General features: G+C 40.1%; 4 protein-coding genes across 5 annotated transcripts; 3 read left to right on the forward strand and 1 right to left on the reverse strand.

Annotated features, from left to right (window-relative positions):
- Positions 1 to 19403: 19403 nt before the first annotated feature.
- srek1ip1 (SREK1-interacting protein 1) lies at positions 19404 to 22322 on the reverse strand. 2 transcript variants are annotated; one of them, XM_084354406.1, is made up of 5 exons: positions 22221 to 22322; positions 21582 to 21629; positions 21172 to 21330; positions 20160 to 20229; positions 19404 to 19879 (listed from the first exon to the last, which is right to left on the reverse strand). In XM_084354406.1, exons 1-5 carry the CDS (start codon positions 22231 to 22233, stop codon positions 19654 to 19656), a joined length of 516 nt encoding a protein of 171 aa, XP_084210532.1. In that variant the 5' UTR covers positions 22234 to 22322; the 3' UTR covers positions 19404 to 19653. The 2 variants fall into 2 exon arrangements, with proteins under 2 accessions (XP_084210532.1, XP_084210533.1); XM_084354407.1 differs by lacking the exon at positions 22221 to 22322 and adding an exon at positions 21780 to 21866.
- An 11553-nt stretch (positions 22323 to 33875) lies between these two features.
- alpi.1 (alkaline phosphatase, intestinal, tandem duplicate 1) lies at positions 33876 to 46265 on the forward strand. Its single transcript, XM_084354402.1, has 11 exons — positions 33876 to 34007; positions 34646 to 34771; positions 36707 to 36822; positions 38024 to 38198; positions 39675 to 39847; positions 40410 to 40544; positions 40636 to 40711; positions 41707 to 41841; positions 42073 to 42264; positions 43011 to 43127; positions 44926 to 46265. Exons 1-11 carry the CDS (start codon positions 33914 to 33916, stop codon positions 45198 to 45200), a joined length of 1614 nt encoding a protein of 537 aa, XP_084210528.1. The 5' UTR covers positions 33876 to 33913; the 3' UTR covers positions 45201 to 46265.
- Positions 46266 to 49644: 3379 nt separating this feature from the next.
- LOC311258257 (alkaline phosphatase-like) lies at positions 49645 to 56692 on the forward strand (the record flags this gene model as incomplete). Its single annotated transcript, XM_084354403.1, has 11 exons — positions 49645 to 49720; positions 49958 to 50074; positions 52610 to 52725; positions 53000 to 53174; positions 53417 to 53589; positions 53801 to 53926; positions 54034 to 54103; positions 54602 to 54740; positions 54960 to 55150; positions 55241 to 55357; positions 56332 to 56692. The coding sequence occupies 11 exons, from the start codon at positions 49645 to 49647 to the stop codon at positions 56601 to 56603; spliced, it is 1572 nt and encodes a 523-aa protein (XP_084210529.1). The 3' UTR covers positions 56604 to 56692.
- Positions 56693 to 57818: 1126 nt separating this feature from the next.
- Positions 57819 to 67534, forward strand: LOC311258611 (uncharacterized protein). Its single transcript, XM_084355055.1, has 9 exons — positions 57819 to 58187; positions 59875 to 60027; positions 60323 to 60428; positions 60669 to 60792; positions 61379 to 63826; positions 64264 to 64432; positions 64711 to 64873; positions 64969 to 65101; positions 65744 to 67534. The coding sequence occupies exons 1-9, from the start codon at positions 58123 to 58125 to the stop codon at positions 65908 to 65910; spliced, it is 3528 nt and encodes a 1175-aa protein (XP_084211181.1). The 5' UTR covers positions 57819 to 58122; the 3' UTR covers positions 65911 to 67534.
- The last annotated feature ends 4555 nt before the right edge of the window (positions 67535 to 72089 follow it).

The raw sequence follows: 72089 nt of genomic DNA on the forward strand, positions 1-72089 counted from the left end.
TTGGGGTTTTCTCGACTGATGAATCGAATCATCAATGATTAGGGGGCAGCCCTCACCATTAAAGGTCTCTGTGAATAAGGCATTGTGGACAATGACACATCAAGGCTATAGACAGGAAACCCATTATGGGTAAAGCTCACTTTAACAGGGACTCGTTTCCTGCCTTATTATCATATGCACAGATGTGACATAGTGGGGATAGAATAAAGTGGAGAAAAATAGAGCTTTCCCATAGTTCACACTGCTCCTTAAAGCATCCCCATTGTTTTCCCTTTACAAGTTAAACGGATTTGACATGTTCTAATCAGTGTGGACTTCTGTGTCTAGCTGTTCATACTGATGGGATGCCTTTCCTCACTCTACTACAGTGTTGTGGAGCTTGTTTTCCTGTTGTTTTGGATTGTGTATTGTTGCTTCTGTCTAGAGGACACGAGGTCGTCCATGGGGGCAAAAAGGTCTCTGCCTGGCGTGACATGGCGTCGGCTTTTTGGCTGATTGAGCATGTAGCCCTTTGTTGTGTTGCAGGTTGTAGTCCAGGATGCTGTAGTGGCAGAGTCATATCCAGGACGGATGTAGCGTGCAGAGTAGGGTTGGGCCACGTCCATCGCCATTGGCTGACAGTGATCGACTACTAATCCCTGAGCATCGTAACATTGTGATTTAAAAGGCTCCCCACCAGAGAGCACAATTAAGTGGCGTGTCCTCTCAGAGTTGCCGTATGGCAGGAGTTGTTGTTGTTTGTGATATGCGGGGAGAGGAAATGAAAAGAATTATGTTGCTGCTTAGTGCACTAACATTACACTTCCATGTCCCATTTATTATTCTTGTTAAACCAGCTCAGTTAGGCGAACCCAAGACACTTGTGGCAGGAGTGTTTCTTTTCCTGCGGGCTGCTGTTTCTCTCAGTCATGCCGTTTTCATTCACAGTTTTCTTAGCTTAGCTTCCTTGGCTAGTCAGCCAACGTTGTTATATGCATATGAGGCTGAACAAAGCTAAGTTATGGGCATGTGGTGCAGAGACGAGGACGCTTTTAAACCTGGCACAGGGATGTATGTCAGTGGTAACAGGAGATAGTTTCCTCTGCAGGGTGAGACAGTCGAAAATTCATGTCAGAGCAATGGTGGGAAACAGCGGCGGCTACAGTGGTGAGCTAATATGCAACTGCTGCCTTACAACAACACTGAGAGGACACACTGGCTCAAACTCGTAAACAACGATGTCATCGTTCATCACGATGTTTTACTGTATGTTCTCCCCTTCTAAAAACATACACCATTTATCGCGTCAAGGTGATTCCTTGGCCACCAAAATATAAACAATTAGCTTGCAAATCAACATGCTGTATTTCTCACTTACTTTTTTGATAAATTCACTGTAATGTAATTATATCTGTCAAAGAAATAGTACAAAGAGCAAGTGTGTCCTCTGTGTGGGTGGTGTCTGGATGTGATTGATGATAAGTGGTCTATTTATCTGATGGTAAGAGACCTCAGCTGCATTTTTCCAACCTCTCTCTTTAATCTGCAGATATAATGAACAGGTAGAGACATGTCTGACAGATTTCACCCTTAAAGTCAAAATAAAAGTGTTACAAGTCCTTATCTGTGCATCTATGTGGGATGTCTTTTCTCCATAAATCATTGACTCTGTATGCAAATAAGACTCCATCTAACACAGTGTCTATCTGTGTCCGTTGGTGCCTTTCAATGGCTTTTGTGGGATATGGAAATTTAATCTCCGTATTTACTCAACAGTATCCCTTTTTGTTCTTCTATTTTACTTTCTCTTGTTTAATGACATGCATGGGAACAATCTCGTCATATGCAAAACAAGATTACAAGCAGTAAATCAACTTTAGCCCTCAAAGGTGGAATTCTTTAATCATGTACACATAATTGATTCATCAAAAGTTCGACTGTATATGCACAAAATCTTGATGCAGTACGAGAGTGATAAAAATAATTTGCCTGCAAAAACCTGCATGGTACATCAAATTTAGAAGGCTTACACAATTTCACTTTCATTTCATGTCTATTATGACTTACACTGTGGAAGCCCACATACCATATTGAGGTCTTGGGAGTCAGGGGAGAACCTTTTCTCAGCCTATTATTACATCTGCCAGCAGAGGGATTGTCCAGTAGCAAGCTCTATCCAGAAACTTGGCCCCAGGCTCCATGCAGGACCAAGTAACTCCACTGAAGTTACTGTAGAGCTTGTGATAGAGCTGCAGTTTCCAGAGCTCGAGTGGAAAATGAGGCCTTTATCATGAAAAGGAGACCACACAAGAGCCGCATAGGTATTAAACTTTCCCACTAAAAGTTTATTGAGTTATTTTGGTTGCAACATCGCAATACCCAGCCCAGTATGGGCCCCCCAAAAATAGAAATCAGCGTAGTAGTTTTAACATGGGATCTCACAATAAAACCAGCTCCCTAAAGCAGCAAAGTGCTGGGCAGGTAAATGCTAGCAGGGAATCCTCAGGATGTTTCATTGCATGAAGGGGTTTCCCATAGTTCAGGAAATACAGAAGCTGATGCATGGCAGACCTACACATTTGTCTTCTGGCTGCTGTATCCCTCTCACCCTCCTAAGCTTCCCGGTCCCCAACTTTGAGCCAGCTGCAAATGACATAATTCTTCTGTCTTTTCATGTTGGATCATTAGTTGTTAAGTCAAACCTGCCTGGCGATTTACTAGGGGTTCTGAAGAGGTTGAAAAGCAAATGGGACCTGTAATAAGTCCCTAGGCATGGACACCAGGGTGCTGTACAGACATATTGAAGAATGATTTGCCTTCTCATTCTCAGCTTGGGGTGCTCATGTGGGGATTTATGTTTGGCTAAGAGCTAGCAGGCTAATTTGATGCTGCTAATGGTGGGATAGCATTTGGGAATCACCCATCGTTTCCGCATGACAGTCATGGTAATACACTGCTATAATTAGACAGTGAACCCTTGATGAGTGCAGTCCTATATAACTACATCCATCAGACTGACAGCATAACATAACCAATGATGTCACTTATCACACAAGTGGATTTCACAAGGGCGTCAGTGTCATCTCCTTACCAAAATGTAAATCCCTGGTCATCTTTAGCTTGTTGGCCTCTAATCCTTCTGCCTGTAGTAGGATAAGACAAAAGGATAAACCCAAAAGGATAAAGGTTAAAGATAAAGAATAGCTTTAAAGAAGGAGAGCTTAAGTCCAAAAGATACCGAGATTGGAACGAGCAATTATGACATCCAATACTTATGTGCAAGTAAAACGACATATACATTGCATTAAAAAGTTCCCAAGGCCTTGAGAATCTCATACACAACAATGTGTGCAGCTAATGCTCAAATAATTGTTCATTTTCCCAGGGCAGTAATGGAAAAGACTTTGTTCTTTGGCAGTGAAGGTGGAAAGCTGGACAGATGTTGACTTCATGATAAACATAGAGGCCCCAGGTTAATGAGAACAAAGGGTGGGAGTTGTTGAGTTGGTATGGGCGGGTGAAGTGGCACTGTAACTTTGTCCAGTAATAGATTAATTTGCTAAACCAGGAAATTCTATGAAGTACCCGCGGAAAAGAGATGGGAGATCATTAAATACACTTTATCAAGTAGCTCTCCCACATAGAACATGAGGTTGCCAAATAATCAATGAATCAATGGTTTTCTTATTAGTTAATTGTAGTTAATTAATTGCAAATCTTGGTCCAAAATTCCACCATCTAGTAACCAAAAAGTACTAAGACATTGTGTCTGAATTTACAAATAAACCTGTTTACCTACAATAAACAGTTTGGGTCTCATAGGATCGAAATTATAAAAGGATGTCACATGTAACAATTGGAGTCTTGAGTTCTCTGGGTATACCAAAGCTGATATAGTTCCAGGCAAATAAGTTCAATTTTCTTTTGCCACCAGATTTTCTAAATACTTGTTAGCCTTAAAGGTCCAATTTGTAAGATGGTTGATTTGTAAATCTCCTTCCCAACTCGTCAAATACCAATGCATTGGGTTTCCCTGGCCAGGAAATTGGGACTTACTCAATGATCAACTTTTAACAAATTGGACCTTTAAAAAGCCATTAGGTCTTCTTTTGAGAGCAACATCTTTAAAAGGGTAAGTGTTGGTGGTTCACATTTGTTTTTTTTATCTAAATTTTATTTAGTTAATTTTATCTTAAAAATGAAATACTGTATGTGTTTCAGTCGATACCAATTTTCCATCACATTAATAAAATATACAGCAGCAATTGTGACAAACTGCAGTTCTCGTGAAGATCTATGATTGCTCAGAAAAGCTCTCTTTAAAGGGTTGAGGGAGCGTGGGAGAGAGTGATGCAATTAACTCATCCTGAGTATACAAATGCATTAATAAACACGCCTGTTTCTGTTTGGAAACCCCAAATCATGGAGTACCTATCCAGGAAAGGTAATTTAAGATCATAACCCTGTGTGTAAAAAAAAAAAAAAACGTATTCCAAGAGCTTTGTTAAAACCTACTGTGCATAGAATTTTTGCTTTGGACTCCTGCCCAGACGCTTGTGAAAAGACTTTGACCCAACTGCCATCGTTAAAATCTGGGCCTCTGTGATAAAACCCCCTGAAACAAACACATCTTAAAAACAGTGTTTAGTGATGTACAATCCATTTCTGGGCCTTATTTGTTGTTTGATTGTTTGAGAGATCAAGGTCAACCATATATTACAAGGTTTTTGGGGATCTACTGAGATATACTCATGCATCTGCAGGTTTCCTCTAACAACGCATCTTTGAGACCTCTTGCAATTCTGTTCGACTGTAATGATATACAGTATATGGTCATTTGTTGTCGGTTTTAATCAAATCTTTTTGTCTGCAAGTCAAATTTCCTTGCTTTAAAGATTATTTTAAATTTAGTTAGACCATTTGACATTGATCGTCTGTCACAGAGCCACCACCTACTTCCTTTGGTGAAGTCATTGTTTGGGGTTACAGTCAGCATTTGACTTTCTTGTTTCCTAATTGCCTTCTGACCTTCTATCAGTCACGATTTCCTCAAATATGACTCAGCTGATTTGTTTGAAATGGGCAGATCACAGGCTCTGCAATCTAAGGGTTGGTGAATGACCTTGACTTCAACCTTGACCCACCCACACCCTGCTGCATAATAACAAAAAGTTGAGATGAGCTCCCTGTCTCCATTCTTTGAGCCTTTAACTGGAACAAGTGTATAGCAGAGTTGAGAACCACTGTTAATTTCCTGCTAATGTCAGAGACCATTGTCCAACCAGCTACAGGCATGGTTGAGATGCGATGGCCAGTGAGAGAAGGGACTGTTCATTCAAAAACAACAAAAGCAGCTCTTCTTACTGTGATATTTATCTGGACACTAGTGACTCTAGAGAATATACTGTAGTTAACTGATTGTTGAGTCTTATTCCAAGGTCGCCAAATAAAGATCCTTTAAGTTGGTGGCTCACTAAAGTGTCAAAACTTGCAATCTCGGGATGACACTCAACAATCAACTTTGAATGGTGTGTTTGCAAACAGCAACTAGCAGGTCCTGCATAGTAAGCCTTTAAATAGACTAAACTGTGACTTTTTAGGTATATTCACATAAAGTTTGGAATAATTTTATTCCTAAAATGTTATCTTAATATTTCCATTCATCTCAGTACTGAATAATTCTGAATAACAACAATGATTCACTTTGTCTTGACATGAAGCAACATTCTGTAATTGCAGAACAGTCCTTCATGTCCTCTGTTTGAACCTTTATTGTATGCTGTCACAACAGTACCCACCACCTAAACTGAGATCAGAGACTCTGTGAAACAGTAACCAAGTAATGCAGGTTTTCAATTTGCTCTGTCTCGCCAGCGGAAATGATTCCTTCACCTGACCTCTTTGAAATCTACTTTAATCTATCAAACAGGGGTCCAAAGGAAACAGGTTTAATCTTTTGATTCAAGTGCCCCTCACTGAGTACAAATTCTCTTTAAAGTATGAGTTGGCAGCATGACTCGGGAAGATCAAACTGTTGCTGAGGTTGAAATAGTGACATCATCAATTTAAAATTGTTTAAATTGATTTTGGGAAGACAGGATTATGGAAAAAAAAAACTCAAGGTTGACTGCTTTGGGTTCCAATTACCGTGACCTTTTCCAAACACTGATGTCCCACCATATATTCTGCTTTTAGATCAATTTCCATCCAAAAATATAATTCACTTACTGTGTTGTCTTTTTTCTTTCTCTTTTTTTCACTTATGTTGTTATCTGGTGTGGCCAAAAGGGCAAACGTCAAGCGGAGGAGGAATGGAGTGTGTAGGAGTGTGTCCATTCTGGCAGTGACCCTCAGAACTCAGACAGACAGCACAATGTAAGCACAGCAGGGTGAAAGTTAACCTGGTTCTGCAGAAAGTCACACATTTGAACACACACACACACACACACACACACACACACACACACACACACACACACACACACACAAACACGCACGCACACACACACACACACACACACACACACACACACACACACACACACACACAGCCAGCCATCCATCCATTACTCCAGTCCTATTATTCAAGCTTACGTCCCCCCCTTTCTCCCATTTCTCACGCTTTCTTGTACTCTGGCGCAGTTCCTGATTTTATAGCGACTGGACCAGAATGGAGAAGAAGAATTACGTCAGTTCATATTGTTGGTCAGACATCACACAAACAACAGCTGGCACACATGAAATCAAAGCACTAAGTAAATGCAGTCAATAAAACCTGTGGAGGCAAGACTTAGAACCGCTACTCTACATCACAAAGTCAGGTCGTCCACTGTCAGTGGCATGATGGTAGTGTTAGTTGGTTAGTCCACAACTTTGGTCCAGACAGTCACAACTGCGTATATTTCCATGAAATCTAGTTCAGACACCCCAAAAGACTTTTCCTCTAGTGCCACCAGCAGCGCAATTTCATTTGTCTGAGTTTATTACGTTTATTGCTGAAAAGCAGATATTAACATGCTAACGTGCTAACCCAAGATGCATGTTAGTACAGTCATTGTGACCATGAGAATGACAATTAAGTGTCCAATCCAGTATTGTATCAAGAGTACACTGAAACTCTTTTGTGAATAATCAGTCAAATTGGACACACATTATTATCCCAGTAGCAGTTGGCAACAGTCAACAGAATCAAATGAAAAACGACTGGACAAAAAGCAAAAATGATGCTGGACTTGCTGGCCTGTTTTTTTTTTTCCCAGGCAAAGAAAAGCGGGCTTTATTTTGAACTACTGCATTACTCAAATCCCCCACTGATATAATTGGCCATAACCACAGCAGAGTACGACGTGCCCCTCTCCAGGCCATGGCCAATCTCCTGCACAGATCAATCAAAGCAATTCAACACTGGCCCTTTCAGCAACGGGCCCACCCTGGACTGATGAATGACCTTGGCTACAGTACACCCCCTGCACACACACACACAAGCACAAACCTGATGCAAACACGTGACTGTGATAGTACAGTCAAACCAACCTGTAGCTGCAAACCCACTATTCCAAACTTTGTGCTCATCTCTTGCAGATGCTAAACATAATACATGTGCATAAGCAACCCTGCTGGGAATTAAGCCATTAATCGCTGAATGTTAAGGGTATTGAAAGTGTTCATGCACAAATTGGAAACCTTTCCTGCAGCGCCACTCAGAACAACAGCGACTCTCAACATCTTCAGTCAAAAGCTAACATGTCATGTTATGGTTTAGTCACGTTTTCCGACTTCCTTCATCCATCTCTGACTCTCTCCCAGAAGTTATAGCGACAGGCGACAAAAATGAAAGCACTGTTTCCTTGAGTAAAATACAGATTTCTCTGTATTTCTCTCTCATTTGGAATCGAAGTGGCACATACCTATCACAGCTAGTAAGTTAGTTTCAGGTTCTGTCATTTGTCTCCACTGACTCCGTCCTTTTGTTCTCAATGTCCTCCCTTTGTAAGCATGTATTCAAGTGTGTATGATGCTACATTTCATAAGTGGGTCACTTTACGTGCAAGGAAGCCTTTAATTAGTTAGTCCGCCTACACTGTCTCTACATCCGCACTGAATTGGCACCTGAACATGTGAGCCCTTAAATGTCCATGTTAGTGCAATAGTTTGATAGCTATTAGCAGAAAGAGTCATTGAAGATTAATGTCGGGTAAGGAGGTGTTTGTATATATATATATATATATATATATATATATATATATATTTCCCCCTCTGCATGCTGCTTCTAGTTATATGATACTTGTGTTATTCTTTTCCCTCAGTTTCCTTGACAGGTGACACATGAAGTGGAAAAGTCAGGAGCTGAATCATTTGAAGGTTTTTTGGTTCATGTTCAATTCACTGTGGTTTTCCCTTTAATCACCACAGAGGAGGAAGAAAAAACATGACACTTGGCAGCTGGAAGTGGATATTTTTAAATCTGTAAAAGAGCAACATAAATAAGACACGCGTTTCGTGTCTTCATGATAGTCATTAAGTATTACCAGTAAGCCTCTAATTAAAGCTCTCACTGGAATATAACTGGATCAATCTCATTTGATGACAGGGTGGCTGATTTGATCAAGTGTCAACCGGCGGTAACAGCTATAAAAACGCAATCCAAAATGTGTATTCTTTGTATCATGTTTTGCATCACATTTTATTTAATTGAATTAAACTGTAAGACTTTAAAGTGGCAACATACAACTTTCCCACCCTCTAGCATTTACAAATGGCATTATTGTTGGTGCTGCTGTTGCATAGTGAAGGTTTTAGGGAACCAATCTGAATACAGATGGTTTCATTATTCTATAATCACATTATGCAAATCAACATTTACTTCATAATAATACATTAAAGCAAAAAAAGTGTCCATTGCCAGTTTAAATAAATTTAAAAAATACATTTTAAAGTAAAAATTTCCTCACCTAGCACATCAAAAAACAAAAACATTAAATGAAATAATGAATGAAATGAATTACCTCCCAAGACCTTTTTGCACTTACAGCTTAAGTCTATGTCTGATTATAGTTGCAAGAGCATAACAACTTCATGAATTATGAATGATAACACTTGGCAGGAATATACCAACATCTGATATATAATTTGACTGTATTTTGCATATCCAAGGTCATCGTAAACAAACCCCATTTATTGCTTTGGGTTTGTTTATGATAGAGTAGAGGCACGTGTGAAGGTGGATCATTGCAGCTCTTGTGTATGTTGAACACCTGTGTTAACACAGACAGTTACATAACTTGTGTTATCCATTTACGTATACCATAACTTTCTTTGTAAGCAAATGACCACCATTTCCTCACACATATGGAGTTCAGTGTGATTCCCTAATGCAGTCAAAACAATAGAAACAATAGAAAAAGCCCAAAACAGTTTTTTGTTTACAAAATTTTGTAGTAATATGAGATCATATTATTTGTTTTTGAGATTTGAATTGTTGTACAGGAAATTATATGGGAATATTCTTCTGTCCACATGTTGAACAGAGTAGCAGAACTTTACAAAGTGAATTGAAACATCTCTCCATCACTTTCACACCATGTCTCTCACTGACTGCATAACCTTTTGCCCATTCTTTCAAATCTGCTCTCTCGCTCTCATTCTCTTTCACTAAAGTCTTTCATGCTTTTTTCTTCCAGCTCTCTTTATTATCTCTGTCTCTCTCACTCTCCTTTTCCCATTCTCACTGTTGCTGTGAGCTGCCTTTCCCATGCGCTGCAGGCGTAGTTTTACCCAAATCCAAGAGGGAATTGCAGAGAAAACATCTCTGGTTACCACCGTCTCTGTGGCTATGCTCCTTACCAACTTTTACAACTGGTGCGTTTGAAGTCATGAATGACAAATGACAATACTCTAGCTCTGACCTCAGACGCAGGTTGGTGAGAGCTATTCACTGGCAATTAGAAACCTCACACAAGTATTGAATGCAAGCTCTGGACTGCATTCAGTCTTCCTGCTTCTTACTTCTGGGATCAAATGCCTTAATCAAGGGTATGTAAAAAGTCTCAAGACAGAGTAAGCTAAGGCCTTCCTAAGGTGACACAGTATGGTAATTTGCTATTTCTTTACTAAATAAGTCCGGTGCAACCCTTTTTAGTGTTTATGTAAGGTTACAATAATATGTTAATAGAGGGTATTGCATGATCAAATGCATCAAGCTCCGGCAAGATCACCGGATCTTAACATGGCTGCAACTTATAACAGAATTTAGTATAATAGTTATAATTCAGTCCTCAAAATATGATATCTATTGTGTTTAGATAATGACAGTTTTTACTTACTAAGTTACTGAATTAATCCAAAACCAACTCTGTATGTAATCTATAATGACGTCTTTTTCTTTAATGAAATTACAAGATGGTTCTTCCAAGATAAACAAAAGCATCAGTCATTTCAGAAAATGTTAAAAGACAACATATCTTTATGTTCAAATATTATGACACTAGCTAATTAGCTAGCTAGCTCACGCTCCATTGTGATTGCTGATTTGTGCATGACAGTCCTGTTAAAGAAGATCAAGTGATACACTTTGGTTGACAGCACCAAAACAGCCACTAAATGGACCTTGAGGTGAGAATGTTTTGTCATCAGCTTTTAGCTTGTACATGGTGCGGCCAAAATGTTAGCTCGGCCTGTTTCTGGATGCTTTGCATTAATAACACTGCATGTCCTAGTTTTACATTCACCCCAAATAAACAGTGACTTTAATTCTAGGACTTGTCCGTGTTCAGGTTCTTTTCTAGCAGTACTGTTGTTGGTAGACGAGCCCCCCTGAAGTTGAAGATAAACCAGCTTCTTCTCTGTGTGAACCACAACAATATTCCAACAGAGCTGCTCTCTCTTGTTCTGCAAAAAAATAGAAAAAAGGTGATTAGCCCAGAATTTTCCTACTAATTGGCAGAATATTAAGCTGCATTGATGTTCAGAATTGAAAGCTAAGCTCGCCACAGGCCGGAATGAATAATTGATTCTTTGAATAAAATGTTAGCATAAAACGTGAGCCTGCTAAAACACACCCACGCAGGACTTACTTTTCTCCTCCTGCCTAATAGGTTTTCCTCCTCCTCCTCCTCCTCCTTCCTTTGCCATCTCCTCTTTTTCTCTTTTCCAATCTTACAAAAACACATACACACACCCGACCACCTAGACAATTACAGTCTGCTCATTTTGCCTTGGGAACTTTTGGCAGTTTATGGGCCAGATACCGCACGTTAGAAGAAACAATTTGGTACAGTCATGAAAGAGCAGAAAAAGCAGACTATAAAACGCTTCTCCAGGTGGTGTAGATATCACAAAGCCCTCTACCTCGAGGTAACCTGTTAGTTTATGTATTTTCCATTTATGAATGTTGCTGTTGTTCAACAGGAATGGCATGATTTTGTATCATTGAGAGATTTTATGAAGTGCCAGGTAGAGTTTGCAAAAGGCAAAGAGAGAGCATTAGTGAACATTATATCTATTTGTCTTCATTTTATTCTCACAATAGTTTTCCTCTACCATTAAGGGAGACAACACAATTCAAGCTCAAAAGAACAGGGGGAAACAAAGTGCTCAGAGGCTGAATGTTGAGTTTTAACATCTAACACCACCAGATGGCACTCTTCTGTGGATGGGAAAAGAGGGGAAGTTATGGCTGTGTTCCCTCAACCACCAAAAGTAAGGAAATATCCTGACTGTATAAAACCTTTTCTGACTTAATACATCAAAAAAGTTTCAACGTTTTCATTTTGTCAACACAAAAATGAAGTAATCTGCAAATTCCAAAAAAAGGTTTAATTGGTAAAACTGAGCATTATTGACATCTTCAACTGATTAAGGTGCAGCGGTAGACTTCATACAGTATATGAAAATAAAAGAGCTGTCGGTTTAAAAAAATTTAGCCACTAAATTGCCAATTGCTCTGATGAAAAGATACTAAGACTAGAGGTTTTCTGGTTTGTATCCCTGTACCAGATAGGAAACTGTCAGTGGAAAACAAGTGACACGCTCAAAAACACAGTAAAGGTCATGCTTCGCAAGTCACTGAACCCTCCAGACCAGAAAATAACAGAATTTGCTTATAAAACAGCAAAATCCATCAATTTTTTTTACCAAATATGTAAAAATAAACCATCACGTGTTAAGGGCACACACGGGATGTGCTAAAAATGACGTGTTCTTCATAAAAAACACCTTCAACATCACTTGAAGTAACCAACAGACTGTGAAAACATTTGGCAACATCTGTCCCCGAAAAAAAGTGATGACATCTGTGCCACTTTTCTTTTTTCTGCCTTATGATGAAGTTTTCCATCAAAAGAAAACAAGAAAAATGAGAGCCGAGGCTAGTGACAATGTCAGAGGACAAAAAATAACCGTCTCAATCATGTTCAAGCCATCATGTGCCCCTCTAGCCCCGTTTGATGTCTCTTTCAAACAAAGGGACAGAAACCCCCCACAGAACAAAGGCACACAACACTTTCCATATAAATGCGGAGTGGAAAGAACACTAAAACCAAAGTAAGAGTGAGCAGATGTGCCCGGCACAGAGATGACACCATGTCGTTGGTGTTTGAAAAAGCCACATGTGTCTGATGTTGGGGACATGTAAAACATCTATCGTCATTCGACGAGCAGAGAGGAAAGGCTCTGTGGTGCTGAAGCTGTTGGGTGTGTTGTAAATTGTTTTCTGCTGGTGCGTCGTCAGCAGTGCCACTCCTGCCACCTTCTGGACCTCAGTGGGACGGATGGATGGGGTCTGAAAAGGATGAAGAAAAAAGTCAAGAGCATATGTGTGTGTGTTTCCTGTGGACAGCCAAGAGAAGCGTGCAACTTCAACGTGCAAACAGTTTCAAGTGCAAGATGAGCGGGGTCTCCTTAGGGCTGAGATGCTGAGTAAGACCTGACTGGATCTTTTCATGAAGCTGGTTTACTCCAGACACTTCCATGATTTGTGATGGATGTTGTGCACCTGCATGACAGGTGCAATTGGACTGGGATGGTAAAAAAATACAAGATAAAACTACAATGCAGGGTGCAGAGACAAATTAAAAGCAGGTAAAATCTATTTAGACAAGCTCAGATTGCTGGAGTGACATTATGTCACACTGTGGTCTTTTGAATATTTAGCAAATTAATCCAAATTAAAGCCCTATCTCTGTGTTGTTTTCAATCATTTGCCTTGATGATCAGAGTACATACAGTATAGTACTTTAAGAGACAAAATCTTTCTGGGGATAACTCAGTAGAAAAATATAATCTATCCCCTTTTGTGTGGTTCCAAAAAAAGTGATTAAACAAATCATTAAATGGTACGCTGAGCTGATTCATAAGCAAAACAGGCTAAATACAACCCCCCTCGCCTTTATCCCTTAAGTGGATTTTTTTAAGCATCACAGACATCAAGATCATCTCTGTCTTATTTAGATCTAGAAATCATATTACATCACAAACCCTCACTTCTAATACAGTTGTTCTGGTTTTAAACAGCCTATCTTCACCAGCCCATGTACAAGCAGCTTAGTACGACTCATATTCACGTTTAAGCAAAGAAGGAAGTCAGGTGGCGTAGTGGAAAGTGCAAAAAAAGTCCACAAAGGGAGGAGGATGGTGTGGATGGGTGGGTCAAGCCGGCATGGGACTTTCACCCAGGAGACTTCTGTTTGCATCCTGTGTGAAACCAAAACTCACCTCTGAGGTGACTTAATTAGCATCACATACGTAACTTAATTCACTTATTTTAACCCATCCATCTTATCATAAACCCTAACCAAATATTTTTATTCCACAAAACTAAGATGTTCAGTTCCCTCAGACCTCAAACAGCTGTATCTTTACAACTGACTTTATACTGTACAGTGTGTGGCTGAAACTTTATACACTGAACTGAAAAAAACAGGGTCTTACAGTAGAGGAGATTGCCGATCTCATCGAGACTAATCTTGGAAAATGGTGGTTAAATAAAATTATTTAGAAATTCTACAGTAAGTAGAAAAGCATCAGGAGGATCCATGATTTATAGGATGAAGGCCGACACATCCTGGGTTCTGACTGACCCATATTTCAGAGCCAGGAAACTTGTCCTCACCACCACCACCTCCACAAGCAGCCCAGTCCAACACAGGTTAGCCGTAGAGGGCCCACTGATCATGATCCAATGTGACCCTGTGCTAATTCCCTGGTGAAAGCCACCCAGTCAGTCCAGCGATGCCTCAAAACCTCAAGGTTTATATGAACAAGCTCCACTCTGAATGGGAACCCAGGAACTAGGCCGGTAATAACAGACCTCAGGAAAAAAGGTTTTGACCAAAGAGAGAGCGGTGAACAGAGACTCAACCCGTTCGCCCCCTCGTTTTCTTTCCCTGCAGGTTTTGGGAGAAAGTCGAACAAGCTTCCTGTGAAAGCTATGTAGTATTTATTACAGCCTCCGTTTTTGATGGCTGGGGTCATGTAGCCTGCTGTCTATTTATCCTAGAGGTCATTTACTACATTAGGCCTGGTTTCGGGGCCAGGAGAGGAAGAGAAGAAGGAAATCTAAGATGCAGGAACTAAATTGGTAGCAAATGTATAGCCTCCAACTTGCCCCTTGGCCTTAATGCGTTTTTCAAGTGCTCTGCTCACCGTGCTCCAAGATGCGGGGACGGCTTGCCTCTGAAATAATATTTCAACAGTGGTTACAGACGCAAAACCGGCGCCATCTCTCAGCTTGGGTTGTTCCCACCAAACTGCAGCATAAGGGATTTTCATTTTATTTCTGGGAAGATGTTATGCTTTGCTGTGTAGCGGCGGTGGCCTTAAGGTTAAGAGAAGCAGGCTCGGGAGTAAAAGGTTGCAGGTTCCCAGGCTGAACGATAGCACAGAATGAGTTTTGCTCTATCCTACTGCAACAGCTATACCACTGAGGTGCCTTTGAGCCAAGCATTTAACTGTATCTCCAGTAGAGCTGTGCACTGGCTCCAGTAGGAGACTGTGGTTGTACTGGGCCGCTCCCAGGTTGGATGAATGTAACTGTGTGAATGTGAAGCAGGGCGTTGCTGGAAAAAAAGGTTTAAAACAGGCATCAGCGCAGAGGGTAGCCGGCCGCCCACACAAGCCTGAAAGTGAGCTACTAAAGTTGTATAAACAAATTGAAAAACACACCTTATGTTAATGAGAGATCATTTACCCTTATGGAATAGTCATTCTGGTCAGCCATTCTGCCAAAATGATTTTGTCTAAGTTTGAGATCAATGCCTTAAAGATGTTTACGTGGAGGCTGAATCGCTCTTCTTCTGCAGCTAAACTCTCTCAAAGATGACATTGACCGTCTCATTTTCATCTAAATGGCTCAGTGGAGTCCCATTTGCTTTCTGCTTTCCTTCAGCCCAACAGGCTCAATAAAAGTCAATGAGCTGATGAAAACAGGAAAACCTCGTTGTTGTCTTATACAAACAGCATATGGTTTGCTCAGTGTGGCTGCACATGGCAGCACTCCTTCTACTTCATTTGCTCCTCTGTATCAAGTTGTCCTCTTACCATCTGGGTAATTATGAAGTTTACCGCTTTCCAAGTTTCTTTTGTCATCACTTTACTAGAGCTTTAATCAAGTGTATTAATAAACATATCAGTATTAATTTGCTGAACAGCGGGCGTATAATAGTGTTGTTATCACCAGCTGTTAAAGTGTGGCTGGTATTTTGTGTGTCTGTGTGTGTGTGTGTCATCATGGCAAAATGTGATCCTAGAGACACCCGTTGTAGGTGTTTATATGCCTGTCTGGCTGTGGACAGATTTTGTCAACACGACAGTGTCACAGCTGTGCAAGATGCAATCATAAAACTGCACAGGTGTGTAGTTGATCAAATCAAATTGAAGGACGAGTTGAGAGATAGGTGTGGTCCGAGCAAGGGCTCTGAAAAGTATGAGGGTAGGAAGAAGGAAAGAAGCTTTATGCCCCTGGTCCACGTCCTTTTTAAGTCGTGGATAGCTGTATTTCAGTTTCAATCGTTTTTGTCCACTTTAAGACATTAATCCTTTCTGCTGCTGTGGTCCCGAGAAGTAATTTCTCCCTTTTATCTCCTAATTTCATTCTTTTCATGGTTTGTTGTGGGATGTGTGTCGCAATACCTGGCAACCCAACCCAAAGGTGAGCATACGCAAACAACCCTGCCTGACGTGTGTCACCTGTCCCTCCTAGCGCTCGCTCAAGCCCTCCACTCCACTCAGTTTGCTGATGAAAATGGATGAAACAGGTTCCAAGAAGAAGAAATGCGCTTCCAAATGTCAGTCAACTTGCTGCAAGGCCTTCACCATTATGGACATTTGCCTTTTGTCTCACTTGCCTACACTCTACAGTCTGTGGTCTTGCGTCATTTTATCTTCCCTCGTGTTCTTTTTGAAGGGTCTACCTGATACATGATGGCTCCTCAACACAAACATACCTGCACGCTGTCCAACAATCTTCTTTTTTTTCATGTGATGTAAATTGCAGATGTTAATTTTTTTTGGTTGTTGTTTTACTGCAAGCTCAAAGACTAATATATAGTTATTTTGGTCTCACATGCTTATATTGATTGTATTGCTCTGTGGTGTAGGGTTATAAGGTCGGGGACTCACTTCTCTCGAGTCTTATGTTCCATTGAACAATACACAACAATATTCCCAAAATGTTGAACTGTTCCTTCTATGAGGTATGAATGTCTGTAGATGGCGCTCTTTTCCTTTTTTGTTAAAGCTATGATGGAAGCAAGTGCTGCTTCTACTAAGAATGGTTTTGTGAGGACATGGACTCAAAGTGTAAAGCGTTGCATCATCTCCTGCGGGAATCAGACATCAGATATTCCCAGAAATTGTATTGACTTCTTGACTGTCTCCACTAGCTGTCAGCAGACAATGAATTTTTTTTCCTGACAAATTTGATGAATCTGCCCTCTGGGGGCTCTAAAAGATAAAGAAGCGGGATATGTCTTGTCATAATGCCGGGCTCTGATCAGCAGCCATGCATGTAGCTGTCAGGATGTTGCAGATGTTTTAAAAGATATCGCCTTGCCCAAGGCAAAGTGAAATTAATGGCGCTATTATAAACATCTGTCACACAGCCCAGATCGAACAAAACACAAGGCCTTTAGTTTGTAAGGTTTGTAAGAATCTCTGCAGTTTCATGTCTTGGCTGGGAGTTGTACTGTCAGTTTGGAGGTAGTGTGATAGAAGCAGTGATCACAGTAAATTGATGTGGCATGTGGTGTACTGCACCTGCCTGTAGGCCACCATGGTGACTCTCACAGCAGGGTCTCAAGATGAGGTGGTCCATCCTCAGCCTCCTGCTTACGGTTTGTCCTCCCTTGTTCACCCTGAGGTGCTCTGTCTCTGACACTCTGGAGCAGAGTTTTGTGGCGTTTCTCTTCTACAGGTCACACCTGGGGAGTCAGTGTGTGTGTGTGTGTGTGTTTCGACATGTTTATGCATGTGTCTGTCTGTTTATTTATTTATGTGGTGAGTGAGTATGTGTATGTGGGTTGGATCTCCCTGTGAGGACGTGACATACGAGACTCCGTGACTCCCCCCGAACATTTGCCGCAGTAAGTGAGATTGATGTTCGGCACAGGTGCCTCGAGCCAGAGAGCGTTGTTACTCAGCAGCTTCTTTCTGTTCATTATTATTTGGCAAATCAAACAAGTGTCAGGAAGTTTTGTAATGTAAGTGTCAGTCTGTCTGTGTCTGTCTCCATCGCACATTATCAGTGAAGGTGGTGGGAGGAACTTGAATGGATTCAGTCTCTGAATGTTCACATCATGACCACTGGGTGGAGTAAAGACAGATACTGTTTTTTTTTTTTTTTCTCCATTCACTGTTTTCTTCAATGTAATGTCTATTTTCTTTTTTAATGTCTTTTGGAAGATTATGTATGTAAAAAATACATTGAAAAAGGGGGCTGTTATTTTACATTACATGTAGTTTAAAGGTACCTGATGCAACTCAATTCTATTTTACTTAATGAATCTTTTGCAGTGTCCCAGTGATTCTTCTTTTAAACAGACCATTTGACCAGTTTACAGCTAATCTGCCGATGACCTGCTCAAGTCAGCAGTCCAGTTTGTACACGACAAACGTATGATATCTAGATACGTCAGCAACATTTTAAACGTTTGTATAAAACAGTGAACCATTACAGTACCATACACTGTACCTCGTACCTCAACAGTTAATCAGTTCCTGATTATAACCACAACCTTTAAGAATTAACACAATATTCTTCTATATAATAAGTGGCATGTATAACTGACTAAATATCGTTGCTACTTGAGAATTTTTAACCAGTATGCTCAAACATTTTCTTAGGATACAAACATTCTTGATTTTCAACAGAGCATTGAACATTTTATGCATACAGATCAAATGCTCTTTGCTACACAGCTGGTTATGTATCTCAGCCACACATTCCTTTGTAAGCAGTAATGTTTTCATAAATTAATAATAATTAATGTAGGGTCTTTTTTCTTAAAGATCATTGCCATTCATCTCTAATGAAGATTTCAGTCAGGTTTGAACACATTAAAGGTATGTTGCTGCCCTCTACAGGAAATAAGAATTATATCTGCTAAAAGACCATGTTACATGTCAGCAGACCTCTGGCATCATGAGTCAAACCAAAGACAGTTGACATTATTTGATACAAATATATATTTTTATTACAATTCAAGAGTATTTATTGGAGGACTGAAACAATTGTACAAAGGAAATAAACAAAGCTGTTTAAGGACACTGAGTCAATGACAGATTCCAAAATGTACACATTTAAATGTTTTGGAATGAGCTCTTTAAAGTTCGAGATGGTTTTCATCAAGGTGTCAACGTTCAATGATCAAATGTATTCTTTGACAATATTCACGTTACTAGCATCCACACACCAGGAACGATCAAGTGTTTCCCTTGCTATAAAGCCATCCCAGCAGAAGCACAAATATTCAATTATTGAAGCAATTTTATACAAAACTCTTAACTGTCTACTGACATTAGCTGATAGTTGAACTGCTGCTGACTAATCAGCACTGACGAAGAAATTGTCTGATTGTAAATAGTAGCCAATACATCAGCCAATTGTTGTTGTGACCCTTAGCTATTACTGTATAAGATTCTGGAGCATCAAATCATGATTAGCATTCACTTTGACATTTAAGAATGTTTTTGGGTACAGTTTCAGAAATTGCAAAAGAGAAGGCTTGAAGCAACTAAGTGTATAAAAAAACAAAAAAACTTTTACCAAAAGTTGCCATCTGAAACTAAAAAAAAAAAAGAAAATCAATCACACTAAAAATAAACAGGCTTTTCCCCTGAACTGTTCAGTAATGGATAAAGCAATAGACTGTTCCATGTGGCTTTGGAGGAACAAAGACATGATACATCAGAAAATGATCCCAGGCTTCGTACATGTTTTCAAAAATGCTTAAGAAAACTAGTAACTTTATTTTTTTTCCATTTGCATGATGGTGTAAAACTCATCTTCCGGGTACAGTGTTCTCTACAGTGTTTTTGGAACCACTGAATGGATTAAATCCCTGTTTCAGTAACTGACACTTGTATGGGACAAGATAAGATACAACATGTCTGCAAGACACACTTTTTGTGGACTGGCAAATAAATATGTTGGTCCTCCACACACAGCATCGTTCAGTTGCATCAGTCACTGTCTGAGGATTTACTGGAGCTGGAAGAAGATGATGATGATTCAGGTTTCCTCTTCTTTTGTTTCTTCTTGTGTTCCTTTTTGTTCTTTTTGCTTTTCTTTTTGTGGCTTTTCAGTTTCTTTTTCCGCTTCCTCTCCCCTTCATCGGATGAGGAGTAGGACCTGCTGCCTTTTTTTTGCTTCTTTGTGGTCTCCTCATCACTCGATGACGAAGCAGATCTAGAGTAGAAAAAAACAAACTTTATCATTATTACATATTACATATATATATGTGTGAATATATTTATATATATAATATATATATATATATATATATATATATAAATATACACATATATGTGCTCATGATATTAGTAGAGCATATATTATATATTTATCTGTACTGTATATTTATATATGCTTATGTTGACACATGAAAAGTATTAAAACGTACCCGTTAGTGTCAATGTGGACAAAAGTACAGAAAAGATTCAAGGTAAGAAAAAAAAAAAAAACACACCTCTTCCTTGACATTCTGTCTGTGCTCTTCTTCTGTTTGTGTTTCTTCTTCCTATCGTCATCATGGGAACCTTCACAGAATTGTACACAGGACATTCAAGACATTTGTTTGCTGCTTGTGAATTCAAACAGCAAGTAGCACAACATCTGTAAAATCCAAGAGAGCATGTCTAAAGGCACATTGTGAATTCAACCACTTGCACTCCTGGGGCAACCGCTCATTTATGAGCAATCACCAACATACCCCTTATGAGCTCCAAAGGTAGCAGAATTTACTTTGTCATGTCTAGCACACTACGAAAGAGCATCTGTGTCAAAGGTGACTATCTACTACCTAGTAATTATTAGGATTGGGCGGTTGGACAAATACATCGGCCTTTGTACTTGCCTATCGCTGGTTAGGTTTTTTGGGGCCAATGTTAGTCACTTTATTTAGCTTATTATTTAATGCATCCAAAGAACAAGGGAGAGCCGCTGCAGCAACAGTAGCCGAGGAAAATAGTGTGTGGAGCCAGGATATTTTCACAGCTAACTTGGTGAATGAACAGTTTATTTCAACTAGACAACAGCTTATGATTGATGAACAGTCCAAAGGAAAAACAACATGGATTTGGTGAGTTTTATTTTGGTTTCTGTTGAGTCTGAGTAAAGTATGTTTTACAATGAGCTAACAAGGCAGTTCAGTGTGTCTTTGTTCATTGAAAGAAAGCAACTTGAATTTAGAAGGTGTACGGTTGAATTTTTCTGATTATTTTTTCCTGATTAATAAGAACAGGATGTCTAAGAATATTTCCTTTCCTAACCATTTTTCCTGTTTATTTTTTCATTAATTGTCAGACTAAATAAAGCTCAAAAAAGCTTCAGGAAAGTAGCAAACTTGTCGCTTGTACACACCTTGAAGCTGAAACTACATTTTTATGTTTTTACAAATTTCCTTATTTTTTCATAATAAATAATATTTTCTATAGGTTTTAAACTTTTAAAAAACTGCTTAAGGGGATCACAATATTTACCTCTACGATGCTGGCCGCTTCGGCCCAGCTTCTCATTGCGCTGAGTTGAAGCCACCTCTTCCTCACTCTCCTCAGTGCTGGTGCTGCTTACATCCAGAACAATGTCTTTCTGGGGGTCGACTCTGACAAAGTTTCGGCACTCAAAGGTCAAGTGGCCCGCTGGAAAAGGACAACCAAGAGAGAATGGATGAAAAACTGTGACAGACATCCAGACAGTTTTATTGCTTACATACAGAATAACTCTAATCCTTACAACTGCTAGAAGGAAATATTAATTAGTGTATTAATCAGTACACACAGTCACTATTATCAAAATCTGACTGCAAGAGCTGCACAAATGACTCACTGAACTTTACAACAGACTCCAACTCCAAGGCAACACTTATCCAGGTTAATAAAGCGATACTTACGATATCCACATTTCTTGCACCCAGCTCTGATGTTGTCCTTATTAGGCCCTGTGAGATAAGAAATTAAGCAACTGTAATTAAGTGTTTGATTACAGGCACACACACATGCCCAATACTGTTATTAATATTTACATCGGCTATACCGTGTGTAGCTAAACAACTGCATTTAAAGTGAGTTAGGTCCGCCGTTACTCCCACCTTTGCACATTAGAGCATAAAGATCAAGTCTGGAGACTTGTTTACCGCCACAAACGACTGAACCTTCATTTGGAGCGACGTTAGCTACATTTCTTTATGTTTTTGAATCGCAAAAAGACGTAAACATTTCAAGAGCTTAGTTAGCTAACTACGTCACAGCACGTTAGAGGTAACGTCCGCTAGAGTCATTAGTGGGTTATATTGTTGATGTCTAACAGTTTGTTGTGTGAAGTGGATGATAGCGTTGAAAAGCAGCATGAAATTATCAACTTCAATTGATTAATAAAGACTTGTTTGCTGTTTTCTAAGTTAAACGTTAGGCTAACGTTAACATCCTTTTGTGTTTCTTGTTGCCTTTTTTGCTATTTACAGGGTAAACTACGAGAGTCATGAATTTGGAAATCTTAAATCGTAACTTTATAGACATAATATAATACCGACCTGGATCAGCCATTGTATTTTACACGATAAAGCAGGAAAAACACCAACTGATGGTCATTAGCGCGCGATTCAACCGTGGAGCTACAGGAGTCTTCACTCAAAATACGCTCGGCCGGAAACATACCATCTACTGGGTTCCGCCTTCTCGTTTTGTTCGTTTTTCCCCTCACATTTTTGACATTAGCGCCACCGTTTGGACTGGAGTTTAGCACTAGATTGCACTGGTTAAAGGATCATCCAACAGTTTACCAAATGCATTTTAAGACAGTTAAAAAAAAAGGTCTTAATCTTTTTTTTAAATCTTAAAAAATCTCAAACTAAACCTGACAGCTGCTGTGTTGGACTTCTGTGTTTTGTATTCATAATTCATGCAGTTCTCAATATAGGCTGGCTCCAAAACAGGGGGCCCAAACTTTTTCCCTTACAGGGATAAAACTTAAACTGACTTAACTTAAACTGGTGGGCCACAGGCCACACCCAACACCTATTGTATGTATTTTAAGAGGCAAAATGGTACTAGGATCCAAAGTTCCTTTAATTGATTGACTCCCTGGTCCAAGTGTCACTGTGCCCACTGCTCGAAGTAACAAAAATAATTAAGAATTTGGTATCCTACGTATTTAAAGAGCATTTCTACCTCACAATAAATACAACAGCTTAAACAGGGATTTCCATTTGATTTTTTTTTTAATAAAAAATAATAAATTGTTTTCGCTAGAAACTCCTGGCAGGCCAAACCCGATGACAGGCCAGTTTTGGCCCATGGACTACACTTTGGGCAGCCCTGGTCAAAAAGCAGTGGGGGTTTAAATGGGGTAAATGTAAAGAGGCAAAACGTTCTCTTTTATGGTTATACTTATGATTTATGAACATTATCTGAATAAAATGGTGTAAAGGTGTTTAGCTAACATACTTGTTGGTTTATATCAACCTTTTTATAGGTATAAAGGTACAATATGGACGTGGGTTGCTATATAGACTGGTGCAATCTGTGCTGCATAGTTTAGACTATCACATGGTGAGTGTACCTTAAAATCTATTTTGTATGATCTCCCTGCATTGCCCCAATCCTGAGTAACTGAATGTATCAATTTACTCTATTTAAAAAATGCTAAGAATCTTTTCAGAATAATATTTTGCTCCATGCTTGATTGCTTTCCCAGTAGAGGCAGTTGTGGTTTTTTGCTAGGGGTTAATTGAAGGCAGCCAGAGTCAGACTGGCAGATGGAAAATGTCGACAGATGCGGGGCCCCCAGACATGTCCTCATCATCAAGTCTGTGACTGGGACGCACACAAACACACACAGACACGCACACACACAATCTCACTCTTGATCTTTGATCATGCCATCTGCCTCCGTGAATGTTCTGCCAGAGTTAATACTGTTATTCACTTTATTTAGAATAAAAGCTGAAATTATTACAGTCAGTGTTATCTAATCAGATGATGCCTCACGATTAGCTGTCTGCAGTTCCAGTCCTGAGGACTTTGATCCACAACGTAACACGTTTTTTTTTTTCTTGTGCTCTTGTCACCTCACATGCTTAAAAACACATGACCTGACTCTGCTGTTGAGGGAAATGCTCTATTTATTAACCCTTACCAGATGTACCCTCACTGTTTGTGTCAGAAACTGACCAGGTGTTGTTGTAGAGGTGATGTTTTTTCATTAAAATATTTGAGGTGTGATGAAAATGTGAATGTTTGTACCATTATCGCTCTGTCCTTAAAGCCTTTCTTGCCCCATACGATTTATATTTCCTCTACATGACTGAAGTTGTGAAATTGCTGAGAATCATGGCTTGAGCAATGATGGAGCTTTCTAAACATAAAGGAAGATAAAGGGACATTTTTTCCTTCTCAATATCATAACAGCCTTGAAGTAGAGCTTTCTGTTTTTCTCAAAATTTCCAAACACTGCCATTATTGTGTTTACCACATTTTCCTTTAGCACAGGATCTCGTCTCATCTGAAAATTTAGCAATACAGTATCCAGTTTCAGAAAAGCCTTTCCCCAGGCTTTTAGAACAAACTCCAGTTACTCCTGCTGCTAAGAGACATTGATTATTTAACAAGGCTAAGATACAGTTCAAGGGAGCGTGTTTTATCTCTGTGTGTCTTTTTATTGCCTCAGGTGAGGGATTAAAACAAAGATTACTCACATAAACCTGTTCACCTGTTTGCTGCACAGTGACTTGCTGGCTGTAGATAAATGTTAAATTCACTTTTCAGCCACTGGAAGGTGCAAAGAACACTTAGAAGCAAGACTTTCGACAGACAACCTTCGTCAAAGTATTAAGTTACTATTAGTTAAAAGGAACAGGCTGCTGCTGTGGCAGTGCAAAGGGAAAAAAAGGGCAGAGTAGATACAAAAACAACAAATGACACACTTTTGCTTCCATGAATGTATGTTTCAAGTCCAAGAAAAGAAAACTGCATAACACTCACTCACCAGTTAACAACACTTACGGTATAATTATATTAGTCACTGGGCAGTCTACACCAACACAGTGGAAGAAACAGCAGTCTGAGCGGGATGAGGGACTAATTGACTGTATATATCGTGTTACATTCACTGTAATACAGTTTGACAGTCTGAAACTGTTATTCCAGACATCTTTTCATCCACAAGTCTTATTCTTGTGCGTTCACTCACACCTGCCTCTGTTTAAACAACTTTTTCACTTAATAATTAATGCTTCAACTCATGTATCTTCAAAGCATTATTGCACTTGATCACAGTCTGTGATCCAAATGTTAACAAAGGATTTCAGAGATTTGAGAGGCACAAAGCTTAAAGTTCAGCTTGATCAATCCTGGATAAGCCACATCACAAAAGCATTTATATTTTGTTAGCCCTGGGTTTGCTTGGTCCATTATCTTCCCATTCACATAAAAAAGGTATATGGCACAATAAGAAGCAAGTGGCATGTCCTCCCGGTGGAAATTAGGTTGCTGAGGCTGTAGAAATTATCCTCTAAATGACATATTATAGGTTATGAAATCCATTAAATTTGTCAGGGATCATGTCTAAAAATATTAAACTTAGGGATACCACTAAAAAGAATAAGAATTTATATAATTTAGAAGAATCTTAATTAAAAAAATTAACTTTTTATTTACATTCATCATCTCATTGGCTTAAAAGACAACTTACTCAGTTCCCTCTCCTCGTGAGTGGCAAACATTCTGCACTTTGTGAAACAATCACTCAAGGAAATGGGTAAACAGCACTTTCGGTGCCATTAACACATAATTTTCAACAAATACAATTGAGTTACATATTGTAACTGTAATTTATTCTTGCTATGCTCAGCTAACTGCCTTCTGTTTATTACAATCACCATTTCAAATCGGAGCAGGCAGCTGGCTGTGCCACAAAGTATACTGTACCTCTCTGGAATGTAATGTAATGATCATAGAAAGCAAAATCATTCTACAGGCCTAGTTCTATCACTGAGTAGTCTGTATTATTTGTCATCTTATTGTTAACCTGGCTTTATTTCAATTATGTGAGCCTAGAAATGATGACTCAGTTTTCCTGTAAGCGAATTGGTTAGTGCCTGCGGTTTTTGCATATTTAGATTTTGCTGATACTCTGAGGTGAATCTACCCTGGGGTCCGCTAAGTGTGGAATTACATTTGGTGACCCAGCTTTGTAAAAAAGTGGGCCAACTTTGTGATGCCTGAAAACAAATCCAGAGCTCGCTGGCTAACCAGGTAATCGAACCCCAGCACTGGGGGTATTGAGAAATTACCATCAACAAGACAACATGCAAATTCCTGATTTTCCATCTGTATTTTAACTCTTTGACTGTGTTGGTGAATAGACCTCTAATGTACATGTATATGGTCACAAAAATGGATTGGGTTGCAAGGGAGGGCCTGATTAGTAGTTGCTGACAGCTTATTCTTAAACTTGTCTACATCTCCACACATATCATAAAAAAAAGCTCCCTGACAAACATGAGATGTGGTCAAACATTCCTCAGTTGTTATGCTGCTACCTGAGCCTCACCTCTACAATGTCCTCCATTTTGCCTTCTGTTAAGGGCTGAGTTAATAAAACAACAAAAGAAAGTTGCATAGTACAAGTCAGCCCCACTGTATTTTACGACCATGTACCTCTAACCTTTGTGATGCACCTTCTACATAGGCCTCCACCGGCGTTAGAAGTGGAATAAAATGACATTACTGTGGCTGTTCTGGGTCTTCTTTTACTTGGCTGCTCCTCGGAGACACTGAACAATTGGAAAATTAGATTATTTTGTTTGTGTTGTTGTTCCTGTGTTGTGTTGCAAAACACAACTTTTAGAATGTGATTGATGAGGAAATGTGTCAAAATGAGATATATTCATCTAGTTCATGGGGATTTTCTTGACTGATGTTGGATAAAAGTGGTGCTGCTTTAAAATCATTTCAAGAAACATCAGTTGGTTCTGAATGAGCTTGACAGACAGGGACAACAAACCATTTTAGTTGTATAAACAGCTAAGATGAGTCATTAGACAAAAGAAACACATCATAGAATACTTAAAAACAATTAACAAATGACATTAATATCATGATCATGGCTCTTGATCAAAGTGGTTTCATTCCTTAATGGGAACCATGATGGTCTCCAACTGAGATGAGCATGGCCTTCACACATCAAGGTCAACCCATTGTAAAATAGCTTCAATAAGGTTGTGGCAATGTGTTTATGGGCAAAGTTGAAAACAAGAGATTGAAACAATCTGTCCTCCAAGGGGATGCGCCACAGTCGATTCAATTTGAAATGCTTTCCCGCATTTGCCAGCTTTTGCATGCATTGAGATTCATTATTCACATCTTTGTGCCACAAACACACGTCAGAGACAGTGCTTCAAACAGCAGCCTCACACAAAATACTCTGGTGGTTCCTTGAACCTCTTTCCCAGCCTGAATGTTGTTGTCACCCAGTTGTACGTTGCCCCAAAAAGCATCTGGAGAACTGAGCTCGGGGCAGCAGGATGTTTAGTTTTTCTCCGCAGAAAGAAGCACATGTTTTTTTGTCTCATTTTTTTGTTTGTTTTTTGAGCTCTTGTGCAAGTTGTTTAAGCCTTTTGTGTTCACTCATCTACATCAATTAACATTTTTTAATCATAAAGCGAAGCGAAGTCGGCGAACGAGGCTAACTTCAGGGTGAATGAAACTTTAACGCATTACCTCATCTGTGAACATTTGCCTCACATCAGATAGATTTTCATCAGCAGCGGTGGTTGTTTAATGGTGTATGCATCAACAGTGAAGCAAAATTGACGACGGGAACATTTGTGCTCATTCTAATCTTTTTTATTTTTGCTCGCATATGGTATTAGGTTGTAATTATATTGTTTTTATATTGTTTTTAGAGATTGCAGCAATGTCTGGGACAAAATCCCTTTCTCAAACAAATTATTTCCACATTACAACTTAAAAGCTCACGAACACAACAAAGTCTAAAGAATGACTTCCCAACTCACAAATAATACATCAGGGGAGTACTTAACACAAAACACAGCTAAGGGTTATGGGAATGTCATTAGTTTTGCAGGTATTTTGTCGTAATCATCAGTTGTGGATACATTTAAATTTTGTCCTGATGATGGGTTTGGATGAAAAGTCAAGTCAGGTGTGTAATGTTTGCCCATAGAAGCAGATCAAGACTGATACAGGCAAACAGACAAAAAACAACACTGGCACGTCTTTGTTGCCTCAGTAACATTTACTCTGGATCAGTGAACGCCAAGACCCTGTCACTAATTATTTCTTTTGTATCTCGGTAGCTTACTCCTCTATTGTGAAAGTAGGGACTGTGCTGGAGGTTGCTGTTGTTGGAGTGCATACAGGTCACTGATGAAGCTCATAGTTTACTTAAAACCCTGTGAATTGCAAATGTACCCTCGGTACATGCAGGGTGGTCCAGTTCAGTCCTCAAGAAATGCCTTATTGGTAATTCATGCATAAGTGTGTGTGACCTGAAAATGTAAATGAAGACCAGTTGAATGAAAGAAGCTGTCCATCTCACAGCAGTTCTCCTTGCGCTGCTGTCTGGTCAGCACCTGGCGGACACTGAGGACGCTGCCGAGGATGTTTTTGGACGGAGGCCTGCCCAGGAAAATAAACCTACGTCTGACCTCAAGCGCCAGTGGTGGAGTCTCCGGACCTCACCACCACCTGACACAATGTTCCTCCCACAAGCACGAGCATCACGCCTGGGTGGCCCTGCAGGAGAGAGGAACTCTCTTCGGTGCCTTTTCAGGCCAGAAAACAAAAGCCATGACAAAGAAGACCGAGACACAGATTTTATGCCATGCCTCTCCATGATTTATAAACATTCAGCTCTTTGGCCTTCATTTTCTCTCACTCTGGCTAAAATAAAAACCAGGTATCTTTTTGCACACTGTTCTCTGGCAACTGCTAGGCTATTTATTGTGTTTCTGCTTCGTCTTGTCCAAGGTCTTGCCAGGTGAGGCAAACAGCAGCTGGAACTGATTTGTTGTGAATGATGCTTCTGTATGCAGTAGGAGTGTGGTTGCTCACCCTCACCCCCTCGTGTCCTCCCGCCTCCCTTTCTCCCCCTCTGGCTCTTTCTTTCCCTCTCCCAAATCTTTCTCTGCATGTGTGATGGCCCCTGTAATGAGTGCTCTTTGATGTGGAGGAGATCTAGGGTAAGCAGAGCGCTTAGTTGAGTGGGAGGCGAGGAATGCGAGGCAGGTACGCCGGGGTTGTGTGTGTCGATTAAAAGTCTTGTTTTCTCCCATCAGACCGAGCTCGCCCATCCTGAATACGAATGTATCTCCCCGGATTTCCACCGCTTGTGTCTTACCGCATAATCCTGGCTTTCATTCAACGTTTAGCTCATTAGTACAAGTTTATTTTCACATGCCTGTCTTAGTAATGTTCAGCATCTACACACTTGTTTGTTTTCCCTGCATTCTTTAAACCCTCTGTCCCAGTTTGACTCCACTGAAACCGATCCCAGCATTTCCTGCAGCAAGCTACAAAGCCTCAACCTGTGTGAGCTGCTGACAGACATGTGTCCACAAAGGAGCTAGAGAGAAAAAACACTTTGATTCGATGCATTGTGGAGGAAAAAGATGGGCAGCGTGGGGAGGGAAACGGGTCCGCTCTCTGATTTGATGGATATTTCTGACGCAAACTGGCAAAAAGGTGAGTGCTGCTGGTGGTGCAGATGTGTGTGTGCGTGTGTCCACATAAGTGTGTTTCCCCCTCCTCTCTCTGCCTCAAACAAAAGAAGCAAGCCAAGGCTACAAAATGTTAGTGGTGGAAGGAAAATAACTTTTTGTTTTCCATCGTCCACTTATTTCTTCTCCGGATACCTTGGAGGTGAGAAACTTTGCGCGGCAATATTGCAGAAGGAGGTGTGAGAAGCAGATTGTAATCACTGGAGACCCAAGAAAACAGGAGGGGTGGTAAAAAAAAAAAAGAAGAGGAGCAAGAAGAGGAAAGTAGAGAGAAGAGTGAAAGTGTTGGGAAAGAAGAAGAGGCTTGAAGGCTGTGAGGCGAGATGATGCTGATGATAAGCTTACTTCTCCTCACTGGATGTGGTCGCGCAGGTGAGTCAGGATTTAATATTTGTGATGTTGCTAAGAGAGCGAGAAAAAGGGGTGAACCAACAGCCATAGGCAAATATTTGATGTGGTGACCATACGCCCATGAAAGCATTTTTTTATGACATGATGTCAAGTGCAATATATTCTTCAATGCACACAGTAAAAAACTGGAGCCACACGCCTGGATCAGACTCGACTGCAATTTACTTTGTCACAACTTTAGGTCTGAAGTCAGACATAACAAACCATGGACAATTATAACGCATCGCAGAGAGGCTGGCAGGCAGACATGTTTGTAGGCTCACACACACAGACGCACAGACGCACAAACGCACATACACGCTGTCTTTCACAGCAACTTTCTTTCGATCTCTCCCGTGCTCACATGTTCTCTGCTTCTTGCTAAAAGACTATCTTTAATTTGCTCTCTAACGATGTCACACACACGTGCACATCCAAACTCGCACACACACACTATAGCGTAATTAGGGCACACGCCATATTTCCTTTATGAGTCCAATTAAAAACTAAGAGGGGCCACTTCTCAGGGCTGTTAGACTGTTTGATGTTGAGGTAGAGATCTCTCTCCGTAGCGGCTGTGAGCCGTCTTGAGTCGGGACTCTCGATGCTTCACTTCTAATTGTCCCCCAATTGAGTTGCATGCCGGCAGTAAAATCTTTTATGGCTGGTCGTCCAACTGTTCTGAGATGGGATCTCAGTCACCAGCGCTTCGCATAAAAAAGGGGTTACATCATTTATGGTACCTCCTTAAATTGATCTAGATATATTCTTCATCTGTCTCGTGGATGTCACTCCATGTGTGTGTGTTTGAGCAGACGGGGGGAGCATATTTGAGTGGAGGCCAAAATAGATCACAGACATCATTGCAGACTCGGTTTAATTGTTCCACCAGTGCTGTCTCTGTTTTTATTCTCCATAAGATCTGGCAGTCTGTCTGTCTGTCTCTCCCTTTGCTTCAACACACCATCCTGTCAAGCATCCACAACTTTCACCATCAATATTCCCTGGTCCAATAACTTTCTCATCCCTATCTTTGTCATATCTCAGCAAAGCCTTTTGGCAGCCACCTTTAAAAAGTCAGGGGCAAAGGATTTGGCTCTTTCTTTGAAATAGTGGTTGTGTGGTCTGGAACCACCCACATGTATATCCTCGCTTTGACAACCTGAACCTAAATATTTCCTTCCGTGAGTTGTAATCTAGACGCAAAACCGGGCTAACCACTGTAATTTACAGAATCAATAGGTTAAAGGAGTTCTGCTTGTTAAGAGCAGAGACGGGAAGCAGAGGGGAGTGTAGCATTTGTAATTTACTTTTAGGGGAATCTGACTCAGGGTCCAGATGCTGGAATGATGGACTGTTTGTGTGTATGAGGAGGTAAGTGTGTAACTGTGAAACCAGTGTATATTTCTATACACTTGAAAAGGGTCTGTTTTAGGTTCCTTACATATCGAACACAAAGGGAAGCTCCTTTACATACAATTTTCTGATTCCAGTTTGATTTTCCTTTTCTTTTATGATATTAAGTGAAAAGTCTTTGGGTTTGGGACTGTTGCTTGGAGAAAAGAAGCAATTTGAAGACGTCACTTTAGGCTTTCATTAACTAAATGATTAATCATAAAAGATAATCAGCACATCAATTGATAATGAAAATAATCATTAGTTTCAGCCCTACAGTGGACAATAGCTGCACAAGATCCCCAACTGGAGTCATGTAACAGAGGATGTAGCGTCAGCGTCTTCAAACCTTAAAGGACGCCCAAAGACGCGTTTTTCTTTGGGGGAGCATTTTTGCTTCGAGGGCTTCAACGTTACAACCCCTAAAAAAAAAAAAATTGTAGTTATTAGTTGGTCTGTTTCTCCACCACGTCTAACATTGTGTTAGATCTTGCATTCACCAAATACAATGCGATTTTGTTGATGACTGTTTTGTCTTATGAGCTTTTTGAAATTTCAATTGAACAAAACAGAAGAGAACTCTTGACAAAGAAGACGACAGCAATAAAGGGTGGATAACGAAGTGGAGAGTTTCCTTCCACAGTGGAAGTGAAAGTGAATCGTGGATTTAAAACACTATACTTTATAGATAATATACTAATAATGATTATTCTGTAGGCTGGGTCCTAGTTTTGAGATCCAAGAACAGGTGCCTTCTTTTGGTCGGTTAGAAGAGGAAATCTGTTTCAACACAGAGCCCCCCACTGTACGGTTTCCTCTGCTTCGTGATCTCAATAGTGTACACAAGTCACCATCTGCTACCCTATAAATATCCCATATACACTTGCTCTCCATCGGAGGCTAGGAAAATATGTATGTATTTTTTTTTTTTACCAGCAGTTATCTCTCATCCCTCCTGCATGTAGCATGTGATTTAATTCAACGTAGCATTTACCCTAGTTACTGCACCCATGAAAGCTTTGCTTTGGGCACAACACAGATTAAATGTGTGTTTGCTGTAAACGGGAAAGTTAGATATCTGCTGCTTCCCCTTGGAGATAGCAGGAAGTACAAACCTAAACAAACGATTGTTTTCTTTAATACATAAGTAGATCAAGTAGAGCCTCTGAAAATAAGACTGTGGCTTTAATTTAGATACTGAATGTTGGACTGCAAATAAATCTGTTGTTGTAATGTATACAAAGTAGGCCTATACGTTTCTTAATCTTTCTTTATGTTTGTCTTCTACATTCTCAGGAGTTCACTGCATTCCCACGAGCATTCAAGCTTGCCATATAATCAGCCAACAACAGCGATTAAGCATTAAGCACCTTTTGGTGGATGCAGGACGCTCAGACCTAAAACAGCCACCAGGTGTTTACACTTGTCTTGCAGGAAACTCATTTGACTTTCCCAACATAAGCTAGACTTTCTCTCAGGGGCAAACCCATAACAAATGGACTGAGAGACAGACGTGCCTCCGCAAGTTTTTCTGCTCTTGCACATTGCCGCTGGTATTTCCAGCGCATGTGGTGTGGGCCACATCATGTGAGGCCTCTTTACCCAGATTGCTGCTATGATTTTATTGCAGTCTTGATTAGGCACATGTGACTAACTGCAAACCCCTGTTGGCAACGGGTGAACGGTTGGCAGAGAGCAGAGGTCTTCCAGTGCCCTGACTTGTAACAAGATTCAGCCTCGCGGGTTCACGAGGCGAAAGCCGCTCGTCGGGAATTTGATTCTGCTGGCCGCATGGAACAAAGTTGGCCCAACTCACTTCATTTCACACATTAACTGTTGTGTTTGTGTAGAAGGAGAGACATTTTCATTCTGCAGGCAGTCTCCACTACCTCACAGGAGAAAAATGCTAACCCCGCTTCATTTCCCACGGAAAAATCTGCCAAGTTGACTTGGTGAGAGGGAAATTATTGGGGTCTTTTAAATGCAAAAATTCAGAGGGGGGGGAAATGGAAATATACCATTTTCCTGACATGAAAAGCAGAACACATCACGACTCAATCATGATGATTTCAAGAATAGGTTGGACCTCGTTCCCTTTCCTCCCTTGGACTGTTTTTCCAGGGGATGGGGGTGAAAAGAAATGGAAAGAGACACGGTTATGATTTCTATCGTGATGGATGCCAACACAAATTGGGTAGCTTTTTTTTTTTTCTCTCTATGTTAAAGGGGCTGCTGAATAGAAAGACCCAATATGCGTTTACCACATCAAAGGACCATTCAAATTTCTATCAGAGTGGCGGAGCCAGGGAAAAGAGGGAAAACGAAATTAAAGCAACCTTTTTAAAACAATAAAATGGGGGTGGGGCATTTTCAGGAATCAAAGTGAGTAGAGGGGTTGCGATGCTGCACAGCTCCTGTGTGGTCCCAGCTTCTCTCTCTCTCTCTCTCTCTCTCTCTCTCTCCCTCCTGGCTCTTCCTCCTTCTCTCACATTTTCTCTTCCCTCTTTTGTGGCTGTAAGCCTATGAGCTGGCGTTGGCCCTTCCTTACTACACACCCAGTGGGGCTTTAAAAAGGCAGGGCCGGAGGTCTTAACAGCCACACACTCTCTCTGCCTGCTCCTCTGTCTATTGGTCTCGGTGTGCTGCTCTGAAAGCCGGCTGTGTCAACCTCTCCAGCCTCCAGGTCGCTCGGATTAGAGATGCAGACGTCACATTGCGGGGCCCCCAACCTCTTGCTCATCCTTCTGGGCCCCATGCTTTTGGCTGTGGGCCGGGCCGCTTTGGAAAGCCAAGGTGAGGAGACGACAGAGTTATTATTTGCTGCCTGTGGTTGGGATATTAGTAGCACTGTGTGGGCAGACAAATGGACCCGCAGGGCGACTCAAGCAGGTAACCTCAACCTGGAAAAGGGTGAGTGTGCGATGTCAGAATGTGCCTGAGAACGTAAGCACAAACTCAGGTTTGTAGATCTAATGAGTCAGTTGGTGTAGATGGACAAAAGCGTGTGAGTATATTTTTTCCTGTGTCTACCTGTTTATGTAAATTGTGGGACAGACAGTTTGCCTTTCAGTTGTTTTTGTGTGTGGCCGGAGGAATGTTCCTTTTTGACTACTTTCACTGTGAGGCTCCCAGAGGCATGAACGGACAACAACCAGAGTGTCTTCCTGGCTATTTTTGTCATTTTGACACCTCTTTAGAAGCCTCCTCTCTTGTCTAACCCAAGGCCAAATAAAATTCAAAGTGTCAGCAAACGGCAGAGGGGGATGCCTTGAATTCACTCGAAGCCTTTCTGTTCTGGAGCTTTGCCATTCCGCACAGGCCAACACAGCACACCTGCACATACTAAGCAGTCAATATCACACACATATCCGATTCTCTACATGCCTACACACATATCTCATTCTCAGTATGTGTGTGTTTCCACGGCGCAGTGCTGTATGAACTTGAGAAGGAACCAGCCTATTGGGATGCTCAGGCCAGGGCAACACTAGATGCTGCGCTGAAACTCCGCCCTCGGGACCATCAGGCCAAGAACCTCATCCTGTTCCTCGGCGACGGTAGGTCATGCTTTCGTTATGTAATCCACTCCAGCAAATACCAACTTGGTAAAAGTTTGAGCCGAAGAAGTTGCTGCTGGATTGAGGGATTGTGTGTGATGGGTAGTGCAGGCGTGTGACCAGATTTGTAAGAGCGGATGAGCCAGCGGTCACAATAAAACTTTGACCAGCTTTGGTCATTTGTTCAAAAGCTCTAGATTGATTGTGTGAGCTTGACAAGCCACACTTAGGGTCGTGTGAGTAATGACTCAGATATAGAAAGGCAGAAGTAGTGTGACATTAATCTCTTTGACAGGATGAGTTCACATCTCATCCCTGTGGATCCCCCTGAGGTCAGTTGGGAAAAAAAGAGCAATGTGTGAATCTGTACTATTTGCATGGTTTATAAACCAGTCTCTCGTAATGATAATCCATGCCCACGGAAAATCTAACTATAAATACAATATTATAAATATAAACATTATATATGAATATAATGTTGGCACAATAACACTACAAATTCACATTTAAAGTAAACTAAAGTGCAAACACATTTTATAAACGCTGCACAACAATTTGTAAACCAAGAGCTCAGATTTACACTTTTTTTCTCAGCTGACCCCTGGAGGATCCGTAACCAAGTGGTTTTAGTTGCCCGATAACAGTAACTGCTGTTGCTAGCTAAAACACATTGTGTGTAACCCTGAGGTCTCACAAATGTGTTGAGTGCAAACATTTGCAGGGCAAATTGTTTAGAGCATTTTATATTGTGCATTGTTTACATCCACGTTTTCCTGCCAGCAGTTTTCTTTTTCACTGCGTGTGTTGGCCCATCGTCTGTTGGGGCACTATTCGCAAAAGAAAATTGTTCAATAACATTTTACTGGTCAAATACTATGCAGGTTACCTCAGAGGTGGAAGTCAGTTGGGAGGTGGCTGTCACCCTGAAGAGCCACTACACGCTACATGTCTCCTCTGCTTTAGCAGTGTGTTGCATTTAGTAACTCGACTGTCTACAAAACAGACGACTGGTGCCAGTTTGGGAAAGATTCCATCCGAAACGGATTTGGCAAATTTTTCACATTAATGGTCACTCGCATCGGGTATTTACTCGGTGAGGCATGAGAGGATTTTTTGTTTAACGTGCAGAGATTTAAGAGTGTTTGCCCTGTTAACTACCAGAATATCTGCTTTAAATCAGCCCCACTGAGTCATATTTCTGGGTGGTCGAGTCTTCTTTGTGTATTTCGCCAGCAATGCCCAGCCCAGAGCATGTTCTCAGTTTTATGACCGTAACGTTGAAGGGAGAGTTAAGTGCATCACAGTGCCATGGGCTTCATAAAGTACGGTTTTCAAAGTCAGAGGTCAAACCCAACAGTGGATCACAGGAAGATATAAAACAGGTCCCTTAAGTGATTTAGAAAAAGGCATTTAGTGTATGTTTTATGTAATATATGCAAAATACTGACTTAGCAGTACCTTTGGATGTTTATATGTTATGTGTTCTGTCAATAGTGGTCTGATAAATTGCCCAGAAGGGTCAGTGTTTGGCCTGTGTGGTGATTTTGTTTGAAATTGTGGTTCTCCTAGAAAACCACTGCCCTAAATGCCCTGTATTTGTGAATTCAGCTGATGCTAATGGCCTTGACTGTGTTTGCTCAGGGAATTAATGAATCAAAGTGTTTTCCTCTCATATGACAGTTATAGCCTGAGCTTTAAAAAACTAACACATCTTAATATTGTCGGGCTGGATTTGCTAAATGTCCACAAACTGGACAGAGAACTGTATTCTTGTCTTCAGAGCACCAAAACCTTCACATGACATTAACACAATCCCAATTACCTGATCATTCTTTAATATGTCATTCAATATTTCAGTAGACTTGTGCTTGTGAAATTAAAAAACTATAGTTTGACCCTAACTGTTACCTTCACCTGTCAATCATTATCTCTCAGGGATGGGCGTGTCCACAGTGTCAGCAGCTCGGATCCTGCGAGGTCAGATGGAGGGTAGATCAGGGGAGGAAACAATGCTGGCCATGGACACCTTCCCATATGTGGCCTTGTCAAAGGTGATAACACACCATTGTTGAGTCTTCAATCATTACACTCAACCACCAATTACTGTGGAGTACAACACAATTTCTGATTCAAAAGAGCCAGTAAGGTTTAATCATCTAACTTCAGATGTGTTAGATGAATTATTTCTCAGTTTTCAGAGAGAAGATTATTTTATAATCAGTGCTCTTGTCTTGTACTGGTTGTAACATTTTTCCTTCACAACATGCATCATCTAAAGCTTTTCAACTTCAATACTTGATTTTCATATATTTATTATTTACCAGTGAATACCTGTACATGTTCCTGACCTCATTACAGTTGAACTTTTTTTATATAGCTTATAGTTTAGCGTTTATAGCTTTAAATAGTGATCACTTTACGACTGTATCCCCTTAAAAACATCTGATTTGTGCAGTATTAGCTGTTTTATTTTTAAGTTCAAATGAGAAAAGCGAAAATAATGGCATTGCTCTGATTTAACACTTTTCACGCATAAAAGCGTCATGCTCAAAGTTATAAAGCATTTTTATTATGTCTCTGCACTCTGTGACCTCTGAATTGCTTTGCCTCCAAACACACACACACACACACACACACACACACACACACACACACACACTATCAACATTGATATCGGTGGATGGACTCCAAGATTGACCGCTGTTGTTAAATGATGTGTGTGAGATAGAAAGAAAGTGAGAGTTCTCATGTATTTTGTGTGTGCACGTGTGTGTGTGTGTATGTGGTTGCTTGGTAAATAAATCAGTACAGTGAGACACATGGAGAGACACAGAGACAGACAGTGAAAGGGAAATAAACATTCAGAGATGCTCTGCAGATGAATCGTAAAGAAGGATGGGGCTTAGCATGTGTGTGTCCATGTTTCTCATGCTTTGTTCTCTTGACATGTTGCATCTTGCCTCATACCAATCCAGCTCTGATTTAAGTACTCAAACCTTTGTGTGAAGAGACTTTCTTCAGGGGATTTAGCTACAATCAACACTTTAAATGAAAATGCTGACATTGCGGCAGAAACAGATTTAAAATCAAATTAAAGTTGGATTCATCTTAATGACTGCGTATAATCCCTCAATTATTGTAACTAAAGTGTAAGTGTGAGTGAGCCTGAGTGTTCAGTGTGTGTTCTTACCTATAATATATGGAAAGGTAAATACTACCTGTTATGTCTTTACTGGTGTTTCTGCTCCACAGACCTACAGTGTGGATAAGCAGGTAGCGGACAGCGCTAGCACGGCTACAGCCTACCACTGTGGAGTGAAGGCCAACGCTAAGACAGTGGGGCTCAGCGCTAAGGCAGTGGCCTACGAGTGTAACACAACGTTCGGTAACGAGGTCTACTCTGTGCTACGACGCGCTAAAGCACAAGGTAAAGACACTAAATGCCTTGGCTGAGTGGTGGGTGTGTGTGTAATGGAAAGGTCAGCTGGTTTGAAGTATATTCTTATCTCCAGATATGCACTGACCATTTTACAGTTCATCTGAAAATGGAATAAGAGGAATAAAACAATCATCTGATAAGCACCGTCCTCGCAACTTAAATGTCAGCAGTTTTAGTTCAATGTCCAGAAGAGATCGAAGTAATATATCATTTCACACTGACCAGCGTTTGTGCTTCTGATCCAACAACAGTCTGTTTCAATACGATTCCTGTTTGAGGGTTCATTAGTGTCCATTATGAGAAGTCTTTATCTGAAGTCTTTCTGCACCTCTCTCTCATTATATCAGTGCACTACATGGATACAATGGTTTTATACATGTTAATAGCTATCGCAGTGTGTTTAGAAAATACAGGAGCATTTGTTTTCTGATTTTATTGTGAAGCAATAAAGTTTTAATGATACAAATTTTAAGGAGGCAGTACTTCTTTGTTGAAGTCAAACAGCCAAAATGTTTCCAAAGAAAAGTTAATTGGCATTTTAAGTAAACTATTGGCAGTCAGCCCATCAAACACCTGAAGCTAGTAAAACAAAGTAAAACAAATAAAGTGGAAAATATATGTTAAGAGCAGTGGTTTCCATTTTTCACCCATTAATTGCTGTAGTAAAAGCCTCTTCCACAGGGCTTCATTAGGAAAGATGGTAGAACCCAAAGATAAAAATTCACTTATTATCTACTCACCCCCATGCTGATGGAAAGTCAGGTGCCCACAAAACTATTCTAAAGCTTCACAGCAAAACAGAGTTGCAGCATTCTCCTAAACAACTGAAGTAGATGAGGACTTGTGTCCAGAAGCTCTGAGAGCCTAAATTGATTTGAAAATATATTATTTACACCCTTGTTGGTGGCCGAGCTCGTACACACCCTTCAGACGCGGTGCATGTTAACGCTTTTAGCTTTGTGGCTACATTGAAGATTTTGGCCTTTAAAGGGGTGTAAATAACGTCTTTTCAAATCAATTTGTGGTCTTGTGGCTTCAGGAGACTTGGTATACGCTGGACGTGCTGTATGGAGCCATTTCCCTGTTTTTGTTTTTATTTATTTATTTTACGTGGTAAAACAAGTCCTCAGCTATTTCAGTTGTTTAGGAGAAGGCTGCAACACTGTTTTGCTGTGGAGCTCCAGAAATGTTTTGCGGACTATGAAACTTCACCCAACTTTCCATAAGCAGGAGGGTGAGTAGCTGACGACTACAGTTAATGACTGAGCCAGTGTCCTTGTTTCTTCCTCTAGAGCAGCTTTATGTCCAAGGAAATTCTAATTAAGTAAACCTCTATTGTGCATTAAATGGCCCACTGTCATGTGTTAGTTGTTAATCTGCATCAGTGTCACAAAAAAAATCCCATTGTGAATGATTCTTCTAACAGTTTTACCTCTGATTTGTATGTGTCTCTCTGTTGTCCAGGTAAATCAGTTGGTGTAGTCACCACCACACGTGTCCAGCACGCCTCCCCGGCTGCAGCTTATGCCCACTCCGTCAGCCGCAGTTGGTACAGTGATGCAGATCTTCCGTCCAGCGCCCGTAGACAGGGATGTGTCGACATCGCGACCCAACTGGTCACCAACGTTGACATTGATGTATGTATGAACAAATGTGTTTGGCTGTTTTTTTTTTATTGCTGCCAACATATTTGAAAATAAGTTCAATTGAAACCAACTGCACTGTAAATACTGTACTAATCCCATATGGCTCCCTGTGACACAAAGCAGTAGTCCTGAGCTTATCTCCAATAGTAAATCCTATGATGATTGTTTTGTTTTCAATTGGATAAGGAACCGTTTGAAGATAGTTTGCAAGTACTGTCATATACATCCTCCCTCCCCCTATAGTATATTGCCCTGATGTAAATGTGGGTTTTATTAGAATATGGCTCATTTTTTTAAAGTACAATGAGTGCACAGTGACTTTGTTCTGTTTAACTGCAGAGAAGACAAATAAAACAAGACCAAGAGGACCTTCCAGTAGAGTTCATGTGAGGCATACGTGCAAGACTCACTTTCTGATCTAGTCCAGCTTAACCATAATCATCATTCACTGAGTCATTTTCACCCTCCTCATGAAACACAACTCTTTGGCATTCAGAGGACTTTGTTACAGTGTCACTGTAAATGTAATCATTCTGTCTGGTGTACCTTTAAGGTGATTCTGGGGGGAGGGAGGATGTACATGACACCAAAAGGCACCCCAGACCCCGAGTACCCGACCTCAACCTCTCGCAAAGGGGACCGCAAAGACAAGAGGAACCTTATCGACGTGTGGCTGAAGGCTAAACACGTAGGTTTTGTTTAACATTGCTGTTGAATATTGCATTGTATATTGTAAGATAGAAATCACAGACTAAATTTTTCTCTGGTTCGTTTTTCAGAACAAGAAGTCACACTACGTTTGGCACAGGAAGGAGTTTGACGAGATAAATGTTAAAACTACAGACCGGTTGATGGGTGGGTATAGATTTGACACCACAGACAGATGTTGAACAGATAAGCAGACACTCGTGAGCTTACTGCAGTGCATAATACACATACTGACACCATATAGTACACATAGCACACAAGTAGGATAGACAGGCAGGCATATAAACAAAATACATAAAGTCTGTGTAATATATCCATCATGTATGTCCAATCGGTAGGAACTAGAAGAGAAACACCTTTTTGACAGGAGGGGCACTTTAAGGGAGTTAAGCTCCTTTAAAGTGCCCCTCCTGTGACGGTGAAGGCAGCACGTGTGGCCATGACAGCTCACTGTGTCAGTTGCACCATCGATATTTACGCTGTTGCTTCTTATCTTAATTATGAAACCTTATCAGTGGCTTAAAAAAAGGATTCCAGTAAGGTCAGCTTTCATCTTTACAGCCATGCAAAGTAGGCATGAATGTGCCCTGTAAATGCACAGTTAGCTGTTATTATCAACCCTACCTGTAGTCATAAAAACCAAAGGGCATGTTTCTTGCTGCGATGTGTCTGACAGTAATACAGATGCAGCTGAACTGTTATCATATTGCACAGTTATATTGCTTTCATGTATAATGAATTAATGCGTACTATCTGAGATCTTTACTACTGTTGTTTACCTACTAAAGAACAGGCCTCTCTAAATGGCAGTAATTAAGTCTTAGTATTACCAACATAAAGATAGACAGAATTGTTTAATGCCGTAATTTGTAAGTGATTTATGAATAAATGGGAGTCATTATCTTGGAAGCAGCTTGGATTTAACTGCAAAGCATGTCAGCTAAATAACAAGGTAAGTCAATCTAGTTTACAATCAGTCAGTTCAGTGATTTTCCTCTTTACTCTCTCACTTCCTCCCGTCTTGTTTTGCTTTACTCTGTCTTTAGCTCTGTCACTTTAGATTTAACTTGTCACTACCACTGTACAATAGTGTTTTTTTTTATTACAGTAAAATATTCTGTCCCTTTGTTTGGTGGTTCCAGGTCTGTTTGAGCCGAAGGACATGAGATTTGAGGTTTTCCGGAACAACACACGTGACCCCTCCATTGTGGAGATGACAGAGAAGGCTATACAAATCCTCAGCAAGAATCCCAAAGGATACTTCCTGTTTGTGGAAGATGAGTACTACAGTAATGCTACATCAGCACTATTAATATATCATCATGAAGAATGAGGGTACCTTATTGTACCTTGAGTGACCAATCCATGTAAATTAGAGTATCCATTAGAGTTTTCATTCTTTAATTTTCTAAAATGTTTTACTTGATGCTCACATGAGTCTAGTAGAGGTGTACTAGTCACGTGTTTTGGGCCGAGTCTAATTTGCTTGTTTTTTGTTGTTCTGTTACGAGGGAGAATCGATCACGGCCACCACGACGGCATCGCCAAACTGGCACTGACAGAAGCTGTGATGTTTGACCGAGCCATTCAGCGAGCAGCACAGCTAACCAGAGAATCGGATACTCTCACTGTGGTCACTGCTGACCACTCCCACGTCTTCACTTTTGGTGGCAACACACCCCGAGGGAATCCCATCTTTGGTATGAGTCAAAGCACAAACACTTGAACGTGGTCCAGACAGAAACTGACTGGAAAAGTCAAGAATGGCAAAGGTATTTGTATTTGGATGCAAAACACACAGAACTAGCCTAGAATTAAAAAGTTCTAAGACATTTACATATGTCGGTGATTACTAAGGCTGACCTGAATGCTTCTAAGATGCTACTGTTGCCTTGGTAATTGACCTCCAAGGAGGAAAAGGGATGATAGAGAGCGAGAAATGAAGCTCCTCTATGGTGTTGAATTTTGTTTTCTTCTCGGTGAGTGCACAGAACAGTATCTGTGAGTGAAAAACCATCTTCGGGAGGGCATAATTCTGTTCTGTGTGCTCAAATGCAATCCCGCGAGTACAGGGTTGTGATGAGTGCATGATTGACCCTCTTTGCACCATGACACTGCTTGCCAAGACCATGGCTGATGTCTCCCCTCTTGTCCTCATCGCAAATCACCCTCATACTAACAATAATAGCAAAGTATATGAGTAAATAATGACCACAAAGTTGAGGAAAGTATGATAGCTTGTGTTACCCCCTTCACCTCATTGAAGCTTTGAATATTCAAAGGTTATTCTCACTAAAGCTTCATACCAACACAAATTGGTATTTGGCACTGACTGTTTCTTTTTTTGTCTCATAAAGTACAAGTGATACTTTGTGCTTGTTGTGTCTGTGTAAAAAGACACAGTGACAAATATCACTCATGTTCTTCTCCATATTTTGTCTTTCAGGTCTGGCACCAAAGAAAGCCGATGACAAAATGCCTTTCACCAGCATCCTTTACGCCAACGGCCCTGGTTACGTCCACATAAATGGAACCAGAGGGAACATCACAATGGTGGATTACTGTAAGCACAAACTAATGTCTTTCAGATGCTGCACTCGTCTGTGCTGATGTGTGTACAGACAGCGTGAACTGATGTGGTTACGGCTGACTCATGCCTGTGTTTTTACTCTGGAAAGCGTAGATGAAGTATGATGTTTATGGCATTTACTGTTCACTCTTCTGTTCCAGTCTCTGCACAGGCCTCTGTGTGTACATGTAACTGTGCTTGAAAAAGGCTGTTTGTATTTCTTTGTGGAAGACTGAACAGCAATGATCCAGGTCCTCCTCCTCTTGTTCTGCATCATTCGCTTTAGTCATTGCATGAGAGTGTATACTTGAAGGTGGAAATATTTCTATCCAGGGATGAATTGCCTTTTAAAACCCCCCAATTTTGTCTTTTTGAATGGCATGGCGTCATTGTATGTTTTTGGAACCAGTAATTGTGTCTCAAAAGTGCACACTCATCTGGTACCTTACGTAAACATGCAATTACAAGTGAGGGATTCATTTCTAAAACTTTATGCATCATCGAAAGAAATATGAAGCACTGTTAAAGTTGGCATTTAGATTCTGTGAAAGGTTGAGGCCAAGAGCTATGAGAGCTATGACTAGCCAAAGAGAAATGAAGGTGTCGAACAGATTTGGTAACCATTATTTCACAAAAAGAAAGGACCCTTTTTTAAAACTGCAGTTTTTTCTACCACAACAGCAACAACACTTTAGTATCCTACTTGTTTTCCAGCATTGTATGTTTGTTTTTGGGGAGGAATTATTTCTGTAATCTGCCAGTACACTTCACTTTAGAAAGGTCAGGGAGTAAATGCTGTAATTTTATCAAAAGGACTTAAAGTACCTTCTGGGTTTTTCAAGTGTTGTAATTAAGTTTAATTAGGTAAATTACAGAAGATTTACAAAACACCATTTTGTGGGCAAAACAGCCACTAAAACATTTATGAGGCAAATGTAACCTGAAAGATGTTCTCTGGTGTGGGTGGTGTTTGAACTGATGAGCAAAGGGGATCCTTGAGTGTACACACATGACACATTACATTGTGTTGTTGGTCATTCATGCTGCTAGTCTGGTCACGAGCAACGTAATGTCCAGTTGCGTTTCTCCAAAAGAGTTTGTCAACTTGGACGCCGCCGGCTGCATATTTTTTTGGCAGCCCCTGCGGTCCACAGCCAAAACTGTTCTACCCTCATCAAAATGAATGGGAGGCCCGGCGTTTTTGCCACAATGCTGGGTTTGGTCTATGTATTTTTGTTGCCTAAACCTAACCAAATAAAGACAGAAAACCCTAAAAGAAAGGAAAATTAGTAACTGAACTAGGCGTATAAGTCAACCGTCTTATAACAGATGCCAAACAGCATCCGAACCAGAGTCTCCCGAGTCAAAATCCTACACTTTACCAGCTCAGCCACAACATCTTGCTACAGATGTGGTTTTCATCACAGTTTTACAACTAAAAATAATGCTCCTGGAGGTACGTTAATTATGATGTTCCAGAATCATCACAACAATATAATTGTTCAGTTGCAATGATGGCCCTGGACCAACACTAATTATGATGTTCTAGGAACAGATACACCTCATTTGTATGGCTCAGTGCTGTGAGCAAACACTATTTAAATAGTCTTAGTAAATAGTCTTCTTGTAGATGACTCAGAGTGAAGAAGAAGTTAATCTGGACTGAAAAAAGGTCATGCTTCATTTATGATGACACATCTATAAAAGCATCTGTTTTGCTTTAACAATTCATGATCCAAGCAGAAAGTTGCACACGACAGTGTTTTCTTACACTCTTCTCATCTCTCTCCAGACGATGAGGAGTACATGCAGCAGGCTGCCGTCCCATTGGATGCTGAGACGCACGGCGGAGAAGATGTGGCCATCTACGCCAAAGGCCCAATGGCTCACCTGTTCCACGGGGTTAAAGAACAGAACTATGTGGCGCACGTCATGGCCTACGCTGCCTGTTTAGAGCCCTATAGGAACTGCCCGCCTCACCCCCACAGCCACACCTCGGGTGGGAGTGCAAACACACCCTCAACCATCCTGTTTGGCCTTCTTGGTCTCCTCTGTCTACTCAGATGACCCCAAACACACACACACACACACACTTACACAGTATATTGTATGCCTGCAGCAATACAGACACTTTATGCACTAAACATAAATACACACACATTCACTGTATGCACACAGGATGGCGAGTCTTAATGCAGGGATAAACCAATACAGTACTGTTGACAGAATTATACTTGCATACATGCTGATCACAGAGCGTACATTCACATGAGCTTTTAACCTTAAGTGCATGTTAAACACGCATGTAGTAGCTCTAATTTAAATCCAGACTAACAAACAGGCAGACATTGCAGGTTAGAACAAAAGAAGATATGCAAACATGAACCTTCATTCAGTTTTTAGATCATTAATCATTTACTGCAAAATGACTACTAACTTGCTTCCTCTTCATACTTTCTACAGCTAAATACAAACTCTGCTACGCTCTGCATGTTCAGAGCTATCAAACATTTGCAAGGAGCTGTAATGTATTAGTTACACATTCATCTGAGGCTTGATCCAGAATAACTTGAAATAAGCCAGCAGGCTGAGGGCTCACTGTTCAGTTTATGGACACTTAGACAGAACAACATCTGTTGATGTGCATGATGGTAACTGTCCATGTGGAACAAGTGACTTTATGACAGTAACACAAAGCTGAACTATGAGCCTTCGTGCCGCGCTGCGATACCCGCAGACCTTACAAGAAATCATAAAGATGCTGTACCTCTTTCAGGACTGGGAAATATGTAGCTTTAAGATTTTTATTACGTTTGTATCTTGACCTCATCGGTTCCAAATAGCAAAATCTGTTTTCTGTCTGATTGTCTGTCACTTGATATATAAACTTGGATTGTACATGAATGTATTTTATAAGCAAATATTGTCAATGTATTTTTATACTGTGTTTTTGCAAATGTCACTTAAATAAGGATGAAAAATGTTTTGGTGCTTTCATTGTTCTATTTGTTTTATGGCAATTCTTCAAGGTACACCTCTTTATGGAGGCTTTCCTGTTTGTCAGTTCGACTCAGGGTTTCACATTCAATCAAGCTTGTCATTTGGATTTTCTCTATCATGTCTTGAACAATAAAGCGGTCTGACATCTAACATCTTCTTTTATGGCCTCTTTAGTTTCATAAAGAAAAAGCAACTGATATATGTTTCTGTCATGGCCAAGGCAAGTGGTCTTCTTCTGGCAGCTGGCAAACAAATGGTTAGTTTTCGGTTCACAGGCTCTATTGTTTCTACACTGTTTGTCACAGTCATGCGTAACATAGCCTACCTACACTGCCAACTTCCTGTGAAACTACACTACACAACCAGTTTATGGAAATGCATGTCATTTGCACATTCCTTCAGTTTGCTTCAAATTTGCTTGGCACATACATGGAAACATGGCTATTTTCTGGAAAGGGTTTACTGATTTCTTTAAAAAGAAAACTGAAGAGGGCATGGCACAGTTTGGTCTAATGTAAGCAATAAAAAACCTAAGCCTTTGGCCTCTTGGCCTTTGTCATGGGATCAGGTTTCAAGTACAACTGCAGTATAATGTTTTTCACCTAAGCACACTTTGGAGTTGTACTAACACCTTGGTAGTGTCCAAAATCCAAATACATTGGAAACCCTGGAAACACAACAAAATGCCACATAAACATGCACAAAGCAAAAAATCACCATGTGTTCTTTTACAACAAGTCATTCACTTCAGTCATACTTTAGTCATAAAGCCTATTAAAGGATAACTACTGTTTTTTACAACCTGGACCTTATTTCTAGCAAAATATATGATCATTTACTCACCCAGATAACTTTGGTGTCATTTGAAGTCGTTCGGACGAAATTAGATCCAGGGTAGCGCCGCTATATCCATATAATGCGAGTGACAGGGCAGCGACATACAACCTCTATACAACGCATTATCTGCCACAAAACTAGTTCATTTCACGAATATTTTGTCATGATACGCTAGTGCTATTCCCCTCTGAGTCCGGGCTCGTCTGTTATCAACATCCGGGGTAAAACTAGCAGTAGCAGCTACAGGTTAACAAGCCGGGCTGTCGTGGGTGCGCGCGCAGCTCAGAGATGACATCCTCCAGGTCAGAGGTAGTAGGTCAACCTACAGACCCCGGATGCTGACAATAGACGAGCCCGGACTCAGAGGGGAATAGCACTAGCATATCGTAACAAAATATTGGTGAAATGAACTAGTTTTGTGGCAGATAATGCTCGTAGAGGCTGCGCTTCGGTGCCCCGTCACTCACATTATATGGATATATCGGCGCTACACCGGATCTAATTTCGTCCGAACGACTTCAAATGACACCAAAGTTATCTGGGTGAGTAAATGATCATATATTTTGCTAGAAATAAGGTCCAGGTTGTAAAAAACGGTAGTTATCCTTTAAAGGATCGACTCTTGGACCTTCCTGTAACTGGAATCAAAGTCCATGGCACTGACAAATGAGGTAGGTCAAGTTCATTCTGTGAATCCTTGCAAGACAGGCTGTGAAATGCTGTATCGCCTCTTTGTCATACTTGTGTCCATAGAGTCAGTTCTGTTTTCAGAGCTCATTTTTTGCAATATCCTTTGCTGTAATCCGCTCAAATGCTGATACTGACAAAAAAATCTATTTGACCTTGCAACGGTCTGTCTGAACCACAAGGCCAGTCGGTGTAAATGCACTGAGGGTTTTTAACCACACTGCTGAAAAACATCACACAGACGTGCAGTCAGACCCACCTGAACACTCACAGACTCACATGTTATCAATTAATTCTGCCACAAATTCAAATAAATAGTTCCTCTGTTAGAAAACTGTTTTAACAAAGCGTGGGCTGAATTCTGGCCAGCTTAAATGGTACTGTAGCTGTAGAGGTTAGTAAAGCTGCGATAAAATATATTCAAGGCACCATAAAATAATGTAATCATCGTCATTATTATGTGATGAATTATGGTGGCCATAAGATAATAATAACTGAAGCTGCTCCTGGTTAACATTCAACATACAGTGTGTAATATTCCAGTAATAAAATCAGATAATGGATCCATTAGATCACAGTTAAGATTAATAATTAATAAGACTAATTTGCATTTTCTGGTGTCATTTTAATTGTATTGCTCTATCAAACAAAATCACTTCAACATAAAAGATATATGTCATTTCCAATCAGGTTTACCTGAAGACTACAACATACACATTTGTATTCTACAGTATCTATTTAAACCAGAAGTGATGGTATTCCTCACTAATTTGCTGTCCATACCACAAAACTTCAAACACAGTGAACTACACGTGTAAACACCATGTTACCTCATACACACATTATATATTGGATATCTACAACAGAAGAGTGATAATGAAATGAGTCAAAGTATGTTAGTATAATCAGGACAATGTACTTAAAGTATTAAAAGTAAGAGTACTCGATGCTGAAAAATGGCCCCATACAACTGTTACACTCATATTTGTTATATAATGACGTTATCATTATGAATGCATTAATATAAAAACAGGATTTTGCTGTAGTAGTTTGTTGAGATTAATCAAATTTTTAACTGTTTTGTATTGGACTGAGAATAATGATTATTTTCATGATAGATTCATCTGCTGATTATTTTCTACACTAATCATTTGATTGTCCGGGTACTAAAAAAAGAGAAATGTCATCACAATCACCCAGAACCCAAAGTGAAACTTTCATAATGCTTATTTTGTCTAAAGAATAGTCCAAACTTCAAAATGATTAAGAACCTCCGCCAAGGCCCAACAGTCCCATTTATTTTGCAATGTTAAAGAAAATGTGAAAAAATCCTGCATCTGTCCCTTCATCTGGATCTGAGACCCGGCCTTCATCCAAGTTTAGTGTAAATCTTTTCAGTAGTTTTTGTGTAATCCTGCTGACAAACCAACCAACCAACCCACAAACAGACACAGGTGAAGACAGAACCTCCTTGACAGAGGTAATGAATTAAGATAATTAAACTTAATAAGGTAAAAGCAGCAAATCCTCACATTTGAGAAGCTTGAAGTGTTTTTGTATCAAATTAGAGAAATAATTTTCTGTTGATCGATTAATCACCTAATCATTTTATCTGTACTTCCTCTGTATCTTATCTTGTAAAACAACTAGTAACTAAAGCTGTCCGGTAAATGTAGTGAAGTGAAAAGTATAATATTCCCCTCTTTATTGTAGAATTGTAGAAGTACAAGGTGGCATGTGAAAAATAATACTCACATAAAGTAATAGTATTACAAATGTATCCTTAAGTACAGCACTTGAGTAAATGTACTTTGTTGTGTGTTTATGTGCGTGTGTGTGTGTGTTGTATATCCTCCTGCTCACGTTGAAAGGCTCCCTCATGCGCCCTTTGCTCCTTTGCTGCAACTATAAAGGGCCTCTTAATGTGCAGACAAGCACTTGTGTAAGCCTGCTCAGTTTTTTCTTTACAGCACATCTGGTCAGCACCATGGCCGGCACACATAAACTCATATTTACTGGATTACTGATTTTCCTTTCAGTGAAGTGGACCGTGTCTGTTTCAGGTAAGGATATGTTACATATTGATGTTTTTTTATTATCTCAGATGACTTTCAGATGCATTAAACTACATTTGAAACACAACACAGACATGCTGCAGGCCACATTCGGGAGTAAAAGTAAAAGTCTACATTAAATTTAAGTTGTACAAGCTTAGATAGGTCCCCACACTTACAGTGTAAAAATACATTTGATTTGCCACTTCTGGTTGTGGATCACTATTATCTTTTCTGTGTTCATAGAGGAAGAGCTCCATGCCGATTACTGGAACAACAAAGCGAAGCAGGCTCTTTACACTGCAGTGAATGCTCAGCCTAATATCCACAAAGCCAAGAACCTCATCCTCTTCCTGGGGGACGGTGAGTTTGAGAAAGAAGCTTTCACACACTTCAAGTACTTCCTTTGATTTTATAACATTTTCCCCTTTGAGTTCAGTCCGTTTGTTCAGGTGAGAAGAAGCCATCAGAGCTTGAAAGTGTGAGCTTCATCAGCATTGTGGAGAAGAGAATGCAATGCAAACCCACTGCACTATGTGACCCCAGAAAGTGTTGGTTTATGGGGAGAGGGAGATGAATGTTGATACCTGATCACCAGCAGTTACCGCTGCTTGGAGAGCCAAACATAACAAAGTGAACTGAGGCTAGACCACAGTCTACACTGCATATGTAGCTATTTCCTCATGTTCTTAACTGATCTGAACACCAAAAAAGGTAAACCACTGCAAGGAGTTCAACTAAGGACATGATGCATAACTAAAGGTCAGGTTGACTGTTAAATCTCTAAACTCTTTGGATGACTGGCTACTATTTCTGATTAAAATCTCTGCATTGGATAATTTATTTCCAATCAGCAATCAATAATTAACCATGAATCCAGTGTAAAGAAGTCGAACAAGATGGGCTGATATTTGCCGATAAGTCATGTGGCCATGACCCCGGGATCTCACACACTGAGATAATTACTGCCATTTACTTCCTTTTGTTTACTCCGTGATCCAAGATCAGCACTTGGCAACTCCACTCGAATAAATTTTATAGATGAATTATGGATTTATGATTACAGTTGCCTCCACCCCCACCCACACACATGCTGATTGCAGCACACTTAAGATTTTATCAGCATTTGGGAGTGATCAGTAATCTTTAATCACCCCATAAGCGGCATATTTATGAAAACAAACTGCAAAGTTCTTACTGTGTGAATGACACAGTGGCAATACCTTCTTAAGGATGAATAACATATTCACCCTTAAAGGCATAATATCAAACATTTCAGCATTAAAATGTATAAAAATGATTTGACCTTGTAAGGTTTGGCAAAAGAGGACTCAAATACAAGACACCAAGACAGACGGCTAGAAAAAAACAAAAGCTGAAGTCCCAAAAATCAAAGACAGGCAACAAAATAGATAATTAGGTTGTGGCAAATAATTACAATAAAAAAAAAAACCTAAAGAAAAATACAAAAAGCCTAAACTGAGAACAAACCGTATAGGTACAGGAACAAATGAGGAACATTAAAGACAAAGGATGAGTGAATGCAGGAGGACATGAGGAGCAAAGCAGGACTGGGAACAGATGTGAAAATGCAGTAGTGACACGACGACTAAAAGAGGCAAACTGACAACAAGTGAGGGAGAACACATGGACGGTTAACTAATGAAACACAGGTGAACGGGAAAAAAGGCAGGATAAAGACAAAGGCAGGAAATATAAAAAACAAAAAATGACATGAAGATGTAGCCTTCAAAATAAAACAGGGAACAACTAAACTGAAAACCAGAACCATGACAGACCTATGGTATGTATTTTGTTGAGTTGTGTCCGTTACAACAAATCCTTCAAACTGTGTTCAAACCCAGAGAAATCTTTATTCAACGTAAAGGTACATTTCACCTGGTCACCTGTTAATAGCATCGTATCCCCTTTACCCCCTCTAGTAGCTATATTTATCAAGGACACACCATATGATTCAGAAGGAAGTCACTCAACTACCTAGCTAGACACAATGTTGTTTACTCTTGCTCACGTATGATAGAGCAAGATTATTAATTGTCATCGACTTTAGATTGCTGCAGTTATGAGTCCTAAAACCAGAATTGAGTAAGGTTGTCTCATCTCAAAGTCAATGGGTTTTTGAGCACAAGCTTGAAAGATGAATAATAAACAAGACAGTAAATACCCTACCAGTAAATTTTAAAGCTTTAAAGAGCCTTAAAAAAGGAGGTTGCTGACGAGCGGCTAAATGAGGTTTTCGGGACATTAAACATCAGAATGCCAAACAGAAATGAATCTACTCACTAGCCCGCCTTTACAGCCTTGTTGTGTTATCCAAGACAACAACTCCCATGATCCCACGTTACTTCACAACATCATCAATCTCTCTTTTCTTACTGTTTTGAGGCAGAAATTACAAACTGTTACAAACAGTGAACGTGAATTAATACCCAAACATTTTGCAGATTTATGTGGAAAAACTGTTTATTTAACTTTAAAAACATTGAATCTGATGGTCAGTTAGATGACCACAGCGACAATGACAAAATGATGACATGACATGGTTTACATATCGTTACAGTGCAGAAAGAGAATCAGTTCATGCTTTATTCAATCTTAAACTATAACATGCAGCAGTGGAGCGTAAAATCCCAAGGAATGTTGGAAAAAATGTGTTGGATTTTTCATGAAATATAAGAAAGACTAAGAAAATACATGACATATCACTGTATTTTCTTTGCAGATTCTCCACCATTTCTGCTTGTAAATAACTCTTATGTATGTCTCTCACTGCCCTCTATCAGCTGAGGCGTATGAGGTTCACAGAGCACAATGGCATCCCTGTGCCTGCCTGGCTGATGTTATCTAACACTCAGCTGTGTTTCCACCTGCTTCCAGGTATGGGGATACCGACAGTGACTGCTGCACGCATCCTCAAAGGCCAGTTGGCCGGACATTCTGGGGAGGAGACCAGTCTGGTCATGGATACCTTCCCACACCTGGCCCTGTCTAAGGTCTGTCCTCACTGATCAACACATTCAGACTTCTAGATAGGAATGTGTATTTAAACTTTTTGAATGATTTTTAGTTCACGTTAGAGTTAGTGGACCCTGCTGCAAACCTTGAAACACATAATTGGAACCTGCTGCTCCATTATAATTAAAATGGTGTTTTATTACAACAACTAAATTGAAGTTATTAATGTTCATAAATTGAGGGTACATGTGCATGCCAGCCTAGTCCAATAAACTTGCATATTAACTCATTGTTTATATTTGGCCCCCGCAGACATACAATGTGGACCAGCAGATGCCAGACAGTGCTGGCACAGCTACGGCTTACTTATGTGGTGTGAAGGCCAACTACGGCACCCTTGGTGTCTCTGCCGCCGCCAAGAGGTACAACTGTAGTACATCCTACGGAAACGAGGTCACATCAGTTCTGCACCGTGCCAAGTTAGCAGGTATGTTCAGGTTCACACAGCTTTAATTTACAGTGCTTTCATGTAGACTCTGATTAATATCTCTGACACTGTTTAGACAAGTCTGCAGCGTGTTATTCATTAAGGACATTAACTCAGACAGATCGGTATTACTCTGTAGTCTTAATATGGTCAGAAACTAATCCTAATCTAATCTAATATTTATCCATGTCACTATTTAAACATGTCCAAATTATGACGTAAGATACTCTGTGTGTTTTTAGGAAAATCTGTGGGAATCGTCACCACAACCAGAGTGCAGCACGCCTCTCCTGGTGCAGCCTATGCCCACTCTGCCAACCGAGGCTGGTACTCTGACTCCGATCTCACTGATGAGGCCATCCAAAATGGCTGCCGTGACATTGCTTACCAACTGGTTCACAACACAGAAATAAATGTAAGCCTTAATATGAAGGTATTTTTGTAGCACAGCAAAAAAGCTCCCAAGTCTAGTTTTCTATACCTGAATGACAAAGAATATGCATAGAAATATTGTAAAATTAGCCTCATCCTGATTAGAAAGTGAGACTATATTCACATCCCTTTAAAACTTTAGGGAGTTTTTCCACACACATATGTATAAACTGCCACCATGTCTCTCGATTCAGGTCATTCTCGGTGGAGGTCGTCAGTACATGTTTCCCAAAAATATGCAAGACCCAGAGTACCCAACGTATAAAGGAAACCGAAATGATGGACAAAATCTTGTTCTTGAGTGGACAAAGAACAAAAAGGTATGGACGAATGAAATATCTTAAATGTGAGTTATTTAAATACATTTTGCAGCCCCTCCCCCGCTCTGCCAAAAATTAATTTGTTTGTTCTGATTCATTTCCCACAGAATGTTGACTATGTTTGGAACAAAGCTGAGTTTGATAAGATCAACCCGAAAAATACGGACTTCCTGATGGGTAAGAAGAACTGATCAATTCACCAGTTACTGTACATGTATAGACATACATTACTGCATTCTCACAGTCTACCATGTGGATTTCATGAGATATAAAACACATCTTTCAGGTCTGAATCTTCATTAATTTGTTAACTGTATGTGAACCCCTCAACTATTGCTGTCCGGACCCTATTGAAGTTATTTTGATAATCAATTAACCATTCAAACTACTAAGATTTGATGTATAACGGCTAACCTGAACTCTCCTCAGGCCAAAAGGGTGAATCAAACAGGGTCTTAATTAAAAACATCATAAGATTATCTTCCCTTTTACAGCCTCTGTTTGCAATTTAGAGCAATAACACAATTATTGTTGTAATTGTTTTTGTTCTGCAGAAAACCTTAACTTGAAAATTGATGCACATTTTATCTCATCATGGCACTAACACTGATGGTTCTAATCAACATGCATGGGAACAGCTAAAAACTGACACCTGCTGTTTCGCTCTGCATTTAGGTCTCTTTGAGCCCAAGGACTGCCGCTATGAGTTGGACCGTGATCCGTCCATGGACCCCTCCCTTACGGAGATGGTGGAGAAAGCAATTAAGATTCTCAGCAAGAACCCAAAAGGATATTTCCTCTTTGTGGAAGATAAGTGTAACTGTTTTCTGGAGGCAAACCACATCACATCATCAATATTTATAAATTATTCTGGAAACATTTTTAGTTTTGGCTGAATTATTGGAGTTGATGTTGATGGAGCATGATACATTCTTCATAGGAAACATCACAATAAGATTTGAATACACTTAAAAAATATGAGGGATATGCTACTTTTGCTTATTTGTCAAGTACTCTTTTTTTGGACTTTAAGTGGGAGAATTGACCATGCTCACCATGGAGGGAAGGCCAAAAAATCTCTTCATGAGGCTGTGCAGTTTGACCAGGCGATCGGCCGAGCAGCTGAACTCACCAGTGAGCTGGACACCCTGACTGTCGTCACTGCTGACCACTCCCATGTCTTTGCCTTTGGAGGATACTCTGCCAGAGGAAACTCTGTTTTAGGTAAACTGCACTCTAAGAATCGGATAATGAATAATCAATCTCATCTAAAGTTCCAAGTTTGAACATATCATTTTGTCCTGTGCTTTACAGGGGTGTCTAGATCACTAGCTGACGACAAGAAGCACTTCACCACTGCTGTGTATGGAAATGGACCAGGATACCAGATTGCCAATGGAACACGTCCAGATATGAATGAGACAATTTCCTGTAAGTGTACATTGATAACCTTTCTCGAGAAGACAAATTATATAGTAGCTCCACCTTGTGGCTGAACAGGATACCTACTGTGGAGGTGCAAACCCTAAAGAAGGACTGAATCAACGTGTTCAGTGACACATAACCACCACAGGAAAATACTGCACAAGACAATTAGATATTACCCTGCTTACTTAAAAAAAATTGTTATAGCTCCAAGTAATTCATTGAAATTCAGTGTTTCATTTAATATCCAAAACCCTTATCATTTCTATCCTCTACATTAAATCGACCAAATATTGTCTGTCTGAAATTAGTATGTACTATCTTTCTTGCAAAAAACACTTGTCACACAGATGTCACAGATATTTTTTTCTTCTACAAAATAGACCTTTAATACAAATATAACCTATTCACTGATATCATATTATGAGTATATCATAATTTATTAAATATTTTACTATGAAAAGCTATAACATTTTCATCCTATAGTCATTGAAAGAGCTATATATGAGAATTTTAGTTAAAAAACAATAAAAATTAACTCAAATGATCAACAGAGTTTGAAGAAAGTTTGCATGCTAACCAGCTAGCCTCTGCACGTCCTGTCTCGTAATACCACTTTGTATCTCAAAAGAGGCAATAGTGAGTTACTGCCGCGTCTGGCCTCAGTCTACGATGTGAGGATAAGGAAGTAGTGCCTCAAGTATTGTATACTTTGGTATACTGTGAAGGATTTGAACCATTTCTTTTTGCAATTTAGGTGAATCTGATTTCATCATACTGTCAGGTGTCCGTAATTAACCCTCTATATATTAATACTGGAGGGTTGAAATTTGTCTATATAATGCTCCCGTTAACATTTATTACCTCCACGTGTGGTGTTTAGGGTGCAAGATCTTTCTTGGAGTAGTTCTATCTGTCCTATGTGCCAGAAAACCCTAACAGAAGCTAATATAACGCACCATTGTCCTATTCCCCCTCAGCGGATAAAGAGTACCGTCAGCAGGCCACTGTCCCTCTTGATTCAGAGACCCACGGCATCGAGGATGTTGCCATCTTTGCCAAAGGTCCCATGTCACACCTTTTCCACGGGGTCCAGGAGCAGAACTACATTGCCCACGTCATGGCTTATGCTGCCTGCCTGGAGCCCTACAATGACTGCATACTGACCCCACCCAACCATGCTGGATCCATCCAACCCAGCCTGCTGCTGCTTCTGATGGGCCTCCTTCTCTTCTCTCTGTACTCTGTCTGAGACGACAGCTTTTGGAGATTTTGTCCCGATCTTGGAATAACTGTGCTATCTGTGACATTAAAAAAAAAAAAAAAAAATTATTATTCACACTTTCTGTGTGGAATTGAAGAGCTGTATATTCGCACAACTTTGAGATCACTGCCATTTTAAGTAATGTATTCTTGTTGTTAAAAGCATGAGTGTTATTATTGCATAGAGCCATGACTTTTAACACTCTTTTGAGTTTATTTATATGAAAACATGGTTTCAGTTATTTTTGAAATATTTTGAATAAAGCTGTCATTTACAACATTATCTCGCCTATCGCTTTTTTTCACATTTCAGGATGTCATACGCTCGCCTGTGTATAAGAAGACCATATCTGAGGCAAAGATGCTGGATATTGTATCTACCAGTAGTCCAAAAGTGAATACTTCTCAGCCAAACTTCATTTGCGTCATCTTTTTGTAACCTTTCATAGCCATTTTACTCACTCACATTTCCACTTTATTTTCATTTGTTCATGCAAAAGCTTAGAGGGCACATCCTTGTCCTACATCCCAGTCCCTCTCATCCCATCCCAGACCTTTTTCAAGCCACTTTACACACAGTCCTAATGCATATTGGAAGAGGGTAGTAGATACATTTGATGTCCTTTCCCTCTCAGTTACTAAAGTTGTGTAGTGTTAAAGTGGCTTGATAGTATCTCACTGAAACATACCTTTGTACAAAACGATAAGCAAAGAAAACACAAGACAATCAGTTTCCTCAATAACTAAGGGTTATTTCATTTAATGCAAAAATATGGATCTCTTAAAAACTGTTGGAGTGAGACTAAAACATCTAATATTTGATGAAAAACCATAATTCAGCCACATCTAGAATTGAATTTCTAAAATGGTGCATTGTAACAATAGTGCATTATCTTTAGTGAAGTCAGTCTATGATACTTAAAGTGGATTCATTATTTCACAAAGACCACACAGTACCTTAAGTATCTTTTTTTTTCTTCTTCTTCTTCTTTATTGAACAATTTTCAATTACAGTCAGAACAATGACCTTGGAGTACCTTAAGTATCAATACTGAAACTGGCTCTGGTAAGTATCGACACAAACGTGTACTTGATTGGTCGAAATGAAAGCAACGTCCAATCAGAGGCACTTATGGGCGGGACTTCCGCCTTCTGCCAACAAGGAGAAGGGTTTGGCTGCTTGGAGGGAAATTCAATCATAATAGTGTCGCAGCTCCTCGAAAACTAAGACAACGTGTCGTGTATAAACAACCGGCCTGTAGAGTTTGACTACACTACATCTCTGCAAGAAGTTAAGGGACAAAACTAAGTATAACGCTCATTTACTGTTGGCTAACCGTTTATTAAAACGTAATTTCATATGTGCATGCACTGCGTGGATTTCTGGAAGTTCTGTCGCAGTTAGCCTAGCTAGCTAGCCTCGTTTAAAAGTTATTGCTGCACGGGTTTCGGCTATGAGTTAATTCAGAAGATGCCAGTAGATAACTTATAAACGGATAACGCTTGTCATGGATCGAAGGACGACGAGGCTCGACAGTCAGCTGTGTAAAGCTGTGAACGATGGCGAACCAAGGTGATGCTCAGCCTCCTTTTCTCTTTGTTTTGTCCAGACATGCCTTTTGTTGACAGGATGCGGCAGCTCTGAGTAGCGTTAGCGTCACATTTACAGTATGTAGGTTGACTTTGACCAACGTTCCCGGGATCTTTAAGTTTTAACCCATTGCTATATAACATAATTCTGATTCTTTAATATTCATTAACACGACATTTTATCATGGCATTTGTTTACATCTTCAGCTATAATGGTATTTCTATAGTAAATATCAATTAGGTGATGCTTGTAGTAGTAGTAATAATGATAGTAATAATAAACTTGATTAATATAGCACCTTTTTAAAAACAGAGTTTACAAAGTGCTTTGACAAACAAGCAAAAACATGAAGACAACATTACAGAATACTCAGTACTTAATACTCACAATACTCAATACTCAATACTTACTCAGCAGTCAAGCCAAACACAAGGACGCCTAGTGTAAGGTGAGTTAAAACAAGAGCAAAGGCAATATGAGTCATGAAAACTAAAAGGGATAAAAGCCATAAAACAAGCAAAATCACATAAAAAGAAAGAGAGAGGAGAAGTAATGCAAAAGTAGAGATACATAAAATAAAAAAAGCCAATTAAGGACGATTAGATGACATCATATCAGAGGAATTAAGAACAGATAAAACAATATAGGATAATAAACACATAAACGCCATAAAGGAGGGTAAGAGAAAATACATCACATGAGAGGAATTAAAAACAGATCAATATACTAGAAAAAAGAAAGATTAAAAAAATCATCAAGAAGTGATTTAAAAGAAGTAACTGATCTCCTCAGTTAGAGGCACATACTTTGAAATGACCAGAAGGGCCCCTGGTCCTGAGGATCTAAGGCTGCGCATAGGCTCATACGGTGGCAGCATTTCTACTATGTAACTTGGGGCAAGACACAGATGAGCTTTAAAAGTAATCAGCTCAATACTAAAACGGACAGGGCGCCAGTGAAGAGAAGCTAGGATAGGATTGACGTGATGTCGTCTGTTAAAACCAGTAACAAGCCTAGCTGCTGCTCTCTGGACGAGTTAAAGGCGGGAGAGGTACTTTTGGTTGAAGCCGAACAAGAGGGAGTTGCAGTAGTCCAGTTGAGAAAAGTATTTTGACAGTATTGCTTTGATTTTTGGAGATGGTTGTTAAATGCATAAAGCAGGACTGGACATCTTTTTTGATATGTGGTTCAAATAAAAGCTCTGAATCAATCATGACACCTTGTAATGCATCATGTAATGTAATGTGGGTGTGCTGGCAGCAAAAGGTGCATATAGGATACCATTTTAACATTAGCCCATGTTATGAGAGGCATTGGTCTGCCAACAATTTAGAAAGTGATTGTTGTCGGTCGTATTTGTAATGATACACAGAACAGCTGGCTTCATAAATTGCATCTGTGCACATGAACATTAAATAAGCAGAGTGCAAGGTTGACTGAAAGACACCAGCATCTACAGCTCACCAGTTATTCTTGAGTTAAACTATCTCAACAAGGATTTTTACCAAATTGCTCACCGTTTACAGTGCTATTGTTCATGTGATTATGCTTTCTTGTCCACCCTTTACCCTAACCTCAACGTTTTGCAGATCACATCCTTGTTTTCAACACAGTAAAACTGTAGGCTACAGTAGATGTCAGATTGAAACAGCTCTCTCTTCCTTGGCAGATCTGTACAGCAGCTTCTCTCACAAGGTGCATGCCCAGACCTGGTGGGTAGTAATGGGGTGTCTGCATTACACTTGGCTGTTGGCAAAGAGACAGAGAAGAACACACGCTGCTTGAAAATGTTGCTACAGTATGGAGCGGATCCCAATGTCAGGTATTGTTAAACACATGGTAAACGGAAAAATCTCTATACTAGATCATTTTCCTTTTCACATTTCCCATCTGTATAACTACAGAACTTTGAAATTATATTTAAAATTATTGTCAATGTCTTTTGATTGATATGACATGCAGTATCAGTAAGTGTATATGATAGTGATATTGATTTTTTAACAATCCTCTTCATCATAAAAAAGCCTGTAGTGCATTATGTTTGCTTCAATATCCTGTTCCATTTGGATGTTAAACTATAGACATGTGTATGTGATGTTTTCTGTTATTTCTCCCAGGTCATCAGAGGGCCTGACTCCTCTTCACGTTGCTGCCCTGTGGGGATGTTATCAAAATCTGAAGCTGCTCTTGATGAATGGTGGAAACCCAAACAACAAAGATAATGTAAGAATTTCAAGTTTTGTGCATTGTTAGTAATTTTCCATAAGGGAAGGTAATGGATCATGGACAAATTGTACGCATATGCACATAACAATTTTGTATAATCTGTTGTCTACAGTGATTATGAAGCTCTAGTCATGGCTCTGTATTGCAGCTGAATTAATAAAGATAAAATACCCTAGCTGTAACAAGTTTGTGGCTTTAAATGTTAAAAAGTCAGCTTTTTCTTCTTACTTTATGTAGGAAGGGAATACACCAGGGCAGCTTGCAGAGCAGCAGGAGAATCGAAAATGTGCCCAGCTCCTTCAGGAGTACCAGAGCAGCTCATTGGACACAGAAGAGGATGACTTGCCTCAATTCCAATACTGTAAGAGGCTCTCTTTGAAGGCTTTGTCTTGTAGGGGATTACTTAAGAACTTTAATCCTGAAAAATGCAGCTTCAGTGCAAAATTGAATCGTTCCAATTTGTTGTATTTCAAAGGTGGAAAACTTGAAGACACTGAGTAATGTTAGAAATGGTATGGATATACGTATATTACAGTGATATTAATTCATCCAGTCAGTTTTTTAACATAATGCTTGCGTGCAAGCTGGTGGTCATATCATAGTAATACTACAATAACAGTGATCCCATTGCAATTGGAGTGTTAACTGCCTTAAGTCCTTTGAAATGTAAAGAAAAACATTCACATATCTGACAGAATACCTTGTGGCATTTCAACATGGATATTGTGTGTTGGAGGTGGCTGAGACAAAAAATACTTTGTCAATACCTGTCATCAGGTACTCCAAAATTTGCCAGTAACACTCACGACGTTCATCTCCAAATAGAAGTAAACACAAGGCTGATCATCTGCTAAACTGTCTGGTGGTGTATAAAGACTTGATCAGACGAGTTGCAGAGCTGTTTGTAGGAACAGTGTTAATTGATATTTCTCTTTTTTTCTCCACAGCTGTGTATTCAGATCAAACGGACACGTCTGGCTATCCTGAATCAGACTACAGCTTCAGTTCCCACTCTTCCATAATAAGTGACTTTGGTGAAGCCCCATTGAGCAGCACAAGGCGCTCCTCATTTTTCAACTTGTCTAACATTCATGGAAGGCCAAGTTGCAGAGGAATATCATACGACAAACTTTCTGATATGGACACTAAGAGGCATCTCTGGAACGATTCCTCCTCACAATGGGCAGCTGAAGGTCCCTCCATCCTATCAAGCACACGCATGTCTGCAGTGGGACCTGCAGTCGCAATGCCGATTCTCAGGGAGGATCATTTATGTACTTATGATGATGTGTTTGCATCAGAAGCAAATGAACATGCTGCTACAACTGATGGCAGAGTCTCCTCATCCAGAAGAGACACTCTGCCAGCATTTCCCCAGAGGCGAGCAAGCCGAAAGAGTGTGAGCTTCAGAGATGTAGATGAATATTTCCCTGTTTTTAGTCGTGAATCTCCCAAACAGCTGCCTGCTGTTGATGAAAGCCAGTGCACCAGCAACTTACCTTTTGAACTGTCTGAGTACTCTGACTTTCTGGATTCAGATCGCATGGCCACTGTATTACACAAGCAGGGCATCGACGTCACATCACCGGATCACGTCTATGTTTTTTGCAGGGGGAGCAGTGAGAGCACAGAAGAGGACATGGAGAAAACAGTCATCAGTCACTGTGCTTTGGAAGAGAGCGATGATGAACAGGAGGGTGAACTTGTAAAAGAGGCTCAGGTGAATATACCACAACAGGCAGCCTGTTTCCATGTTGGTAGCAGTAGCAGTGGGACTGGTAGTAGTAATTATAGTAGCTGTGAGAGTGATCATTACACCAGTGCTCTGGAAGCATCTCTACACCCTAAACATCTTTCACTCCCTGCGGAAGAGAAAGTTGAATCTGACAAAGAGATTCAGATTTCTACAGACTCTGATTCTGAATTTACAAGGCAAGGTGGGAATCTTCCACCTCTTCAAACAGGACATCAGATCGAATCAAAACCTGAAACTGTAGCGCATTTACCAGGAATGCATGATAAACTGGCCCTGTCTGAAATAAAACACCCAAACAATGATGTATTTGAGGGTGGTAGTGGTCCTGATGCGGACACTTCCAGTAAAGGTGTTGTTGATCAGCCAATGGATAATGCAGCTGAAGCATTACAGGAAAACTTTGACCTTCCATTCACACCAAGTCCTTTTGTAACAGGCAGGACTCGCTCTAGGTTGAGTCGCTGCTCACTAAGAACAAGCAGGACCCCAGAGAGCCTACTTTGCACTTCTTCTCTTTTTGAAGAGACCCTCCCTACACCAGTTCGAACACGCCGCCAGACGCCCAAGTCTCAGAGCAGTGAAGACTTTTATAGTTTGCCACATGCAGCTTTTTATACACCATCCTATTCGGGGAGTAGCACAGGAGGGGACCCCTTGTCTGCTGATTTCCAGGACACACAGTCCAGCACCCTCCAAGCTGGTTCAAGTGTTAGCAATAGCCAAGCTGACACTTTCATCCTCTCTAGGAGCGTAACTGACTCTGTTGCTGAATCTCAGACTTTGTCCGACACGGTCGTACTGGAGAAAAAACAGGACTCTTCAGTGGATGCTTATGAAAGAAACCTTGCAGAGATTATACAGGCCATGCAGGGTCATAATCTTGTTGAAGGCAGGGATTTTCTGACTGATGATCTGACAAGTTCAGATGAGGCAACAACAAAGAGAAATGTAAATTATGTCCCTGGTAAGGACAATTTAAAAAATGAAGATGTCTGGCTCACAGAGGACTCTAGCTCTCAGCCACAGTCTGTGTCATCTTCATCCAGCTCCAGCTGTCTTTCCCCAAGGGGATCCAGTGAAGACTATGACCTTTCTTGCACTCCAGGCACTGGTGGCACCCCCAGGTACAGCATGAGCAGATTGTCGAGCTGCCGCAGGCCGCAGCACCTGGCCAACCTTTCTTACACCCCTGGAGGGCGTCCACACATTCAGGATCTGGAGGAACCAGTGGAGTACCTCTACACTGATACGGAACAGGGCCACAAGCTGATTGAGACCCACGTCCCTCCTACAGCAGACACCTCACTCAGCTCCAGCATGAGCACCAGCAGCAGTGATGAGACCATCGTTTATGATTGGAGAACCATGCAGACTGACATGATGAAGAACACAGGCAAGGAGAACCAGAGACCCGCGATGGTGCTTAAGAAGGAGGAAAATGATGAGGAAAGTTTGTTGCCGGAGACCAAAGGGCTGACTGACAAGGAGCTGAGATTGAGGCTGGTGGAGCTGGGGGAGAGCCCAGGCCCCATCAGCACCCGCACCAGGCCCACCTACATGCGAAAGCTGTGTCGCCTGTTGCAGGAGTCAAACCTCAAATCACCACACCACCGGAAGCAGTTAGATCAGCCTCAAACAGGTAACACTTGAGCTCTTTTTGATTATCATTTACCCAACTTGAGCTACAATTAAGTAATGATAGTATTTCTAACCTTGTAGCTCAGGTTGTGAGCAGTTTTGGGGAGTGTGTGAGAAGAAATGTAAAATGTTTTGTAATAAATTCATAATTATGTTACTTTTTAAATTAATGTTTGTACTGTGAAGTAGTGAAATATTTGTGCCCTTCAGTTGACCGTATAATCTCTCTTGTAAAGAAGCATGAAAATGGAAAATTAAACTCATTATTCCTATTGAGACGCACCATCACTGTTTGGGGATTGAAGTCGGCATCACTTTGTGGCCGGATTAGATTAGAACCACTGAACAAATGTTGAGGCATATTAATACACTTATTATATTTTAGCTTATCACTGTTACTGACACAGGAAGTCATTTTATTCTTATTTTAATTTGTAGATTTAGATTATAGTCCAGAATTGTGCCGGGCCCTGAGGACCTTCGAGCTGCCTGATTGCCAGGCTGACGAGCAGGCTTTGTGCCAGCAGTTTGACCAACCGGATCAAAACAGAAAGTGGAGGGAGGGCATCATCAAGTCCAGCTTCAACTACCTACTGCTCGACCCAAGGTCTCATGTCTGTCATGTTGATTTGTGTTTTTCTTTGCTTTCTTCGGGGCAACGTTAATAACACCATCAGGGAAGGTGATACCGGCTGCACAAAAAATGACCTAATGTGATGAGACAATGTCATCTCATAGTGCAGTTAAATAATTTCAAATCCTGTTAAATTCCCAGTGTGTCTTTTGAAGAGACTTGCTTCCTCATTGGCTCTTAACTATCCTCTGTTAAACACATTTCAACCTCAAACTATAATTAAAATGATCTTTGTTTTTCTTCTCTACCAGAGTGACGAAAAACCTCCCATTCCGCAGTCACACCATGACTCAACAGGAGTGTTTCCAGACGTTTATCCACGCTATATTTTATGTAGGCAAAGGAAAACGCTCCCGTCCTTACAGCCATCTGTATGAGGCTTTAGAGTACTTCAAAGGAGAGAAGACCTGCAAGGTAAAGCACTTCACACTGATGAGACTTGGTTAACTAAATTCAAATAAATAAGATGTAAATCAATGTATATAAAACATGTCCCTTTGTTCTCTCAGAAATTGTGCCCCAAAGTGCAGCACATTCTTCAGGTGTGGAGCGCCGAGCAGGGCGTCATCTCTCTGCACTGTTTCCAGAATGTCATTCCAGTGGAGGCCTTCACAAGAGAGGCCTGCATGGTGGAGGCCATTGGTGAGTACAAGTTGGGGTGGAACTTAATACTCATTCACGCACATCTGCTGTGTATCAGGGTCTTAAATCACCCCATCAAGGCCTTTTGTATGAGAATATCAGCTAATGATTCATCACATATTAAATATGTAATGTGATTGTTAGAAGTGGACATGCACCAATGCACTTTTTTCAGCTCCAATTCCGATACCTGAATCTGAATATCTGGCATTACTGATACCAGAGCTCTATTTTCTTAATCATTGTCATTATTATAAGGTTATATGTGGCTGTAGTAAACAACACACCACTTCTTATTGAATGTGCAAAAAAGAAATACAAGGCTTTGAAAGGCTAGACTCACTTAAAATGTTTATATATTGAGAAGACAAAATGGTGTCTACTAAAGATCATTGGTTAAATCAATCAACCACATAATCAGGAAAAGTAGCTTTGTCACTTGCAGTAGCAAGTAGCTGTAATCTCGCTTACACCCGTAACATTTTATTTTATTGAGTATAAATCTTGAAAGACTCCAGTTTTCCACATGGCTGTTTATTTATGGAAAATCTATAAACAAACAAATAAAAAACAAACTTGGATAGCAACGATGTTGTGCCAGTTCAGCAGTACAATAACCTACTTCCTTCTCCATTATCCCAGGGTTAAAGATGCTCACCAACCAGAAGCGGGGGGATTTTTATGGCGTGGTGTCAAACTTGCAGCTGAAGAAGAAACGGGAGCTGGGCGTCCACCTGCTCTACAGGGCCATGCAGATCTTTCTGGCCGAGGGTGAGAGACAGCTCAGACCGGCAGACATCAGACAGTAGTGACCCCCACTGGAGGGGGGTATGTACAGCAGCGAAGTGCCAATGCACAGCGGGGGAAATACCACTATGTCAGGGTGCTCAATATTTGGGTGGAGTACAACATCAGGATCGTCTGAGCTGCTACCTGGCATTTAATTGTCTTAAATGAACTCTCCATCCCTCAGCAAAATACAGTTTATCAAACACGCAACATCCTCTTCTAATATTTCCGTCCTTTGAACTTGTCAGTTAAGATCCTCTTGCTTGTTTTTCATTTTAGTGTTTACTTAAAGTCAACTTTGGGAGATGTGATAATATCGAAGCTGCTTGATTTTTGTTTTGCATTAATTATTTTTTGTACTCATGCGTCATGTGGATTGGAGATGGATTTGCTCATTATGCTCCTTTAAATCATCTTCCCAGACATGACAAAAATAATTATCCCTCCAAAAATAATAATGATAAAATCATGTATAAATGAAGAAAAAAGTGGGTACATGAACATGATCGTGTGTCAGAAGTTGTGACAAGTAAGCATGACAAAGTCATTTTCCATAAACATTCTTCCCAGTAGGACACTTCTCCTCTCCAGTGCTGTAGCACTAATGACTTTTTCAAATTGATCCAAAACCAATTTAAAATGCATTTCAGCATAATCAAATTAGCTGCTTTTACAGCGCATTGTGTCATTAAAAAATATTTTCCAAAGGAACCAAGAGAGAAGCCTGGTAGTTAATCATGTTATTTGTAGTGTTAAAAAAGAAATGATGGTGAATATAGCAGAGGCTGGTAACTGGTACTTGGCATGATAGGTTTCATGGATAAATCAACAATGAAGTGTACATTTTTAGAAACATAATGTGATATTGTTTACATGGCTGGATTTCCTTTTGGTTTTTGGTGCCATTTAAAAAAACAAAACAAAATACTGATTTTGATATTGTCAATAGTTATAGGTGTTTGTATGTGTAGAATTCTTTTAGATGTGTCAGTGTGATGAGAAGCGTTTGTCAGTCGTACATCAGCACTTAAAATGTTGGACTGTCAGTTTGTGTTAGTTGACATCACTGGGTTACACCTGTTATTTGGTGCCATAATCTACATAATTGTGTTACCAAAATCATTTCATCAAGATCTTTATTGGTCAAAGAGATACCAAATTGAAGTCACTGTTCTCATGGTCTACATATATATGTTGCAGGAAAGTGAGCTCCAAAACTATTCATTATCTCCTCAGGGTAAAATAAGTAACTTGATCAATTAACTGGAAGCTACGAGCTTTATATTTGCACAAGATGCATTAATACTAACAATTTTGTATTTTAGAGATATATTTTTTATGTTTCAATGCCCAGGTTGAAAAATATCAAAGCATGAGATTATGATGTAAGGGATTAAAACACCTGATCTATAGCATTCATGAAAATAATTACCAATTGTAGAAAATAATTATGTGTGCAGACTTTTGGTCTTGTGATCTTTTTTTTTTTTTCATGTGTTGCGATGCCTGTGATAATTTTTGATTAAGTAATAGACAAAGCGCTCTTTTTTCATTATGATCATCAACTTTTACTCTTCCTGCTGTATTTTCTTGCCTGTGTTTTGCATTTATGTAACTGTAGTAAAATACAAATGACAAACCTGAGCCTGGTGACTCTTTGGTCCTTTTCATGTCCTGTTCTTTGGTGTCCCTCTAGTGGACAAAGGAAGTCATACATTTTTCTCCTCGTGCTTTAATTGTCCTTCATCCACTGTGATTCAATGAAATTACTGTTTGGTGTTAATATTGCAAACAGTTAAATCCTGCAGTGCTTTTTGTGTTTAAGTCTAATACCTCTATTTAACAAGATATTCAAAAATCAATTTCATTTTCACAACCTAAATTTTATTTCAGAGACACACAAAGCACAGATGTTAGTTGTGGCTTCAGTGTCCACGAATGGGTTGATTTTTTTTGTATTTCTTGTTATCATAGATCTACAGTTTCTTGCGAGTGGTTAGCCAAAATGTTCCTACAAACATCAATGTGGTTTACGCACTCAACACCATGAATATCCTCTTGAATGTACTCTTGTCTAATGTTAGCCCTGTGGCTTGGTGAGACATTACTTGACTGAGCAGGGCTTTACTGAATGTTTTCTCCTCCATGCTCCTCCACATTTCAATTTGAGATAATGGTCTTAAATATGCAGAATAATAGTGTGTAGTATAGTCAGTCAAAAAATAGCAGCCCATTTAAATAATATGTTTAAAAGACTGGTGATACTGTACTGCAGGGCTATTTTAAAAGCTTAACATTACAGTCATAGCCCATGTGGTGCATAAATGAAACTAAAATACCACATACAGGGGGGTTTCCAGTTGCACCGGTGCTGGTGTTTCTGCATTTCTGCTGGTCAAGCAGCGTTTATGATACAGAATCAGCACTGTTCAGTTTTTCATTGAAATACTGTGCAGGTACTTTCCCCGACTAGAAAAGGACAGAGGCCTGCAGAAACGAGCAATTAACTCTCCTGCAGACTTTGAAAGTAAGTCGGTACCCAATTATGTATGCAGGTTTTATCAGCACACTTTCGTCATTTACAGACCGAAGCAAACTGCAGCAGCGTGTAAACTTGAAGGCACAAACTGTACTCTGTCACTGTTATCATTTGTAGAGGAAAAGGCAGATGAGCTCAGCTGACACGCACGGTCACAGCAAAGACATAGTATGATTTACTGCAATTATATAATGTCAACTTGTATTCTGCAAAATGTGTTCTCACTTAGCTGGCTTTCTCTAAAACTATCATTCACTTTTATTTATATTACAACTCTCATCATAGATTTTTTCTTTAAAGAGAACCTCAAATTAAATCAGAGAAAATATTAATTTTATCATTACATGGTTTGCAGCTCTACATTGAGGCCAAATTCAGGCAAATAGGGATGTAAGATTAATAGTGTTAAAAATATCATTTGTAGCAATTCTGTTGAGTCAAGAAGATTTTGTGGGGGTTGTTGTCATGATCAGTTATGAATTTTTAAGTATTTTTACTGCGCTGTTTGTGTTGTGTGTGCATTTCTGTCAGAACTGTGCCATTATTTTCTCTATGTAAGTAATAGAGTCAAAAATCTGTCAAAACAAAAGGCATTTCTATAAAAGGCTAACACAATCCTTATGGACAGAAATGTGTAAGACTACTTGCACTACAATATTTCAATAATTTACAGTATATTTTCATAAGGGGGTCGCAATATTGATGATAACCAATGATAAAAAATGAAATATTAATATTGTGTTAATAATAAACATATGCTATCATCTGAATAATCCAGTGAAGATGTTTGGCCTTGTGCATGTTTTGTCTGCGAGTTCATCTGGTTGCCATTTTGCTAGTAACTGAGTACTTGATAGTAATTGTTCTTTTTGTACACGTTTTTACACTTATGGTTAGAGACTCTCTCTCTCTCTCTACACTTGTATTTTGAGGGTGATTTATTTGTAAAAAAAAAAAAAAGACAAAACACATAGTAAACAAAGTTAAACAGATTTGATTATTTCTTATTTTTTAATTTCTATAGATTTCGCAATAATAGCGTTAACATGAATGTGTTTGGGCAAGATAATCATGTAGAGTAAATCGGATAAAAATATATATTACATGTACATAACACACAACATAAGTCCTAGTAATGATATCTCATAACTGTTACTGAAAAAAAAAGCTTTTTCACAGTCAGTAGTTGCAGTAAATATTGACTAGATTTAAATAAGCATTAGATCAACGGATCAATGATGGTCTTTTGCCACGAACACCAGCATTAATCTACAGTAGAGTGCTTTTTATTGAATGAATATACTGAATGTTTCAAAGATAGGGATTTGACTCCGTTACATCCCACCTCATCACTGGGACGTCTCCTCTAATCAAACCATAGCGCAACGGAAGGAACAAAGAAACACCCACCACATCACTGAGGGCTGGCAACAGTTTATTTAATAAAATACAACAACATGAAATTGCATGCGGTATTAAAACAAATACCCAGTTCACGGTTCTACAACTTTAATAGCTGGATTTCTTTTTGGTTTAGACAGAAAAAAATAACATGTAAAACATGAATGAAAACCAAGAACATATTTTATTTCACAAAATATAAAGAGATTTGTTCCAATATGACATGTCTACATGTACACAGGCTGTTAAAGTCCCTGTACCAAACTATAAAACATAGCTGGCTAACATTTAGATATTATCTTGAACAATTTGGCTGATAAAATTGTGAGTTAAAGCTTGAATTTTCCCCTCCAAAAAGGTCACTTACCATGTTGGAATGCAGCTGTTCACATTCAATATATCCTTGCTGTTTATTTTTCATTTATTATTTATAACAAATACATCATTTATCAGGCCCTAGATGCAATGCAAGCTCTACAGTATATTCTCGGCATTCTTCTTTAAAGGTCATTTTCTTCCAACTATCTCTCACATCTTTTTTCATCTGCCTTTGCTCGGACCCCTCCGCCCCAGCGAGTGTGGTAGAGATGCAATCTGAACTGCCTGTCAATTCACACCGCCTGTGTGTGCCTGTTGTCGGTGGGAGGCGAGGAGGAGGGGCGGGGTGGGGGAGCAGCGCGGAGCGGAGAAATAAATAATGCCATCATCAGCATATCAGGACGCTATTCCTTTTGACGTTCGGATGAAATCTGGGACACAGTTGCATTCATCGTTCAGTGAGCTCTTCCACACAGTTAAACCCACCGACAGCAATGAATGTTGATTGTGACCTTTGCTGTGGTTTGGAAGCTGGAGGTATTTCTGTTTGTTTGTTCGTGGAGGATAGACACAGCGGGGAATGATCACGGAGTCGTCGGCCGTGCCTGTGCGCAGGCCGTCTGCGGGAGTTTTACCTCTTTTTCTCCTCTTTGTTTCAGAAATTGAGTGACAAAGGCTGGCCACAGGGTACAATCAACGGTCGATGGTTTTTTCAATTTAGCACAAACTCACCGACAGCGTTGAATGTTCACTGGGGCGAGCACAGACCTGATGGTGACCAGGGATGACAGTCTGCTTAGAGATGCAGAGGGAGCAAGTCTTCTCTGTGTGGGCGGAGAGGCTTCTAACACTCACCCTCTCGCACTAAATCCATCTTTCATTCTCAGAGCGGGAAGGACACTGAAAAAGTCATGAGTGGTTTAACATACTTTGATGCTGCTAGCTCATCCATCTAGGTTAATGAGATAACTAAAAGTGTACATATTCTCTGTCTATTTACCCGAATGCTCTTATGTCTAGAGGTTTCACATCGAGTGCCTAATTCTGCTTTTTGTCAATATTCTTTACACCTAGTGTTGACCATTTACACACTGTACCTGGAGATGAGACAGGAAAGAGGATTAATATGAACGGACATGCAGAGATAAACATATAAAATTAATGTTATCATTAGATTTATTATTAAAAGAGATTCTGCCCCCTGTGCTTTCCTCTGGCTTTGCCCCACCTCTTCTTCAATACTTGCAATGCCATTGAGCTCAGTACGCACCATTAACTTCCATGACACGTGGTCTTTATGACACGAAAGACAGTGTCAGGGTATGTGAGCACATTTTATTTCACTACAAGCAGCAGTTAGAAGAGGGAAGTCATCTTGAAACTCCTGACTCATAGCAGGAGTTAGTAAACACAGCACCTGGGCGGGGGCTGCAGCTAGTCCTCGTGTGCTGAACTGAAGCACAGCGGCGCTGCCTCTAGAGAGGAACCAGCGCTGCCTCGAGGGCTTCATGCAAGGTGGAGGATGAGGAAGACACCGGGTACGAAACTGTCGACTCACCCTGATCAATAGCGTCTGTTGTTCTCGCTATGATGTGGCACTGTGGCTGAGAACTATGTTGTTGTTTTTTTGTTTCCCATCTTACCAGTAAAGGAACTGTCGGCCATCTTGCGTGAAAGGTTTTGTTACACACTGCTGAATCATTGCTGCTCATCATGAGAAAAAAAAAAAAAAAGGGCGCAGAGTTTGTGAGAAGCACAAACATCAAATGCCACAGAGCTGCTGAAGCAATTAGATAGGATGTGACAATAAAACTGTGGCGGTGAGTCAAGATGTGGTTGGATGATAAATATGTTGCTGGGACTGTTTTACAGAGCAGAGTAAGGAGTGAGTAAGATAATGGGGTGGGTATGTCATGTCCTGCCAAATACTCATTTCACACA

This window comes from Pagrus pagrus (assembly GCF_965226575.1).
Source record: "Pagrus pagrus genome assembly, chromosome: 6".
Classification (NCBI taxonomy): domain Eukaryota; kingdom Metazoa; phylum Chordata; class Actinopteri; order Spariformes; family Sparidae; genus Pagrus; species Pagrus pagrus.

Excerpts from the sequence above, each read along its gene's own strand:
- alpi.1 (XM_084354402.1), top strand. The coding sequence starts at position 33,914 with ATGCAGACGTCACATTGCGGGGCCCCCAACCTCTTGCTCATCCTTCTG. Across the intron at positions 38,199-39,674 it reads ACGACGCGCTAAAGCACAAG|GTAAATCAGTTGGTGTAGTC; the intron begins GTAAAGACACTA and ends TCTGTTGTCCAG. Across the intron at positions 39,848-40,409 it reads TCACCAACGTTGACATTGAT|GTGATTCTGGGGGGAGGGAG; the intron begins GTATGTATGAAC and ends TGTACCTTTAAG.
- LOC311258611 (XM_084355055.1), top strand. The coding sequence starts at position 58,123 with ATGGATCGAAGGACGACGAGGCTCGACAGTCAGCTGTGTAAAGCTGTG. Across the intron at positions 60,429-60,668 it reads ACCCAAACAACAAAGATAAT|GAAGGGAATACACCAGGGCA; the intron begins GTAAGAATTTCA and ends TACTTTATGTAG. Across the intron at positions 65,102-65,743 it reads CTGCATGGTGGAGGCCATTG|GGTTAAAGATGCTCACCAAC; the intron begins GTGAGTACAAGT and ends CCATTATCCCAG.
- srek1ip1 (XM_084354406.1), bottom strand. Across the intron at positions 21,331-21,581 it reads GTGCAAGAAATGTGGATATC|CGGGCCACTTGACCTTTGAG; the intron begins GTAAGTATCGCT and ends GTCCTTTTCCAG. Across the intron at positions 19,880-20,159 it reads GACAGAATGTCAAGGAAGAG|ATCTGCTTCGTCATCGAGTG; the intron begins GTGTGTTTTTTT and ends TTTCTACTCTAG.